The 71,040-nt window shown below is 48.2% G+C and overlaps 2 protein-coding genes across 2 annotated transcripts; one reads left to right on the top strand and one right to left on the bottom strand.

Moving 5' to 3' along the window:
* Positions 1-16,829: 16,829 nt before the first annotated feature.
* IL9 (interleukin 9) lies at positions 16,830-19,690 on the top strand. Its single transcript, XM_028103452.1, has 5 exons — positions 16,830-16,946; positions 17,049-17,087; positions 17,173-17,205; positions 18,409-18,540; positions 19,580-19,690. Exons 1-5 carry the CDS (start codon positions 16,830-16,832, stop codon positions 19,688-19,690), a joined length of 432 nt encoding a protein of 143 aa, XP_027959253.1.
* A 9,421-nt stretch (positions 19,691-29,111) lies between these two features.
* On the bottom strand, positions 29,112-69,827 carry SLC25A48 (solute carrier family 25 member 48). Its single transcript, XM_028103428.2, has 8 exons — positions 69,687-69,827; positions 64,980-65,023; positions 59,796-59,867; positions 57,497-57,755; positions 42,113-42,370; positions 39,588-39,721; positions 33,006-33,135; positions 29,112-32,073 (listed from the first exon to the last, which is right to left on the bottom strand). The coding sequence occupies exons 1-7, from the start codon at positions 69,730-69,732 to the stop codon at positions 33,013-33,015; spliced, it is 936 nt and encodes a 311-aa protein (XP_027959229.1). The 5' UTR covers positions 69,733-69,827; the 3' UTR covers positions 29,112-32,073; positions 33,006-33,012.
* Between the last annotated feature and the right edge of the window lie 1,213 nt (positions 69,828-71,040).

The following is a 71,040-nucleotide window of genomic DNA, read 5'->3' as shown; positions in this document are numbered from 1 at the left end:
TTGATTGGATTCTTTGTTCTTTGGGTGTTGAGTTTAATAAGTTCTTTATAGATTTTGGATACTAGCCCTTTATCTGATATGTCATTTGCAACTATTTTCTCCCATTCTGTCGGTTGTCTTTTGGTTTTGTGGACTGTTTCCTTTGCTGTCCAAAAGCTTTTTATCTTGATGAAATCCCAAGAGTTCATTTTCGCCCTTGCTTCCCTTGCCTTTGGCGATGTTTCTAGGAAGAAGTTGCTGCCGCTGAGGTCGAAGAGATTGCTACCTATGTTCTCCTTTAGGATTTTGATGGACTCCTGTCTCACGTTTAGGTCTTTCAACCATTTGGAGTCTATTTTTGTGTGTGGTGTAAGGAAATGGTCCAGTTTCATTCTTCTGCATGTGGCTGTCCAATTTTGCCAACACCATTTGTTGAAGAGACTGTCTTTTTTCCATTGGACATTCTTTCCTGCTTTGTCAAAGATAAGTTGACCATAGAGTTGAGGGTCCATTTCTGGGCTCTCGATTCTGTTCCATTGATCTATGTGTCTGTTTTTGTGCCAGTACCATACTGTCTTGATGATGACAGCTTTGTAATAGAGCTGGAAGTCCAGAATTGTGATGCCGCCAGCTTTGCTTTTCTTTTTCAAGATTCCTCTGGCTATTCGGGGTCTCTTCTGGTTCCATACAAATTTTAGGATTATTTGTTCCATTTCTTTGAAAAAAAGTGGATGGTATTTGGATGGGGATTGCATTGAAAGTGTGGATTGCTCTAGGTAGCATTGACATCTTCACAATGTTGGTTCTCCCAATCCATGAGCATGGAACGTTTTTCCATTTCTTTGTGTTTTCTTCAATTTCTTTCATGAGTATTTTATAGTTTTCTGAGTACAGATCCTTTGCCTCTTTGGTTAAATTTATTCCTAGGTATCTTATGGTTTTGGGTGCAATTATAAATGGGATCGACTCCTTGATTTGTCTCTCTTCTGTCTTGTTGTTGGTGTATAGGAATGCCACTGATTTCTGTGCATTGATTTTATATCCTGCTACTTTACTGAATTCCTGTATGAGTTCTAAGAGTTTTGGGGTAGAGTCTTTTGGTTTTCCACATACAGTATCATATCATCTGTAAAGAGTGAGAGTTTGACTTCCACTTTGCAGATTTGGATGCCTTTGATTTCTTTTTGTTGTCTGATTGCTGTGGCTAGGACTTCTAATACTATGTTGAATAGCAGTGGTGAGAGTGGACATCCTGCTGCATTCCTGACCTTAGGGGAAAAGCTCTCAGCTTTTCCCCATTGAGAATGATATTCGCTTTGGTTTTTCATAGATGGCTTTTATGATATTGAGGTATGTACCCTCTATCCCTATACTCTGAAGAGTTTTGATCAAGAAAGGATGCTGTACTTTGTCAAATGCTTTTTCTGCACCTATTGAGAGGATCATATGATTCTTGTTCTTTCTTTTGTTAATGTATTGTTAATGTTCTTTCTTTTGTTAAATCACGTTGATTGATTTGCGGATGTTGAACCATCCTTGCAGCCCAGGGATAAATCCCACTTGGTCGTGGTGAATAATCCTTTTAATGTACTGTTGGATCCTATTGGCTAGTATTTTGGTGAGAATTTTTGCATCCATGTTCATCAAGGATATTGGTCTGTAATTCTCCTTTTTGATGGGGTCTTTGTCTGGTTTTGGGATCAAGGTAATGCTGGCTTTATAAAATGAGTTTGGAAGTTTTCCTTCCATTTCTATTTTTTGGAACAGTTTCAGGAGAATAGGTCTATTAATTCTTCTTGAAATGTCTGATAGAATTCCCCTGGGAAGCCATCTGGCCCTGGGCTTTTGTTTCTTGGGAGATTTTTGATGACTGCTTCAATTTCCTTAGTGGCTATAGGTCTGTTCAGGTTTTCTATTTCTTCCTGGTTCAATTTTGGTAGTTGATACATCTCTAGGAATGCACCCATTTCTTCCAGGTTATCTAATTTGCTGGCATAGAGTTGCTCATAATATGTTCTTAGAATTGTTTGTATTTCTTTGGTGTTGGTTGTGATCTCTCCTCTTTCATTCCTGATTTTGTTGATTTGGGTCATTTCTCTTTTCTTTTGGATCAGTCTGGCCAGGGGTTTATCAATCTTGTTAATTCTTTCAAAGAACAAGCTCCTAGTTTCGTTGATCTGTTCTACTGTTCTTTTGATTTCTAGTTCATTGATTTCTGCTCTGATTGTTATTATTTCTCTTCTCCTGCTGGGTTTAGGCTTTATTTGCTGTTCTTTCTCCAGCTCCTTTAGGTGTAGGGTTAGGTTGTGTATTTGAGACCTTTCTTGTTTCTTGAGAAAGGCTTGTATTGCTATAGACTTTCCTCTCAGGACTGCCTTTGATGTATCCCAAAGATTTTGAACAGTTGTGTTTTCATTTTCATTGGTTTCCATGAATTTTTTTAATTCTTCTTTAATTTCCTGGTTGACCCATTCATTCTTTAGGAGGATGCTCTTTAGCCTCCATGTCTTTGAGTTCTTTCCGACTTTCCTCTTGTGATTGAGTTCTAGTTTCAAAGCACTGTGGTCTGAAAATATGCAGGGAATGATCCCAATCTTTTGGTACCGGTTGAGACCTGACTTGTGACCTAGGATGTGATCTATTCTGGAGAATGTTCCATGAACACTAGAGAAGAATGTGTATTCCGTTGCTTTGGGATGGAATGTTCTGAATATGTCTGTGAAGTCCATTTGGTCCAGTGTTTCATTTAAAGTCTTTATTTCCTTGTTGATCTTTTGCTTAGATGATCTGTCCATTTCAGTCAGGGGGGTGTTAAAGTCCCCCACTATTATTGTATTGTTGTCAATGTGTTTCTTTGCTTTTGTTATTAATTGCCTTATATACTTGGCTGCTCCCATGTTAGGGGCATAGATATTTACAATTGTTAGATCTTGTTGGATAGACCCTTGAAGTAGGATATAGTGTCCTTCCTCATCTCTTATTACAGTCTTTGTTTTAAAATCTAAACGGTCTGATATGAGGATTGCCACCCCAGCTTTCTTTTGGCATCCACTAGCATGGTAAATGGTTTTCCACCCCCTCACGTTCAATCTGGGGGTGTCTTTGGGTCTAAAATGAGTCTCTTGCAGACAGCATATGGATGGGTCTTGTTTTTTAATCCAATCTGATAGCCTGTGTCTTTTGATTGGGGCATTTAGCCCATTTACATTCAGGGTAACTATTGAAAGGTATGAATTTAGTGCCACTGTATTGCCTGTAAGGTGACTGTTACTGTATATTGTCTCTGTTCCTTTCTGATCTATGCTGCTTTTAGGCTCTCTCTTTGCTTAGAGGACCCTTTTCAATATTTCTTGGAGGGCTGGTTTCGTGTTTGCAAATTCCTTTAGTTTTTGTTTGTCCTGGAAGCTTTTGATCTCTCCTTCTATTTTCAATGACAGCCTAGCTGGATATAGTATTCTTGGCTGCATATTTTTCTCGTTTAGTGCTCTGAAGATATCTTGCCAGTTCTTTCTGGCCTGCCAGGTCTCTGTGGATAGGTCTGTTGCCAATCTAATATTTTTACCATTGTAGGTTACGTATCTCTTCTCCCGAGCTGCTTTCAGGATTTTCTCTTTGTCTCTGAGACTCATAAGTTTTACAATTAGATGTTGGGGTGTTGACCTATTATTATTGATTTCGAGAGGGGTTCTCTGTGCCTCCTGGATTTTGATGCCTGTTTCCTTCCTCACATTAGGGAAGTTCTCTGGTATTATTTGCTCCAATATACCTTCTGCCCCTCTCTCTCTTTCTTCTTCTTCTGGGATCCCAATTATTCTAATGTTGTTTCGTCTTATCGTATCACTTACCTCTCGAATTCTGCCCTCGTGATGCTGTAGTTGTTTATCTCTCTTTTTCTAAGCCTCTTTATTTTCCATCATTTGGTCTTCTATATCACTGATTCTCTCTTCTGCCTCATTTATCCTAGCAGTTAGTGCCCCCATTTTTGAGTGCACCTCATCAATAGCCTTTTTGATTTCGACTTGGTTAGATTTTAGTTCTTTTATTTCTCCAGAAAGGGTTTCTCTAATAACTTCCATGCTTTTTTCAAGCCCAGCTAGTATCTTTAAAGTCATGATTCTGAACTCTAGGTCCGACATCATACTAATGTCTGTATTGAGTAGGTCCCTGGCTGACGGTACTACCTCTTGTTCTTTTTGCTGAGGTGATTTTTTTCATCTTGTCATTTTGTCCAGAGGAGAATAGATGAATGAGAGAACAAAATTTTAACAGGTTAACAACGTCCCCAGCAAATATACTGTATACAAATCAGAAAAGACCTGAAACCCGGGGAAAGGAAAGGGAAAGAAAGAAAATAGAAAGAGAAAAATAAAGATAAAAACAAAAACAGAACATACAAAAAAAGCAGAATATGATCAAATATGATCAGGCTAGTGCATAGATCAGTGCCACACACTAGATTTTGGGCATATTTTGGTCTGTTAGAAAAAAGTGCCTCCTAAAATTTTAAAGGAAGAAAGACATATATGTGCAAAACAAGGGTTGATACAATGAAGGGATGGAAGATGACTGTAAAGATGAAAATTATAAAAGATTTTATAAAAGGAATTGATAAGTTGTTTGAAAAAAGAAAGAAGATTTAAAAAAAAAAAGAAAAAAGGGAGAGAATGTGATCAGGCAGGAGATCAGAACAAAGCCATACACTAGTGATTTAGGGTATATTTTGATCTGTTAGAAGAAACTGTATCTCAAAATTTTCAAGAGAGAACAACTTATATATATATATATATATACATATATATATATATATATGCCAAAAATAAGGGTAACTACTATGAAGGGATAAAATATGACTCTCAAAATGAAAAATAAAAATTTTTTTTTAAAAAAGGGATTGATAAGATGTTGGTTGAAAAAGGGAAAAAGAAAAATTAAAAAAAAAAGTTAAAAAATTAACTTTGATGAACTAATGAATCATGGTAAAAAAAAAAAAAAAAGCCATGAATTCTATGTGCAGTATTCCCCTAGCGCTGGAGTTCTCCCGTTCTCCTTGATCGGTAAACTTGGTCTTGGCTTGCTGGCTGTTCGTGCTGATCTTCTGGGGGAGGGGCCTGTTGCCGTGGTTCCCAAATGTCTTTGCCGGAGGCAGAATTGCCCCGCCCTTGTCGGTCCGGGCTAAGCAAGCTGCTCGGGTTTGCTCTCAGGAGCTTTTGTTCCCTGCAAGCTCTCGGTACAGCTTTGGAGGACCAGGGTGAAAATGGTGGCCTCCCAATCTCCACCCAGAGGAGCTGAGAACTCGGGGCCCCGCTCCTCAGTGCGCCCCCAGAGAAAAGCAGTCACTCCCATCTCCCTGGTCTCCGGGCACACTCCGTGCTCACCCGGCCTGTGACCGAGCGTTTGTATCTCTGGCACCCGACCCCGTGTGGAGTCTCCAAACCCAGCAGATCCCTGCGGTGCGCTCCTGCGCCGCTCCTCCCGGGGGAGGAAGGGGAGTCTCCCCTGCTCTGCCGCTTGTTGGGTCCCTGCTGGAGGAGCGGTGGCCCGACTGGGCCGCGGATCACAGTTTATGGCAACCCCGAGCTGAGAGCCCGCGCCTCGGCTCCGTCTCTGCAGCCGGCTTCCCCGCTCTGATACCTGGGAGCTCTGCCGCACTCAGGCACCCCCGGTCTTTCTGTGACCCTGAGGGTCCTGAGACCACACTGTCCCGGGAGGATTCCACCCCCGCTTAGCCACTGGAGCAACGTCCCTCAGCGGAGCCGACTTCTAAAAGCTCCGATTCTGTGCTCCGTGGCTCTATCACTTACCAGAAGTGGCCGATGGAGGCCCCCTCCCCCGCCGTCTATCCTCCCAAAAATCGCCTCGGATTCACTTCTCCGCACGTCCTACCTTCCAGTAAGTGGTCGCTTCTCTGTTCAGAGAGTTGTTGCTACTCTCCTCTTCGATCTCCTGTTGAGTTCGTAGGTGTTCAGAATGGTTTGATCCCTATTCAGCTGAATTCCTGAGACCAGACGAAATCTAGGTCTCCTACTCCTCTGCCATCTTGCTGCGCCCCCTCTTCCTCATTTTTATAAAAAAATGGTGCAAGGTGGGCTTCATGAGCTTGTTACTTACTTTGTGGAATGTATATTAAAGTTTAAAAGTATTAAAATATTTATTGATGGAAAAAAAAACCACCCTCAGTAGAGGCTTTTAAGCAACAGATTGGGTTCTGCAGATAAATGAATTGGCAATTAAAAGACCCAATCCAGAAGTTCCCTCCAAAATCAGAAGAACAATGGTAAGAAATTAAAGGGAAAAATAAAGGCATGAAAAATACACTTAGGAGATTTCAATCTGTGTACAATAGGAATTATAGAAGGAGAAAAAAGAGAACTGGAGATCAAGGAACTAAAAGAAAGATTTTTACTGGAGAAAGACTACGATCTTAAGATCAAATGGGCTATGTGCTGGCCAGGGGAAAAAAAAAGCGTAATAGCCACAACTAGACAAATTCTGGTAAAATTTCTAAGTTTCAAGGATGAAGATCATGTAGGCAGAAAGGGAAAGGTTTCCAAAAAGGTGTCCTACAGAGGAAAAAACAACAGGAACTTCATCAAAGATGGAATTAAAAATTGAAATTACAGACTATTAAGAAATTAATGCAAAGAAGCAAATACCAAAATCTACACAATGCTGCCCAGGCTGTGTCCCAACGAAGATGGCTCTTAATCTGCTAACGGTTGTGTAATCCCGGGAAAGTTACTTAACTTTTTAAAGCTTCAATCCCTCATCTTTAAATAATAGTATCAGGGGCGCCTGGGTGGCTCAGTCGGTTAAGTGTCTGCCTTCGGCTCAGGTCATGATCCCATGGTCCTGGAATCGAGCCCCGCATCAGGCTCCTTGCTCCGCGGGAAGCCTGCTTCTCCCTCTCCCACTCCCTCTGCTTGTGTTCCCTCTCTTGCTGTCTCTCTCTGTCAAATAAATAAACAAAATCTTTAAAAATAAATAAATAAATGATAATATCAGTTACTTTCATGGTGCTAATTATGTGCCAGACACTGTTCTGGGGGCTTTAAGTACTCATTTATCCCCCACAGCAGCCCTATAAGGTGGATGACATGATTAATCCATTTTATAGATGAGGAAACAAGCACAGAGAAGTCACTTGCACAAGGTCACAGAGTTAGAAGTAGCAGGAGCCATCTAACATGGGTCTGCACTCATCACCACCAAGCTATAAAGACTTCTTATGAAGCCTCATGCGGTGTTAGGAGGATTCAGTGGAATAATGCAAATAAAACAAGTAGCACTCTGCTTGCCATATAGTGTACTCAGTAACTGAAGCTACTGTTTGTTTAAAAAATGAAGCAAACATACAACTCAAGGAGCTAGAAGAGGAACAACAAAATAAATCCAAATCCAGTAAGAAGGAATGCAAGTACATAAAATGCTAATTTGGAAAGCTAAGAAAAATCATGCACAGAGTTGATAAATACAAGCATAACCTGAATATCTGAAAATAATCAAATATACAAACTTCTTACGAGTTTTTTCAAAGAGAAAACATGGGTAAAATGCACAATCTCACCACTTTGTTAGCATAAATCTGGAGTGCTTTTCTAGGAAAATGCACATAAAAAATTAAGAAGCAGAAAACCTAAAAGAGCAGCACTAAATAGAGAAAAACCAGAAAATTCCAAAAAAATTAATGCCCAAAGGCCATCAGATCCAGGTTTTCCGGACAGGTTTATCAGAACTTAATTCATTCAGCAATTTTTTTTTTAAAAGAAACTTTATTTTCCATCAAGCTTATTTCCATTTTCTGCGTAGGAGTCTGGAAAAACAGGGGTGCCTAGGTGGCTCAGTTGGTTGTGCACAGGACTCTTGGTTTCTGTTCAGGGCACGGTCTCCGGGTTGTGAAGTCGAGCCCTGCGCGTGGAGCCTGCTTAGGGTTCTCTCTCTCCCTCTCTCCCTCTCTCTGCCCCTCCCCCCAACACTTGCACGCATGCGTGCCTGTCCGTGTGTACTCGCTCTCGTTCTCTCTCAAATAAATAAATAAAATCTTAAAAAAAAAAAAAAGAGTCTGGAAAAACAGCTTAAGACCACTGGGTGGTTGCTCCTACCCATTAGCTGCGGTCCAGTCCTCAGTAGCAATGGAGGGCTTGCAGTCTTCTGCGGGAATGGGCTAAATAAGCACGAAGGCACCCACTCCCTTCAGACAAGCCTCACGTCAGGGTGAGGAGCCCTAAGTTAGGTAGCTGGAGCAGTCCATGCACCCTGAAGTTGCGCCCAGCTCAACCCCTTTCAGCAGCCACCCACTCGTCCTTCTCAAGGGCCTCCCGGAACTAGAGGTTAGGCACGGCCTCTCGCCAGTGCGCGTGGGAAACGGTGCTGCACATGCGCAGAACTGCCCGGGCCAGCATTTCCCCCACCCCACCCCCGCTCCCCAGACCGTTGAGAGAGCGCCCTTGTTGCCGCAGGGGATGGCAGTGTCCGCAAAGCACAGAGGAGAGTCTACGTTACACAGAGCGATGGTGGGCAGATTAACTAAGAGGCCTCCATGAGGGGCTGTTGGTCAGCCCCGGGGTCAGTAAGCACCAGAAGTCATGGCTCCTGGGTCTGGTGAGTGAAGGTTCCCGGAGCAAAGTGGCCAGCGACAGGAGTGGCTCCAACGGCCGCAGCAAACTTCAGGACAGCCCGCCAGTCAGTGTTCCTGGAGGGTAGAGGACACCCACATCAGTCAGGTTTTCAATGGCACGAGCTGCCAGCAGAAACTTCTAGGTTCTCTTCAGCTTTATGACATAGATGCCATTGCTTTTCCTTTTGCAAATGCCCTGTTCCATTTGGAAGTCAAGGTTGGTGCCACCTAAGGGGGTTCCTGCTGCAAGGAATTTGAGGACATCTTCCTCCTTGCTCTGCAGGACATCAAGCGCTTTGGACATTGTGAAAGTTTCCCTTTAAGTTATGACGGGTACCCGGAACAATGCTGCATGGACCCCTTTCTGGGTACCACATAGCGGCCAAGAAATAGTCCAGTTCCTGTTCTAATTGCTGTGTCCTGGGCGCTGTTTTGTCACTGGGTTTGTGGAGATGAGCAAGAAAAATCCCTTGCTCTCCACAGAGGAGTAAGGGAACAAAAAAATATTCTCATACTATTTATACTCTTCCGAAGTACAGAAAAAGATGGAAATCTTTCTAATTCACATTAGAAGAATAGGGTAACCCTGACCATAAACCCTGACCCCCTGACACACACACACACACAAAAGGGAAAATTAAGAATGAACTCACTTACAAATGTAGGTGATGTAGGTAATGTGTTAGCCATTTCCCCTTCCGAAAGAGAATTTGGCCTTACCATTAATCTTTTTTAGCTTTGTTCCCCTGAAAACCAAATGAAGGTAAAACATCAAGTAGGCCTGATTGGCAAAATATATCTAGACTGTGAGGAGTCTAAATGAACTATAAATTCCTCATGGGAACACCACAACCTTGGGCTCCCAAGTGCCGGGGCCTTAGAAGCTACACCTACAGAGTTTTTCCAAGAGATATTGGCAACCATGGGGCACAAGGCTTTTAAGCCAGGATCATGCCCATCCCCTCCAAACGGGAATTTGCTTTACACCTGAGCCATCTCATCTAGACGCCTAAATGGATAGCTCCTGGATGACTATAAGGATCTTTCCCAGTGAGAAGAACAGCTAATGCTGTCACCTTGGCAAACCATGCTCCATCTACTCTTCAGAGGAGATACATACAAAGTATAACCTATGATGGTCTTATGAGTCTGAATGCTTAGTTGAGCCTATGTTTTGTTGAGTGTCTGAGTCTAAGAAGACCTCCCAGTGGGCATTGAAGATAAAAATCCAAAAGAAAAGAATAGCAAATTGAATGCAGCATTTTTTTTAAATGGTGATCGAGTATGACCAAATAGAACTTATTGCAGGAATGTTAAGGATGGTTGAACATTTGGTAATCTATTAAAATAGTTTATCACATGGATTACTGAGAAGATAAAAATCATGATCCTGACAGGAACTGAAGAGATACTTGATAAAATTCAGCTATCATTTCTAATAATTTAGTCAATTAGAAATTCAAAACTATTCCCTAACATGAAATTAATAACAAGCATGATATTTAAATTGAAAACATTGAAAGCATCCCCGGTAAAATGAAGAAAATGGCAGTAATGTTTGCTACTATAAAAAAAAGGAAAGAAACAAGATATAGTATTCTTTTTTTTTAAGATTTTATTTATTTATTTGAGAGAGAGAATTAGAGAGAGAGAGAGCATGAGGGGGGGAGGGTCCGAAGAGAAGCAGACTCCCTGCTGAGCAGGGAGCCCGATGCGGGACTCGATCCCGGGACTCCAGGATCATGACCTGAGCTGAAGGCAGTCGCTTAACCAACTGAGCCACCCAGGCGCCCCAAGATATAGTATTCTAAAGGAATTGATTACAGCATCAGGGATCAGCAAACTTGGGCTGGCTCCCTGGTTTTTTTCATTTGTTTGTTTTGTTTTTTGCCTCTTTTTCTTTTAAATAAAGTTTTATTGGACAAAGCCATACTCATTGATTTACATTATGTCTATAGCTACTTTCCTGCTACAACCAAAGAGTTCAACAGTTAAAAACAGACACCATATCGTCTACAAAGTTCAGAATATTTACTATTGGATATTTAAGAAAAAGTTTAAAGAGGATCATTATTTTCAAATGTAAACATCCACTTAAAAAAAAACAAAGAGAATCAGCTGAAAATCATTAGAACTAGTAAGAGGGTTCAGTAGTTGGTGGGTATAAGATAAAGATAAAAATGTTAATAAATCTATTGTGTTAGATTGCATCATTTGGCCCTAATTCCTCCGTCCTCCCCATGGCCAAGTTCTTTGCCATTTAACTGTTCAGTGTGCCCTCACCAGAGGCAAGGTGACCTGCTTTGCTCACTGATCAGTTCTATGGCTTGCTTTGATATTAGGATGTTGGCAGAAGTGATGCAAACAGAGGCTTGAGATGAAACTGAGCATTGGCCTTATTCCTCTTACACTTCCTCCACTACCATGAGCATAATGTTTCTGGATTATCTCACTGGTCTTGTGTATATGGGAGCTGATATGCTCCAACCAATACAGCTGATATCTAGAATCTACCTTCAGGCCTAAAACCATACTTTCATATACTGATTGCATTGAGTAGACTTGAAATATAGTCTATATTTGTTGGGTCAGCAGAAATAGAGATTGATATATGGCATAGCAGAGAAGAGCACAGGCTCTGGGATCGGATAAATCCAGTTCAAGTTGCTAGCTGTGTGATTAAGGCAACCCTCTTAGCCTCTCTGATCTTCAACATCTGTAAAGTGGGGCTAATAAAGACTGTGCAGAAGGCCGAGGGACATAATATATATAAAGTGTTTAATATATTACCTTGCATATAGTAAGGGTTCAGCAAATTCTAGTGCCTTCCCCAATGTGACCCAAAACAGGAGTTCTCATCCTTTCTTAATTAGATGTACACCAATAAATTGTCCACTGCAAGGGGTGGGAGTGGGTCCCTCAGTCTCTAAGAAACACAGGGGCAGGTTTCAGCTAATAAGGGGCTGTGTCAGTGGGGAAAAAAAAAAAGTGCATTTACAAGGATGGCCTGGATTGGTATTCATTGAGGGTGAGGAGAAGCAGAAGCTGAAAAGAGAGGAATGGAGCCCAGATCTTGGAGCTCTGGAAATTGCTTGGAAGCTAAACTCGGAGCAGTGGGCCCCGGGTCCACGGGACCCAGAATGTGTGTCAGAGGAATACGAGGGGAGAGGTCCAGAGCACCACCTACAAATCACCCTCCCTGGGGGAGAATCCCCTGCAGGGATAACAGTATCCAGTGGGGCTTGCCCCTCACAGTTGGTTGGGAAATAATGACTTAGAAATAACTATTTGATTAAGAAATTAGTGCTTGAGGATTCTCATAACTAGTTATCTCTTGGCTGTTTAAAGGAAAAGGCCAAATGGGTTTTACTTAGAAATTTTGTGTCTTTTATGTGTGTGTCATTTCATGCTGCAGCTTCCTAGAACAAATAACCATGTTGTTTTATTCCTAGAGCAATAATCCATGACACATGGGGGTTTAATCACAAAATAAAAATGTCAAACTTTATCTTTGAAACAAAATAAATGGTTGAGTATTGTCTTTTCTCGTTTATTGTAAAATATGTTATCTACACTATATCTTGGTAAGCATCCCACTCTCCAGTCTTCTTGATATTTAGAACAGGTGAGTAAGTAATTTCTCAGCTTGGTGTATTTCCTCTGTAGGAGATCATTTGCTTACTTACATTCTGGTATCACGATAAATCCTAAAAGCTAAACCTCAAAAGCTGTAGACTTTGCTAGATAAACATCTGCTGTTGTAATGGTGTTTTAAACTGCAGAGCTGCCATTTAAATATTCTTAATTCTTTTCATTTTTATAACTGAGTGGCTGGGAGGATAGGGAAGAATTATAAAGAATAATCACCTCTCTCTCCCTGTTTCTTCCTCTACAGAGTCAGGGTTCCCACACCTGATATGCATTCCTCATGTAGTGACTATGAGAACTGGAAGGGAGAGGAAATTAAAAAGCTCTCCAAAGTTCTGAAGGGCCTGCCCTGCAAGAGGGTGTATTTTGTTGATTGCTTACTCACTCTTCAAATGCTTTCCTTGCTTGGGTTTTATGAATGTTATATCTGTTCTTTGTTACTGATATACTGGGAACATGTCTTGCTCATTTCATAAATAATATACATTAAATGCATTTTTACAAAATTAAAGTTATTCATCATTCATTCACTTAACCAGCAATTCCTGAGCACTTAGTATAGACCATGCCCTGGGAATACAATAATGAACCAGAGTCCAACATCATATCCTTCTCATAGAACTCAATCCCACTTCGAGGAATAGACACAAGACAGGATCACGCAGATTGCAATGATTGTTGTGGTTATGGAGGGCGTCATGGAGGAAGTGGCATTTAAATAGAAGCCTGAAGGATGAGAACAAGCCATACATGGAAGAGCTGAAGAAGAATATTCCAGGCAGAGTTTAGCAAGAACAAAGGCCTGGAGGCTGGAAATAGAATGCAACCAATGTGACTATCAGGTAGGAGCTAAGAGGAAGAGCAGAATATGAGCATAGTCTGGACCAGGCCAAATCACATTTCCAAGTGGAAATGTGGTTCCCTCTTGAGGAAGCATCCCAAATTGAATACTCCTATCCTCCTATGAGGTGGGGCTGAGTAATCCTTCCTGTGTGGATGAGTGTTGGTGGTACATGGATGCTTGGAAAGGCTAGGTAACCCACCCAAGGAGCACCCATGTCCACTGATGACATTTCCCTGCAACAGTACTTGGGGGTAGATAACAAGGGTGGGTGACCCAAGGCCAGTTGGTCAGGCCAGGACTTGGCCCAGAGGAATGTCAGTTTACCCACTTTTCTCCTGACTTCAATATGTGGGGCTCTTCCCATAAACCAGGACCTACCCGAGATACCATTGATGGTAGGTACCTGGCTATACCAAGAGAAGACCTTTGGCTCATGGGGCCAGGAAGCTCACTCTACAGCCTGCTGCAGAAGATGATGGGCCTCCAGCATTTCAGAGAACCTGGCAGCCTATGATTCCAGAGCTTCCCCTGCCCTCCCCTCTGTACAGAGCCCTGAGCTGAATAACCAGAAAGGCAATGGGAAAAGAGGCCCTGAGGCCACCAACTCCTAGCTCGACACTTCCCGGGAGGGGAAGATCATAGATGACGTCTACTGAAAATGTGGAATGTGCCATGTGAAGGACACCAGGGGCAGGCCCTCTGGCTGTAAAAGACCAGACAGTAAGTATGTTAGGCTGTTCTTTGTTAATGGTTTTTCAATCAACCCTTCAAAACAATTCTTGGTTTGTAGCCTTACACTGCATCTGGCCAAGTGGGTCATGGTTGGTTGACGTCTGCACCAGACGACATTGTCCCATCAGACATCAAACTTAAGCACGGAGGAAACATTTCTTTCAATCTTCACAAGACTCTTCTGAGGTAGGTCTTACATGACACCTGCAGTCCCATCCCCCGTCCCCATCCTCCACATCCACATCTTTGTTTTACAGTCGGGAAACTGAAGGATGAGAGGCCAAGCAACTTGCCCACATCCAGATGGCCAGCAAGTGACAGAAGTAAGATTGGAACCCAGGCCGTCTGACTGCAAGGTCACAGGTGTTAACCACTACGCTCTCCTATCCCCCGCTGGTAACCGAACAAGCCCACTTTTCTTTCCGGGTATAGCCTCCATCTGTATAGTAAGAGGGGCAGTGTAGTGTTTTCCTCAGTGGGGGAGGCCGCCTGAAGCAATGGGAAATGATTTCCACGCCTCAAGCGCACGGCGTTAAATAATACTGATCTACACAATGGGAAGGTGATTGCCTTTTCAAGTCTCTTTTAGGTCTTCTAATGATGTTAGGAAAAAAAGGTTCAGTCTGATGCTGGCACATCTTTGACATTTCTCTAGCATGTGCCAATTCCCATTTTTAGAAGAGATTTCCATTTTTACTGAGCTTCAAGCTGCAGGGTCTTCCGTAGGCAATGATACCTAGCTAGAATTTAGTAGCTCTATTGTAGTTTCATTGTTACCTTCTATTGTTGCTCTCGTGATCTTATTTTTCTTGTTTTTTTTTTTTAATGACTATTTCTTTCTGTAAAGTGTTTGTGTTGCAATTGCTACAATTCTCTCGTCCATTCCTGCATAGTTATAAGATGGCCTCAGAAGTTCTTGCCATCACATCCACACTCAAATTGTAATAAGGGGGTAAAGGGCAGGTCTCAGCTACTTTTGCCTCCCGTTAACCAGAAAAGCTAATGAATTCTAGGGGCATTGCATTGATCAGAACACGTCACCTGCCCCCCTGCAGCACCGCAGCAGAGAGACTGAAAAAGTGGGTGTTCAGCTGGGTCCGTCGCCACCCCGAACTAGTGAGGGTTCTATCAGCAAGAAAAGGGCATCACTACCAGACTCTGTAATAAAAGTGTTTGCCATAGGCTGGCAGGCCTCTGTAACCTCTCCTTAGTGCCTGCAGGGGACAGGCATGGAGCTGCAGGAGGATTTGGGGAAGTTAGCAAAAAGCCAATTTCCCTTGTTTGCTACCAAGAGACCTCCCTTCCCCAATGTCCATCACCCCTCCTAAGGAACGGCATGAACGGGAACAGCAGTAATACCACACATTCCGACAGCACTCGTCAGAAAATCGTACGAGTTTGTCCCACTTGCTAGTATGGCAAAGGGCTAAGCCAAAGAATCGCCAATTTTCATTCTCTAGTGTGTGGAAGATATATGTTCTTAAGCCCACACACCTCCAAATACATGCCCCAGAAACTAGATGGGAAATCTAAAATCATAGTTTTTGTGTACCTTTCTTACTATTTCAAAAACTGCTTTTCACATTAATGTTTTGATTCGACAAGCATTTAGTGATTTCCCACTGTTCCTCAGGGGCCTGCCCAGAGGCTGAGGATATAAGGGTGAACCGGACACATAGGGGGCATATATCCCGGTGGGAGAGAAAGATAAGAAACACACAGAGAAGCAGGAGAGCAGGATTATGAGCTGAACCTGGAAGCCAGACTTCTGGGCTTCAGTATGAAATTTGTGCTACCTGGCTGTGTGGCTTTGGGCAAATTACTTGCATCTCTGTGCCTCAGCTTCCCCATCTATAAAATAATGGGGGTAATCATAGTATTTATCTCATAGGGCGACAGTGAGACACCTTTCTGGTTCATAGTGATAAAAACAGCCACATCAAAGGGCCAGGAAGCTAAGATCCAATGTTTTAAAAGATAAAAAATGGGCTCAGGTCATGATCTCGAGGTAGTGAGATTGAGCCCCATGTCAGGCTCTGCACTCAACAGGGAGTTTACTGGAGATTCTTTCTCCCTCTGAGCCTCCCCTAACTCTCTCTCTCAAATAAATAAATAAATCTTAAAAAAAAAAGATAAAAAATGGGGATGACAAATTAGTATCTACCTTATTTGGTGGCTGCATGTAGTACATGGCTTAATTCCCATCAAGTGCTTAAAATGGTGTTTAGTAGGTAGCAAGTGCTCAATGAATGTTAGCTGTTATCCTGTTTCAAGCACCGAGTGTTGACTGGATGCTGTGCAGTCCTACATAATTTCCCAAAAGACACTAAGGAATCCTTGAGGCCAATTCTAATAGCCACTGTTGCTACATTCTTGCTGGTACAGTTGAAGAGTTCCTCTTTCAGACACACGTTTAAAGGAATACTCACACAAAGATGCATTTGTATAAGGTGGAGAATCTGGCCCCAGACATGAAAAACACTGTTAAGATTTGAGAATAAAGTATAGTAAGATTAAGGTTGCAATGACTTCACCAGCATGAGCTTGCAAAACCCTTCAACAGGCATGATTTCTCATTCTCCCACCCTCTCCTGGTCCTTCATTAGAATACCCATGACTGGCTAGTATATCAGCATTTCTAATAAAGTAAAAAAGGGAAAATACAGACCTGAGCTTTCATGGAAAATATTCTCTCACAACTAGAGTATCCGCCTTAAAAAAATTATGGTTTTAAGATCTTTAACTTTTCCTTCAGCATCTCGGTACCCAACTTTTTGAAAAGCATCTTTTCTGGGGAATGACATTTCCTAGCACAATGTCACATAGTCTTTGCCGAGTGACTCAGTTTGATGTATACGTTTTCTTATTCAATGTCACGTGACCAAATCTTACATAGAAAAAGTGGGCACCTGGTATCAGTTTGATGTCAGGGTTTTTCCAGGTTTGCAAGGGAGCTTTAAATACAACTCGATTTCAAGGCATCGGCAAGCCAACTTGCACCTCCGTGTCAAGATGCTCCTGCCCACAGTGGTGCTTGCCTCTGCCCTGCTCCTCTGCTCTGTGACCAGCCAGAGGTGTCAGACCTTTACAGGGATCCAGGATGTCACGTACCTCATTGACAAACTGCAGGTAAGCTGCGGGGGGGGGGAGGGTGCCAGTGGGGAAGGTGACATAACGTAAGAATGAAAAACTCACCACCATTATGGGTTCTTGTTTTTCTACTCACTTTAGGAACATCCAGCTTCAAAATGCACCTGCAGCAGCGCCAATGTGAGTCAATGCTCTTTTAAGACCTTTCCAAACTTATTTCCATGTTTGCATCCGGCATCTTCACTCCGGAATTCTTCTTTTGCAGGTGACCAATTGTTTGTGTCTGCCCATTCCTTCTGTAAGTATAGTGAAACAATATAATCTTGTCGTTGTGTTCTTTAAAAGTTTTCAAGTAAAAATGAATTGCTCTATTTGATACTTTAAGTAAGAAAATGTTACTCGATTCTAATTGTTACAGCTCAGTGTTTCCTTTTAAAAGTAGGCTCCTGAAATTCTATACCATATCCATCACTTTGTATTTAGTCAGCCTTATGCCCTCTCAGAGGTTTGAACACCATTCAATACTTTAAAAAGAATCTTGTATGTCTTTTTAGGTTAGTGGCCATGTGCACAATTAAATCACGCTGGAGCTGAGAATATCAGAATATAGCTTATATCATATTGCTTACTGATTTATTTCCTAAAACTCTAGGGTTGCAAAACAAGTAAGTAAAAGTAACCCTTTTCCTTTCCTCTTGAATAAACTCTCCAGATGCTATGCCTTCTCTCTCATTCCCTCCCTTCCTATCTTTTTGGCTGATTAAGGGTGGCTGTTGCACAGTTTGAATGGGGGGAGTTTAGGGTGTCTAAGGCAGAGGGAAAGTGGAAAGGGCTTCCAGAGGGTCATTCATTCCCCACACAGGCACAGAGGAAGTGTGGCAGAACTTTCTGGTTTAGGTGAGGAGGGAGGTGCCTCCTGCATTATTCTCCCCCCAAGCAAAGCCTGGGAGAATCTGAACTGCTCACCCTAGCCGGGGTCAGATATCACATCCCATCAGGGTACATCCCTTAGATGAGACGAGTGTGGGGTGCCTTCTGAGGACAAACCATGCATCTAAAGCCTAGGCCAGCCCCTCAGTTTACATTCCATGATTTTAGCTACTGCTGAAACATCAGCTCTATTCAATTGACACATCCCATCAGACTGGTGTGAGAAGACTTTTCCTTTCTCTCTCTACTTTGGAACTTACTGTTATAAGACATAGAACGGAGGAACATCAGGTGCAAAGGAGACTAGAACTAGTTGTTTTCCAGCAGCCATAGACTTTGTGTTCCTTGGATGGAGCATCTGGAAATCTCCAAGGAGTGTCCCTGAGGAAAGATGGTCTTGCCTTGAAATGCTGAAGATCATCTCCTAGACTGGGAAGGGACCTGTCTAAATATAATACCAGTTTAGGTGACATTGGTTAAATTAAAATAGTGTCTGAAAGCATTCTCTTTGCGATTCATCTCAAAGTGGCCCTCAGAAGGTTTCTTTTAATAAATTATTTTTATTTACCAGGACAACTGCACCACAGCATGCTTCCAGGAAGGTCTGTCCCAGATAACCAACTCCACAGCGGAAACAAGATACCACCTGATTTTCAATCGAGTAAAAAAAATAGTCCAAGTCCTAAAGAACAACAAGTGCCAGGTGAATTTGTTTTTGTCTATGATACACTCTGCTTAGTTGTTTTTATCTGAGGGTCAATGACAACTCTATCAAAATGAAAAAGGATGGTAAAGTTGGAACTGGTAGTTCAAGGTCAGTAAGAAACCTCTAAGAAATTTACTCAGAATGACAAAATTAAAGTGAGATCTGCCCCGGATAGCTCATTATTCTCTCCAGTTTTAAAAAATACTCACGCCCATGTTGCCATTCTCTTCCTTCCACCCTATTGCATAAGGAAAGCATCTGTCCTGATTGTAAAAAGAAGCTGAAATCTAGAGGATCAGCCCTGTGCCTCAAAGGATGCCAAATTATACCAGGGCACCTTCTCTTCTTCAGCATATGCCCTGGTCCCTGGAGGGAAAGGAGGGCATGAACTCTTTGGGAATTAGCATCCCCCTAGGTGTCCCCAGAAGGCTGAGAGCCCTTCCCTCAGCTACTTAACTGAGCTACTTACAGTCAACAGGGTGTAGTTCTAAATGCTTAATATTTATTGCTTCATTACAATAACAACTGTTTCAGTGATCATTTATCACCCTCCTTTATGGAAAGAGGGAACATGCTCAGTGAGGTTCACCAAACTCCCTAAGGCTAGATACTTAATAAGTGGCAGAGTTGAGATTGGAAGTCTGGTCTATCTGACCCCAAAGTCCCTCTCTTAGCCATAGGGCTATTCAATGACCTCAAAAGGATAATAAAATGTTAGGACTCAAAGAATCCCGAGAAAAGTTTTCCTCTAATGAGGAGATTTAGGACCACCTGACAGGTGTCCGTGTGTGTGTGTGTGTGTGTGTGTGTGTGTGTGTGTGTGTGTGTGTCACACCCCTGAAATGGCAGTAAAAAGTTAGCCACTTACACTGCCTACACAACATGCTAGCCCTGGACCTTCCTGTGCATTTGCTGTTCGAAGCCCCTGCTGCCTACACACCCCGCCCCACCACGCCCCTACCCCACCTAGGGCTGCAAGCCGGGTGGTTCCTTGTTCACACTGTTTTAGTCACTCTGCTAACTTTTGTCCCCACAGTTTTTTTCCTGTGGACAGCCATGTAACCAAACTACAACAGGCAACACACTGACGTTTCTGAGGAGTCTCCAGGAAACTTTCCAGAAACAAAGGGTGTTGGGCAAAGTATGAAGATGAAATATTATTTATGCTATTTATTGAATGAAAAAGCCTCCTGTTTAAGTTGGGGCTGTTAAAAAATCAAATAGAGCCATGCTAAATCAAAATCAATTATAATTAACTTGTTTAAAATTGTACATCTTTATTTTGGAATAAATATATATGAAGGAAAAGAACACAGTCTGGTCTCTGGGTGCTTATTCGCCCCTTGCTGCTCAGAAAAAAGAAAGCTACAAAGACCGTTAAGGGACTGAATAGATCAAAGACTCCTGTAATAACAAGATTCCTGATCCTGACCAGATGGGGAGTCCCGCTGGCTGGGCCTGGGGACATAGAGGGCACAGGAAGGGTGGGTGGGGAGAGTCTGAGGGCTGCTCTTAAGAAGGCTCGGGGCACCCTACTTGTGGGTGCTGGGGGAGGGATGCTCAGGGCACCGTCAAGGAGTGCAGGGACCTGAGAAACCACCAGTGCACCTGAAACGGGAGAAGGCAGTGTGGTAAGCCCAGGAGGTGGGAGCCTACCCAGGAATGTGGGCACCTACACACAGAAGACAGTCAAGTACTTGAAGTTAAGCCAGGGGAAGACCCACAGGGGGGACCCTCTGAGTTAGAGCCACCTTAGGATCAATAGTCACCTATTCAACCCCAAAGACCTTCCGCTAGTACCTACCACATGTCAGGCAGAGTGCCCGGCTGGGGTGCAGAGCCTAGTGGGGACTCTCCCGAAGGGATCCTTGGACCAGGGTGTTGGCTTGGCGTACTGTGGCTGTCTCTGACGGTACATTTTATATTCAGCTTGACCAGGCCATAGGGTGCCCAGATATTTAACTGAACATTGCTTCTGGGTGTGTCCGTGAAGGTATTTCTGGATAAATTAGCATTTGAATGGGTAGACTGCTAAGCTCTGCCCAGTGTGTGTGGGCCTCACGCAAATCCACCAAGGGCCTGAAAAGGCAAAGGAAGAATTGGCTCTCTGACAGCGTGAGCTGGGACATTCTTCCACACTTGGACTGGGACTTACACCGTCAGCTCCCTGGCTCTCTGGACTCATATTATTACCACACCAGCTGCTTCCCTGGGCCTGGAGCTTGCAGACAGCAGAGCATGGGACTTCTCAGCCTCCTTAATCGCCTGAGCCAATTCCTTATTATCTGTGTATCTATCTCTCCAGCCTATGGGTTCGATTTCTCTGGAGAACCCTGACTAATAAACTATCCATCTGACTTTAATACTCAATCTGCCACTTCCCCCACAACCCCAGATCATGTCTTCTGTTCCACAGTACTTACTACCTTCTAAGATGCTCTGGCATTTCTGACTTTACCATGTCTGTTGCTTACTACCATCTTTCTCTCCCTGCCCAGATGCCAGCCCCCTGAGGGCAGAGAACTTCATTAGCTCACTGTTGTAGCCCAGATGCCTCTCCTGAGCCTGTACCCCTCCTATATCAGAGCAGAAACTCCATAAATACGGACTGATTGAATGAAAGACCTTCGAGAGGCAGAAGCAGAGTATGAACTGGTTTGGAGGTCAGGAATGTGTTCACCTAGAGAAGAGATGGCAACACACTGCAGGTGCTCAGAGAGGTGAGGTCCCTTCACAGAGCTCCAGGCTGGCCCCACGCTGGGGGTTCACGTGACCTGGCCACTTGGGAGGGGGCTGCCCACCAGCAATTTCCTGCCAGGCCTGTCTGGCTCTGTGGGATTGGCAGGGTGGAGGCAGGGTTAAGGCGAAGGTCTTGGGGTTGGGCTGGTCTGACAATCATAATCACCTTACCCCACGACCTAAAGGCTTAGAGGCTTGGGAAGAGCTTACAGGAACCTACCGTGGGGAGTGTTTTTCCAGGTACTGTCAAAATTAGAATTGCTTCCCCTCCCTATTGAGCTGGACCAGCCTTGGGTACTTTTGATCACAATAATACAGAAAGTTCAGAGCATCAAGAATTCCTCAAGGAGGGGCGCCTGGGTGGCTCAGTTGTCAAGCGTCTGCCTTCGGCTCAGGTCATGATCCCGGGGTCCTGGGATCGAGCCCCGCATCGGGCTCCCTGCTCCGCGGGAAGCCTGCTTCTCCCTCTCCCACTCCCCCTGCTTGTGTTCCCGCTCTCGCTGTGTCTCTCTCTCTGTCAAATAAATAAATAAAATCTTAAAAAAAAAAAAAGAATTCCTCAAGGAGCTTTGCTTGGCTTTTCTTTTTATCAGTTATGATGTCAAGCAGGATCAGAACTGACCTGAACTTCATTTTTTTGAAAAAGATTTATTTATTTATTTGAGAGAGAGAGCGTGGCGGGGGCAGTGAGGGGGAAGGACAGAGGGAAAAGGAGAGAGACTCTCAAGCAGACTCCTCGCGACCAAGAGTCAGATGCTTAACTACCACCTGCACCACCCCGGTGCCCCCGAAGTGACCCGTCCTTTAAACAGCCCTTGGCCAAAAGTGAGATTCTCTGATAGTCTAAGTAGCCCTGATCCCCGGAGTTGTGCAGAACTTTTAGAGATGGAGTGGGCACAAGCTCGGTGCTGCATGGGAACCAAGCCCCTCCTGCCTGGCGGAGATGGAGAAGGAGTTTTAGCGAGGTGTGCCTCGGTCAGGGGAGCCCAGGTTAATTTCTGGAGTGCAGAAATTGTGGGTCCATGGGGACATCCAATCATAATTGTTTTAATCTTAGTTTTCACAGAAAGAAACAAGTTTCTCAGTGATTTATTTACAGTGATGCAAATATGAAAGGGCAAAGTCAGATTTTCTCAGTCAAGAGGCTTTCAGAAGGGGACCCATGGTTTAGCGTTTGTCCTCTCTCAGTGACTAAGGCCGTAAGCATTTTGTAGTGGACTCAGACATTAAGACAAATAGATAGTCATCACAGCCTGTTGACCCACCTGCTTCCTAAGAGAAGTGAGAAGCATCATGTGGTAGCGGTGGGTGGGCAGGCCGGGGGCATAGTTTCTGCCAAGGAGAATTTCTGAGCATCTCCCGTAAGAGTGGGTACCAGACTTTATGTTCCACTATTACTGTTTATGGTAGTATATCCCAGCATCTCCCACATGATTTCTTCCCCGACACTGGAAGTTCTGAGCACTAAGTGCCCTCAGCACCCTCCCTCTTTCTGCACAGGGCTCCCCAAACTGGGTCTTGCTCCTGCAAGGCACCCTGAGCACAGAATCCAGGGGTGGCTGTCTTGCCTGGCTCCCTAGCTGATCTGGGGATCCCAGTGCACAGGGCACTGAGGAAAAAGGTCTATCTGGCTAATACATACATTATTATCTATTCATATTAAGCATGTAATTACTAAGCACTTACTCTGTATGCACTAAGCATGCATTATCTCATTTAATCCCCTAATAAGCACAGGAGGTAGGGATTATTATTTCTGTTTTATAAGTAAGGAAATCAAGGCTCTGAATGGTTAAAGACCTTCCCAAGGCCCTATACCTAGTGAGACCTACAGCACGACCCCTGCCCCAATGTCTCATCCCAAACCTATTGCTCTCCCCACTCTGTTCTTTTCTTATTTTGTGCATTATCAGGTGTTTCCTCTGACTACAGTCTGAGGGTAAAACAGATTCATAATAATATAGGTCCACACTCCCTGATTCCAAAACCCGAGAACCAGATAGTTTTCAGAATTGAAACTGGCCTTCTAGAAAGGGAACACATAGCTCACGTGCCTTAAGTTACGTAAACCCCAGAGCAGGGACTGGGGTAGGATTCTGTAATGAAATACATTAATATTCTGCAAAAAAAAACCCACATGAGCAGTCACAAAAAGTAGTCAGGTTTTGCAGCCAAATGAGTCTCAAGAAATCTTGGGCTTTCAAGACTGTTTGGATTTCAGAATTGTAATAATTCCCTACTCCTGGCCCCACTGACAGAAGGTGGCGGGCACTCCCTCCCAAGGGCTTATCTGGGGCTGGCTGGGCATCTCCAGAAGGGACAAAGGCTTCTGTAGGCCCCTGGATGGCTGCCACAGGGCCTCCAGGGTCTTGGCCACAGGGCCTTCTCTTGTCTCCTCCACTTGGGTTTTCTGAATGCACCCCCCACACACACGTTTCCCAGTGCGCACCCTGCCACAATGGGAGCTGCCACCTCAGCAGAACTCCCCCGCATGGGGATGAGAGCAAGGACAGATGCTGGTGGCTGGTGATGATTTCTGAACACAGCCTCGGGGTACAACCTGCTGCCCGAGAAGATGGGCTGGGAGATAAGCTGCAATCCACTGTCACAGATGAGTCACCGGTGTGGCCTGGTGGTTTCCCTCAGCTGTTCTGCAAAAGTCACATAACCCACAGGATACACCCCTGCAGGCCAGCTCAGTGTAGAGTTCTCAGGGCCTGTGATGAGGTGCACAGTAATTACTCTCCTGCCTCGGTCAGGAGAGTTGAGATTTATCTAAAAAGCACCTCAGAGAAAGGAAAAGAAGGAACATGTATTGAGTGTTTCCTGTGTACCAAGCACTCTGCTAAGCATGTTTTATGGAATATCTAGTTGGATCTTTACAAGAACCTCATGAGGTAGAAATATAATTCTTGTATATAATTATTTCTGGTGTGCAGATGGGGAAACTGAGGCCCAGAGGGGTTAGTATAACTTGGCCAGGGCACATGACTCACAAGAAGTAAAACCAAGGTTCGGACTCAGGTAACTGGCTCTAAAGCCACATCTTGCATCTAACCAACAGGAGGCTGGAAGCTCTCAACACAGCCATCTGCCTTGTCCCAGTCCAGGCCACACTGATGCTGACCAAAGCCACGCCCACAGGCTACCAGCCGTGACCAGTCCCCATCTGTCTGTCTGTCTGTCTATTTGCCCATCCATCCAATTTGAAGCAGGAAGATACGGTGAAGGCTCAAGCCTACCATTCCTTTCCGAGCCTGCTCCCCTCACCTAGTCTAGACCAAGACCTCTCTTCTGCTGCAAAGGGAGCCCTCAGAAGAAATGTAAAGACCACCCACCCACTTCAAGTGTACAATTCAGTGGTTTTTAGTGTCATTATAGGGCCGTGTGACCATCACCGTGGTCTAAATTCCAGAACACTTTCTTCATCCCCCAAAGAAACCCTGTACTCATGAGCAGTCTTTCCCTATTCTCCCTTCCCCCAGCCTTATCAACCAATAATCTACTTTCTTCTCTATATATTTGCCTCTTCTGGATTTTTCCTATAAATGGAATCATACATTATGTGTTTTTCTGTAACTGGCTTCTTTCACTTAGTATGATGCTTTTATTCATGTTGTAGCATATATCAACACTTCATTTCTTTATTGCTAAATAATATTCTGTTGTGTGGATATGCTGCTTTTTATTTATCCACCCATCAGTTGATAGGCATTTGGGTCGATCGCACTTTTTGGCCATTATGAATAATGCTGCTATGAACATTCACGTACAGCTTTTTATGAGAACATGTTTTCATTTCTCTTGGGTATACACCTAGGAGTAGAATTGCTGGGTCATATGGTAATTTTTGTTGTTGTTGTTAGAGAGGAAGAGAGAGGGGGAGGAGAAAGGGAGAGAGGGGATCTTGGGCAGACTCCATGCCCAGTGCAGAGCCCAGTGTGGGGCTTCACCTCAAGACCCTGAGGTCATGACCTAAGCCGAAATCAAGAGATGCTTAACTGACTGAGACACCCAGGTGCTCCTACGTCATATGGTAACTCTTTTTAACTTTTTGAGGAACTGCCAAATTGTTTTCCAAAGTGGCTGCACCATTTTACATTTCCACCAGCAGTGTATGACGGTTCCAATTTCTCCACATTCTTGTCAGTAATTGATGTTTTCTGTCTCTGCAATTATAGCCATCCTAGTGGTTATGTGATGGTATCTCATTGTTGCTTTGATTTGTATTTCCCTAATAACTAGTGATGCGTCTTTTCTTGTGCTCATTGGCCACTTGTATATCTTCTTTGGAGAAATGTCAATTCAAATACTTTGCCTATTTTTTATTGGGTCACTTGTCTTTTTATTGTTAAACTGTAAGAGTCCTTTATATATTCTGGATAGAAGTCCCTTATCTGATATAAGATTTGCAAATATTTTCTCCCATTTTGGGGGTTGTCATTTTATTTTATCAATGGGATCATTTGCAGCACAAAAGTTTTTAACTGTGGTCCAAATGGTCTATATTTCATTTTGTCTCTTGCGCTTTTTTTTTTTTTTTTGTCACTTGCGCTACTGGTATTCTAAGAAACCTCTGCCAAATGCCAGTTCATAAAGATTTATTCCTATATTTCCTCCTGTGAGTTTTATAGCTTTACCTCTTACCTCTAGGTCTATAACCCATCTTGAGTTAATTTTCATATATCGTGGGCAATAAGGTCCCAACTTCATTCTTCTGGTATGTGGAGGTACAGCTGTCCCGATACCACTTGTTGGAAAGACTCTTCTTTCACCATTGAATTGTCTTGGCACTCTTGGAAAAACCAATTGACCATAAGTGTAAGGGTTTATTTCTGGACTCTCACATCCCATCGATCTACGTATCTCTCCCAATGCCAGAACTACACTGTCTTGATTACCGTAGACTTGTAGTAGGGAAGTGTGGGTCTTCCAATTTTATTTTTCTTTATCAAGATCATTTCAGCTATTCTGGATCCTTTGCATTTCCATATGAATTTTAGGATTAGCTTGTCAATTTCTGCACCCCTCTCCCCAAAAGAAAAAGTCAACTGGGATTTTGAGTGGGGTTGGATTAAATCTATAGATCAATTTGGAGAGTATTGCCACCTTAACAATATTTAGTCTTCTAACCCATGACATAGAATACTTTTCCATTTATTTAGATCTTTAAAATTTTCTCTCAACGAGGCTTTGTAGTTTTCAGTGTACAAGTCTTGTACTTCTTCCATTAAAATATGCCTAGATACTTCATTTTTCAAATGGTATTGTAAATGGAATTGTTTTCTTAATTTCATCTTTGGAATGGTCATTGCTAGGATATAGAAATATACTTGATTCCTGTTGTTGATCTTGTATCCTGAAATCTTGCTGAATGCGTTTATTGGTTCTAATATTTTTTCAATGGGATCCTTAGGATTTTCTATGGACAAGATCATATCATCTGCACGCGAGGTGGTTTAGTTCTTCTTTGCAACCTGGATGTCTTTTATTTCATTTTATTGCCCAGTGGCCCTGGCTAGAACCTCCATGCGATGTGGAATGGAAGTGAGAGCAGCCTTCCTTGTCTTGTTCACGATCTTTGTGGGCAGGTATCTAGCCTTTCACCACTGAGTGTGATGGTGGCTGTGGACTTTTCACAGATGCCCTGTATCAGGTTGAGAAAATCCCCTTCTATTCTGTTTGTTGAGTGCTTTCATCACCCACGAGTATTAGACGGACGTCGGAGAGGAGACAGCGGTGAGGGTTCCGCCCGCAGGGGAGCCGTGGGATGGTGCTGGCAGGACTCCAGGCAGAGGTGACGACCTGAGAATGGAGGGCTTCTGGATTGCTTGTCCTGGGAGACAGCAGTCTGACAAGATAACGCCTCCTGCCATCTAGCACATGGTGTGGCGTAGGGAGTCCCAAAGATGCGCTTGATGTAGGCCCCTAAGTAGTTCTGATGGAGAAGCCAGGGTTTTCCCAGAGGACAGAGAGGGGCCCGGGGCTTGGCAGATATGGCTGTGCATGGACCACGTGGCCAAGACCAGAGAGGAATAAAGATGCTTTCACAGAAGTCCCCACGGAGGGAAGGCTGTGCCCCAGGATGAGACGGGAAGGATGCCAGCATAGGATGGAGCACCTCCCAAGAGCCAGGAGCCTCTCCCTGTACCCCAAGCCCCCCAAAGTCATCCCCAGGAGAGGGAGGAGAAGGAGAAAATCCTGAACTGCCTGACTTGAAGTTTCTGGAGTTTTACCACGAAGCTGCAAAATTACTTTTTACTGCCATCGGATGGAATGGAGGCCTGAAAAAATTTAAAAGGCTTTATTTCTCTGTTGTACACCTGAGGGTGTGGTGGAATCATTCAGCAGACACCAGTGAAGCATGTGGCGAGTGCAGGTGCTAGGCTCAACACACAGGTAGGACGCAGGGGTGTGTCCAGGACGTATGGGTGTGGATCCACAGACCTAGCTGGTCCGTGCTGCTGGGAGGCAGGAGGCACAGGAGCTGGGGATGGGTCCTACAGCTGGCAGGACTGACTGGTTTCAGAGCATGCTGGCCCCTCCCCACTCTTAGCCATGGGAGAGAGGCAGCGATTCTCTGGGTGGTTCTTCTGGCTCCCAGGTACTCATGGGCTGGACTTCTCCGCTGGATCAAATGTTTGCTGGAAAGCCCTTTGATGTCAGCCTGGCAGCAAGGAGCACTGAAATTCAGCATCCTGAAGGGCTTGCATCCGTGATTCATCAGACGTCCCAGGCATCAGAGGAACCGCATCAGTATCCGTACCCACCCTACCCCAAGCGTGTTCACCGCATGTCCGTTTGGAGGTCTAAAGGCCTAGGGGCCAGGCACCTGTAGTTCTTGGGGTTTCACCTGTAGAGACAAGGTCCAAGGAACACCACAGCAGCCACCCTGTGTTGTAAACAACCTTTCCTCCAGACTCACAGAGAGGAAAGGAGGTAAAAACAAGAAACCAGAAAAATCACATAAGTGATCCCCTCCCCTGCCTTCTCATACTCCTGCTTTTTTACTGTATAGTTTACAAAACCATGTTTGCATTTGATTCTTCCTGAAGCCCTAATAGGTAAATAATGGAGACCCATTGTTAAATACCCCATTTTACAGATGAGAAAACTGAGGTCCAGAGTGGGCCAAAGTTTGCCAAGCTCACAAAGGTAGCTGAGGATAGCCTAGACTGGAACGCAAGGCGGAATTCTCTCTCGTCTGAGGTTCATTCCATCACAGAGAAGTATAAGGACAACAACAAGGTAGATGGTGAGATCCCGAAAACAGGAAGAGAAGTGTCATGGGGCTCAGATATTCACCACGGAGGACCCCAGTCACAAGCTACCAGCGCACATCACTGGATCGTTCCGTTGACCTCTGCTGCCACCAAGTGGTGATTCTGCAGTTCATCAGCCGAGGGAGGCCTCGGTGACTGATTTTTTTTTTTTTTTTTTTTGGTACTGCAGCAGGAGGGAACAGAGAAATCAAGGAAACACTCTCAAAGGGGAAAGGAAAAGAATCTAAGGATATTTTCCCCACTGGGATTTAAGCTAAGAATGGCAATTAATCTATGCCAGTTCTGCCGACTGGTGGTGGCGGCCCAGGGCCCTCCGCTGGGGATTCTCAAGTGGCATTCAGTGCATCAGGAAAAGGCTCTATGACTGATTAGGGATGCCCGTCGTCGGCACAGAAGGGAGAGTGGCATCATGGACACATGCCACAGCACAGCCAAAGAGCAGTGGCCTTCCCATGTGGTTCTAGTGAGAGAGAAAATTCAGAATAATGAAACCATTCTGGAAACCAGACTGTGGACAAAATATTTTATTGGGTTTTGTTCTCCATGTGACCACAAGGCCCGGAGAAGGCCCATCCTCCCAGCACGCTCAGCGCCACCGCCTCCCAAGTGCCTCATCAGCTCTTGCCACCACTCAGGTGGGGAGGCCCTTACCAGGCTTCCTCTCCTTCCATCGCGCCCACCCTGCCCACCTGTCGCAGCTTGGCGAAGAGAAGCCTGACTGCCATCCTTGCTTTCCTCCTCACCTGCGTGGAGGGGTTCTGTGGGCCAGCGCCACCGACAGAGATCTAGACCGAGAGGAGGGTGTAGATCTCTGTAGAGATCGCTGTAGAGATCTAAAGAATGAGGGTGGTCAGTGTCCCTTGGACACTGAAGGCAGAAACATCTGATTCAGAAATGACCCAAAGAAGTTCTTGAAGTTTTTATTTGGAAACATGGAGACAACGGCACTCCTCTACGAACTCCCAGCGAGCCCACAGCAGGCGTGGGGGGCAAGGTCGATGTTACCCAGCTTTGCACCAGGGGCCAGTATGGGTCGGAATTAGCCGGTGCCAGTTGGCGGTCCACCGCTCCCTCCCCAGGCAGCTGCTGAGTGGCCCCAGCCAGGAGGTAAGGATCAGAGCCCTCAGATCGGGGAAAGAAGGGATTCTGCAGTCAGCGCCAATGGCCGAGTGCCCACCCGGCCCACAGCACGGGTGGAGGGGAGGCCCTCTTTCTCTCCTGTAAATCCACTCCCGTGGCTTCTCTAGATGGCCGCCTTCCGCAGTAGCCAAATGAGGCTGTGGTCAGGTGACACCAGCTCTGGCCAGGTGACGCTGGCTCTGGGGGAAAAGGATGAAAAAATAATCTTTCATCTAACCGGGGTTATCAGTCAGCAAGATCTAAGGGTCAACAACCCATTGAAAAAAATCGTTTCTGCGAAGCAACCGTTGACGGAGGATCACCAGGAGAACAGGTGTGAAGCGCAAGGAGGTTGTCTGGGGTTATTCCTAAGTGTTCCAAAAAAGGTATTCCAGGAAGAATGTATCTGCTTTCCTTGAAATTGGATTTCTCAGGAATTGAAAGTGGATCAGTGAGGTTTGGAGCAAGAAGGTCACAACAGCAGGAGGCAGGCCAGCATTACTCCGGGAAGCTTCTGGGACAGCGGATCCTGGTCGGTGGGTAGAGATGGCCCAGCCGGAATCAGGGGCTTCCAACAAGTCGAACAGCTGACACCTGACAAGACCGGGACCCCACTTCTACCAACAAGGTCATCTTTCTCGTGCTGAGTCAGGTATCTCCCTGTGAACAGGTGAAACTAACCACATCCCAAACTACCACCTCACGCGGCATTCGCTGGACTTCACACAGCCCCTGGGTCACTCATATGTGTGATCCTGGGGAAGAAATAACTGAGAGGATGAATGAAAAGTCAGCATTCTTCCTCCACGGGAGCGGGTGGGGGTGAGGGAGAACTCTGCGCCTGCTTGCTGGAAGGAGGCTGGAGGAGCCAGGGGTTGGACTCTGCTCCCTGCAGACACCGAGAACAATCCCATGCCTTCCCACCACCTACGCCCGGGGACGCGAGGGAGTCACCCTCCCACCCCCTCGCAGGGACCGCGGGGCTCTGTGGCTCTCTGACATACATCATGTCTCACCCCGCGCCCAGTCTGGACTCCTAAGTGAGGCACAGGTGTCCACGTCTTCAGAGACCGGGTGCTCTTGCTGCCTAGAGCGTGACCTGCCCATGAAACTCAGAGCTACTCGGTAAATCCAAATCCAGGACTTGATAAAGGGCCTCGGAAGTTGTAACTCCTTGCATGAGACTTGTGCGTGATGAGGCTCCAGAAAAGTCACTGGGGACGCTCCTCTTCCACCAGAGAGCCACAGCCTCCAGGCCCACACCTGCAGAGCCAAGGCCAGCACCCATCTGTGCCTCGTGGCCCGTGAGAGGACTTTCAGAAAGAGGAGCTTCCGACTGAGGTGCTCACTGCTCTGAATGGCCCAATCCAGGACCATCAGAATTTGGCTTGCTAGAAATTTCTTCCTTCCTCCTGAAGTAGCCAATCAGCAGGCTGGTGACAAGCGGCTGGTGCGACAGCTCAGGCAAGCATCCAGCCGCTCCGGGTGCCACCAGGTCTTGCTTGGCCCTCCAGCCACCTTGCTGCTGAGTATTTAATCACATAGACAGATGGTCCTGAACTCTTAAATGGGAAGAATGAGTAATAAGATACTGCATAAAACAGGTATTTTATTTTGTTCTCTCTGTTTATCTGTATGTTTGGTTTTTTTCCCCACAATAAAGAGGCACTGATTTTATTACAAGATTTTCTGGAAAGCCACTTTCATCTGGTCACAGTGGGGAGTGGCCGGTATCTGAGAACCAGACCATTCCTCTGCCTTGCCCCGGACAAAACCCAAGGACAGTCGTGCTTCACTCAGGATAAAGTTTAAGTATGCAAAATGTGTTACTCCTGTTTTCCTTTTGTAAGAGAGGTCCAAGAGCCAGGTGAGACGTGATGGTGGGTGCTTTAGTGAAGAGCTACAGCATTTGAGGTAAAAGCCGGCGTTCCAGGGCTTGCCCTGGGCTCAGTCTTGTCGGCCTGATCCATCACGCCCTTCCCGGGGTCTAGGGTCTGGCCCCATCTGCACATGCCAGCAGGCCCCTGCTGCCCCAGGGGAGGCAGCAGGGCAGGTTTGCTAGACCTTTCTGATGAAGACCATCCTTCTTGAGAGAATTTGCGGTCACCAAGGCCGAAGCAAAATGGTTTCTTGTTGACTAGAAAATTCAGTGACTCATCCCCCTTGATCTTCTCAGCTCTGCAGGTTACCAGTGTGGAGCCAGAGAAGGAGAAACAGTGGGGGAAAGAAGAGAAGGAGCTGAGAAGATACTGGAAGCTGATCATCCGTCTTCTCAACAATGTTTCTGAGTGGCCATCTCGGTGTGAGGCTCCGGGTGAGGCTCCAGGTGAGGCACCAGTGATAGACAAGTGAAGAAACAGTCGGAGCTCTCCCAGGACTTTCACGCTGGCTGGGGAATGAGGAAAGTCAGCAAACAGTTATGATGCAAAGGGGATGTGGTAGGGGCTGAGCAGGGGCTGTGGGGGAGAGCCTACAGCAGGCACAGCTCATCTTGGCTGAGGCATAAGGGCAGGCTTCCTGGAGAAAGAGACTTCTAGACTAAAGCCTGGATGATGAACAGGAGTTGGTGAAGCCAAGGACGGGGGGCGGGAGGGGCAGTTAAAAAATGGTGTCAGGCAGGGACAGCATGTGCAAAGATCCAGAGGCAAGAGAGAGAATGTTATTTTCAGGATGCTGGTGATGTTGGGGTTGATGACTAAAGCTTTACCTAAAGGGCAATGGGGAGTCACTGAGGGCATTTGACTAAGGGAGTCACTTGCTCAGATTGCTTTTCTTAGAATGCTGGGGCCACAGTGATCTTTTGCAATGAGAGAGGGAGAGAGAAAAGGTATGGGAGGCAGGGAACGAGGGCAAAGGCTGTCCCTTCAGGGCTTTGAGAGCCCATTGATGGCCCTCAGACTCATGCTCTGAGTCCACTAGGGAGGTGGGGAGATGGTGCCCCATTAACAGAGGGTGGGCAGTGTGCTTTAAGTCCTCATTTCTGGGCCCCAGCCACTGAATTTATAGAGTAAAGTGAAATACACCTCTCTCCAAGGGCTGTTGAAGCTGCTGGATGAGAAAACAGATGGCTGAGCTCACTATCTACAGGCATATTCTGTGCCGATCTGAGTTACTGAGTACCCGGCTCACCACCAGTCACAGGCGGGCATTTCAGAAGGGCCTTCTGATGGCAAGGGTGGCCACCGTAGCCCCAGAAACGACACAGATTAGATAGGAAATGAATGACGGGGATGTTTCAGAAAAGTCACGACGTGTCCATGGCAAAGGAGAGGGTGTCAAGCCCCAGGGAGGTGCAGCGGGCTGGGAAGGAAGCATACTGACCTGACGCTCAGGGGCTGGTCACGGTGTGGTCCCCGCGGAGCGCCTGCAGCGAGAGCTCATACCCAAGGAACATGGCAGCGCTCATGGGGAAGCCGCGCACAGTGTTCACCGTGATGCCTCGGAAGAACACCTGTGGCAGGAGGCAGCGTCATCAGAGGACTGACCCAGACCCTCTGCAGGGCCACCACTGAGGCGCAGAGGACGGATTGGGGATGTTGGCCACTTGTCCCAGGCTGGACTCCACAGAGCCCAAAGGACCCTTGCGAGCCTGAACCACCCCGGATGCCCTAGTCATGCCCCTGCCTCGACCCACATCCCCTGGGACTGGGCTTTTCCTCCCAGGCCTGGTACACGTACACTAAATACTGGGGGCAAACTGTTGACCATGAACACCCACATACACTTGCTTAATGGCTGCTCTTTCTCATGTATATACCCACACGCATGTGTATACACATGCACACGCACGCATGCACACACACATGCACACACGCATGCACGCATAAGATGCTCTGGAACCTGGACGTCCGAGCTCTCCACTGCACTCACTTTGCATTGGTGGACAGAGCAGCCATGACCAACCATTTTGACAGGTGCTTCATAGGCTGTCCCCCAAGGGGCAGAGCGGGGAAGAACTCAGGCCATGCTTTTAGGCATGAAGTGGAGACACAGCTTTGGCATTTGATAGCTGTGTTACTTGGGCAAGTGGCAAAGTCTCTGAAACTCAACTTCCCAACTGCAAAATGGGGTAACAATACTATTGAGCTGATATGGCTGCTGAAGGAAACGAGATGATGCTTTCAAAGCTCTTACACCAGGCCTGCCATGCAGCCAGCGTTCATGAACTGCTGACGGTCCTATCACCCTCATTGTGAGCAGGAGCCATCCTTACACCGAGTGGCACTCAACCTTCGGTCATTAGTATGAGGGCTGAGGGGACTGGCCTGTATCGATGAGCTGCTTAAATCAGCCATTCATACCAGAACCCTGGATTTGTCTTCCATCCCTCCCATTGCTAGGGCATATGATAAGATGCTTCACTTCCTCCCTAAGTTGTCCTGCCTAGTGCTGGGTAGAAACTGGTCAATGTAACATGGTCCCAGCCCTTGCCCGGTTTAAACCCTACTCGGTGGAGGTAAGCCCCATGTGGGAATAATTACAATACAATCTAGAATGTGATGAGAACAGATCAGGGCTTTGAGGGAGGGGGCACCTGTCCTTACATGTCTTCCCTGGGAAGAGACAACACATCTAAAGGAAACCATACCCAAGCATAAACGACCCAACAACTGCCAGGAATATGACGTACACCTGTTAGCCGACTCCTGTATATTTACTAAGTGTAATAAATAGAGCTGGTACTGTAATTTTGAGGAAGTAGAAATCCAACCCTTTTACATTTCCCCAGTTTCCTTGGTTGTGAGGCACTGTGGTGTCAGGGTAGAGACAGGCCACTGTCATCGGCCAGGATGTAAGGGGGTCTTCAGGAGAGGCACCTGCACCTTAGCACTCCATGGCAGCCTGCAAGACATAGGCTGGTTGTGGTGGGGGGAGAATGGCCTCTGTGGGTTTGGGGGAAGCCTTAACCCTCACAGGGAAGGAAGCTGATAGACAAGGACCCCCAGATGGGAGCAAGAGGTTCAGCCAAACCCTGGAATGATTCAGGCAAGGGGCAAGCAGGACATTTGTAACATCTAATGTCTAACCTTTCTGGAATTCCCCAGGCTCACCCAGAGTGACTGAATAACAGCAAGGAATTGGCCCAAGCTCCAAAAGGAAAATTCCACACTGGGTGCCCATAAACACTCCCCTGTGGGCCTGGGCTTGGCTCTGCTCTATGAGGCCATGCCAGGCAGGGCCCAGCTTGGAGTGTGGGCCACCTCTCCCACAGCGCTGGGCCCTGCGGGAACCATGGAACACTCCAGACATACAGACATGACCTCCCTCCAGCAGCCCTGGCCTGCTCTGCTGTGAGGTCCAAAGATGGCAAAGTGCAGACCTGCTGGCTCTTACCCTGAGCTTTCGGAACACAAAACCACCAGGCCTAGTCTCTCCTCATGAAGCCTCGATGGCTCCCCACTGCCCAGGGAAGTCTACACCCTTCCCTGGACTGCCAAGACCCTTATGCTCGGGCCCTGCACTTTCTCTGGGCAGCCTCTTACATTTGACATTCTGGGCACGTTAACAACCTGTCGTTCCTCCAGGGAGCCAGCTCTCTTCCACCACTGTGTCTCTTCTATTCCATCAGCTGGAATGTTCCCCGGCCTGGCTACACCCTCTAGCAGTCTTCCCAGGGCCACCCCAAGCTGGACTGTGGCTCACTGTCTTCTGTGCCCTCAGGATCTCTGCCATCACAGCACTTCTCACACTGTCTCTACCCACCCATCATTTGTCTGTACCCCCATTAATAATCTCAGGGCAGTGAGAGCAGGGCTGTGGTGGTTTGCCTTGGAACCCCCAGCATCTACACCTCTGAATCCCCAACATTTACACCTCAGAACCCCCAGCATCTAATGCTTTTCTTGGCCCAGAGGGCCCTTTGTAAGTCTTACTAAATGAATCCGTGGATGGATGAATGGATGGATGGAATGAACAAATTCCTTGTGAAAAGGGAACAGTCTTTGAGCTGAAAGAGTCCTGCTGGTGTTAGTGGTAGTGGGGGATTCCTGGAGTGGAGGGACGGCTCCAGTCCCCAGATGGCAGAACCAAAGGGCAACCAACTCTGCTACCTCAGGAAACGGCTCTTCCTACAAATGTTCCTCTCTACCTCTCCTTACAGTCATTCAATCTCAAGCCACTGTCACAAACCCCCTCCCAACCGCCACCTCTGTGCAGCTGAAGGATACCAAGTCCCTCCTCTGGCCTCCTCATCTCAGACAGTAACCCTCCCAGTGTGTGCAATGGCCGAAGTGGCCCATGACGAATGTCAGAGCAGGCAGAGAACGGACTCACAGCAGGGAGAGAATGGACTTTTTTTTGGATTCGGGGATGCCCCCAAAGTCCTAGACTTCTAATTCCCTTTATCAAATAGGCTGCTTTCCCAGTAATCATTAAGTGGGTTACAAGGAACTGCCAAACTTGGGTACCATCACCATTATTCTACTCTTTCCCAAGTCTTCATTCCCACCGAGTTCTTCTTCCATAGTGAAGCGGGGACAGGTGGGCTTACCCTGCCTCAGTGAGCCACAGTACAAACTGTTCAGGAATGATGCTCCACAGAGCCAGCCCCACAGTCAGCTGTAACTGGAGCCATCCACTGGGTCCCCAGAAAAGCCAATTCCTCCTGCTGCTGGGAAGGGCTGTGAGACAAGCCAGCTGTCCAGGGCTATGTGAGATGTTTTCTTCATGCTACCATTTATGTTTACATGCAAACACATATACAAGTATACAGTACAGTCCGTGAATATTTTTGGAATATGTTATAAGAAACTCATAACAGTGACTGCCTTTGAGAGAAGACTGAAGACCAAGGAGGGACCATTAGACAGTATATCCTCTTATATCTTTCGAAACTTCCTATGTTCATGTATTATCTATTTTTAAAACCAACTAATAAAAAAATTAAAAATGACTTTCAGTCAGTGAGTGGTTAATTCAAGCTGAATACTGCTACCGCTATTTAAAACCTGTCTCTGAATATAAACTAGGGACCAATGCTACTGAGATTAAGAAATAAATCCTCTGACCTCAGTTGCCTTCCAGGACTTTGTTTTTAACAGAGCACAGTAATTTTTGGAGGAAATAATATCAGCAATATATTTAGCCTCTATAGACTTTATAGAATTAGGACACAATATTTTGACATTAATTTGAATAACTTGACACATTAGTATTTTAATCAACAGCAGACAAGAATATCTCAAATAAAACAGCTTCTTTTTTGAAATCTTTCTTTTGTGTCCCTCTGTGCTTGTTGGTTGAATCACAAACAGTGCTTCTGCTAAAACAATAAAAAAGACCAGTGAGGTGAGGATTCTAGAAGTGTGGCAGAGTAGGAAATGCCAGCAATCTGTTTCCTTACCTAGATCAGAGCTGTGCTGACGGAATCTGTCTGATGTAACTCTTTTGGAATTCTGGGGTTTATTGAATGCTTACAACTTCAAGGAGAAGGTTTGGACAGTAAATCTGGTTAATTTCAATCCATTTTAGCTCTTAGCAAGGTAGCAGCTACCCATCCTCCACCCCCAGACCTGTGGCAGTCAGGTGGGTGCGCAGACACTCTGGGAGCAACCTGACACACAGCTTGTGGAAGCCAGAGTGGGCAATAAGGACCCTGTCTTGCAAATATTGGAGATCTGTGTTTTGATCACTGATTGCTGTTTCTGATCACAGAGGTGCAAAGAGGAAGTTAGCCACTGCTTCTTCGTCTACCCCACTGATGCAAGTCCTTCCTCCTCTGGCCAATGCCCCTTTCCCCCTTAATTTTTCTCTTTTTCCCGTCTTGGGAGCTAGATGTTAAAGACTAGGATATTCAAAAGCAACTGCGGGTATGGGGAAAGTTGGAAAGTAACTGTGCATGCGCAGAGAAAGGCTCAGAAAAGACCTGAGAAGACCTTAAGTTTACACTTCAGGTTGATCTTTGGCATAGAGACAGCCTACAACAATCAAAAAAGTGAAGCAATAAACAGTAACAAAAGACACTAGACACTGGGGAAGGAGGGGAGAAATCTGATTTCCAGAGTTACCACATAATTCAATTCAAAAGTCTAATTTTCAATAAAAAATAACAAGGCATAAAAAGAAACAAGAAAGTATGATCCATTCAAAGAAAAAATAAGTGAAGAGAAACTGTCCCTGAAAAATACCTTAGCAGATCTACCCAACAAAGACATTAGAACTGTCTTAAAGATGCTTGAAGAACTAAAGGAAGATATGGAGAAAGTCAAGAAAATGATACATGAACAAAATGAAAACATCAATATGAAATAGAAAATCCAGAAAGAAACCAAACAAAAATTCTGCCGCTGAAAAGTACAATAACTTGAGTGAAATATTCACTACAAGGATTCAAAGGTATATTTGAACAGCCAGAGAGAAAAGAGAGCAAACTTAATAAGACAATGGAAATTATTGCGGTTGAGAAAAAGAAACAAGGTTGAAGAACAGTGGAAAGAGCCTAAGGGGTCTGTGGGGAACTGCCAAGCACACGAATATATGCACCGTGGGAGCCCCCAAAGGAGAAGAGAGATGAGGCGGAGAATATTTGGATTAATAATTGTCAAAAACTTCCTAAATTTGGTGAAAGACATGACTATGAACATCAAAGAAGCTTAATGACTCCAAGTAAAATAAACTCAAAAAGACCCACACCAAGACATGTTATGATCAAACTTTTGAAAGCAGCAAGGTAGAAGGAACACATTACATACAAAGGATCCTCAGCAAGTCTAACAGCATATTACTTATCAGACACTTTAGAGACCAGAAGTCAACAGGCCAACATACTCAAAGTGTTAAAAGAAAAAATCGTCAGTCAAGAATCCCGTATCCAGGAAAACTATCCTTCAAGACTGAGAGAGAAATGAAGACATTCCCAGATAAACAAAAGCTGAGGGAGTTCACTGCCACTTGATCTACCCTGCAAGAAATGGTCAAAGGAGTTCTGGAGGGTGAAATGAAACAGCACTAGGAGTAACTTGAATCTGTATGAAGAAATAAAGATCTCAATGAAGGTTAATACAGGAAGAGAGTGACATCAGCATCGTGGAAGTACAAAATGTCCCTATCTTGTCCCCACCTCAACAACAAATTTGGGCATTCATACACCCATGCAGGTGCCTCTGTGGGAGTTGGGGGATCCAGCACCACATGCTAAGGGACCCAAGAGTCCTGCCCACCTGTGTATGAGGTACTAGGCAGAGAGCCTATGAACTGGCTCTAGCCCCTCTCAGCTGCAGTCTGGGAGCATTTGGAGGCAAGGACTTGGCCAGTATATACATATATGTGTGTGCGTGTGTGTGTGTGTGCGCGCGCGCGCGTGTGTGTGTGCGTGCGTGCGTGCGTGCGTGTGTGAGAGAGAGAGAGAGAGAGAGAGAGAGAGAGAGAGAGAGAGAGAGAGAGAGTCTGTGTGTGAGTTTGGATGCACTGGAGCAGGGAGGGCGGGGGCCAGGTTGCAGGCTGCCTCATAGCCGAGACCAGAGGTGACTGGGTGTGGACTCGAGTGGGGTGAGGGAGCAGAAGACAGACTGGGGGACTGGATGTTGTGAGATGTGACGACTGACGTGGCTCTGGGACCTCCTACTTGGAAGAGGGCGAGGCACCGAGCAGTGAGTGAGGAAGCTGTGCCCCCAGCCTTTCCTGATGAGAAGGTAAGCTTTGGTGACACACAGATGCAGGTCCAGGTCCTAGCTCTGCCATGCACCGGCTGTGTGACCTCAGGTAAGTTACCAGTCCTCTCTGAGCCTGTCTCCTCCATCAGCCTGGGGCATGGACGAGATGAGACAAGGATCGAAGTAGGGCTTGATATGGTAACCACCAGTACTTCAGTTTCCCGATTCCCCTCTGTAATCTCATATGCCCCCAAATGTCTGGCCCACCTTCCAGGGACTGACACCAACCCCACATCACTGCTGTGGGGCTTACTTTAAGACCTTCCTTCCGGTAACTCTGGGAGATACAATCCAGGATGCCTTTGTATTTGTTTAAATAAACCCCGTCAGCTTGGAGTCGACTTTTCACGACATCCATAGGAGTCGCTGTCCCCCAAGAAATTGCTCCTGTAAAGAGAGAGACAAACAGGTGTCAGGGACTGGCTGGTTGGGGTCTGGAGGGGACGTGGCTCCCTGCCCCTTTCTACCACTGACAGGCTTAACAAGCTGCTGGGGGAAGCGGGCAGAGCTCAGGCAGGACCTGTGAAGACCATCCCTGAACTTCCCTCACCACTCACTGTGGAACTTTGTAGAAGTCTCCTCTAGGCCTTGGGTCTGCCATCTGTAAAATGGGGCAACAGTACCTACATTCACGGGGTTCCTGTTAGGCCAAATAAACAGATGCACGTGAAGCATTTAGCACAGTGCCAGGCCCACAGCCAGCGCTTTGTCAGTGGACACCTTTATTAGCAGCTTTTACTGGAGACACAGGAACAGGCCCCACCAATACTTTGCAGTGCCTTTTCGGGGCACCAGGGGCGAGAGCCCAGACTGAAGGCTGGGGCAGAAGGCTTGCAGCTCCCCAGAGACAGAAGGGACTCTGAATACAGAGAAGCTAAGCGAACACTTGCAGACAGGCTGCTTGCCAACGGAGGGCCAAGTAAGGCCTGAAAAGAGCAGGAAGGTCTTTACAAATCTTGCCCCCTTTCTGGACATCTGAAATTGAAGCCTTGGAACGATGTAACACTAGGTTGTCTTCACTGGAGAAGTTCAGGTGCCCTAGTTTGAGCACTTTGATGACTTTAAAAGACTCTCGGAAAACAATGCCAGATTACTGTAGAAACACTAAAATTGGCACATCCTTAGACAGGGTGAGAAAAACAGACTGAGAGACCAAAGTCCAAGGCAGCTGGTTTGCAAGGTTTACTGATTGCTGCCCAGAGACTCACAAATGAGGCCTTAGTCTGTCCTGGACCCTCTGCCCATCCCAGCCTCCAGCCCCCGTGGCCTCCTGCCCATGATCCTCTGGGAACCCTCTGCACCTCCCTTCCCTCTTGCCCCCTGCCAGGATAATGGGGCTGCTTCTCCTGGAGACTGTCCAGGTGCTGCCCTGGCATACTCCCCTGTTCCTCAGCCCACGGGCCAGGGTTTTATAAAATGTGGTCTGCCTACCAGGCCACTCAAACCTGCTCTCACCAGAATCGAGAACGGATGAGGCCTCATGGGTCCTCTTGGCCAGCAAGTGCTTACTAATCACTTACTAGGATCTGGCACAGGCCAGGCCTCAGACGCATGGGGGCAGAGGGTGGACATTGGTTTTTGGTGGCTAAGACAAGGGCTTTGTTATATGCTTGCGGAGTTTCAAGCCTAGCTAATGATGATGGGGGTGGGGGGAGGAAGTGCTAAGGTCTGATCATTTTCTTCTCTTCAGAAGATCCTTCCCATCAACATCACACATGCCATGTTATCAGCCTTCTTAAAAAGCAATGCTCTCTTGACTTCCCTGCCCTGCTCCGGCCATAGCTGCATACCTGTCTTCCCCATCACAGCCCAGCCAAACCCCTCAGACATGCCGTGTCTCCTTGCACTGTCCAATTTCTTTCATCCCATTCTCTCCAGATCCCACTTTCAGTTGGGTGTTCACACTTCTCTTCACCAAAATGGGTCTTGTCACAGTCCCTGGTGACCTACATATTGCTAAATCCAGGCAGCAGGCATAGCAAGTGCAAAGGCCCTGCGGTGGGGAGCAGCCACGCTGATCAGGGTGCAGCAAGGAGACCTGTGTGGCTGGAGCAGAGCAAGCAAAGTGAGGGGAGCAGGAAAGGAGTGCAGAAGGGTAAGAGGCAGCTGGATCATAAAGGGACGGAAATCCACTGTAAGAACACTGATTTTTACCCTAAATGAAGCGGGGATGCTGTGTGGTTTCTGAGTAGGGAGGGTAGGTAACCAGTCCATGGTCACCGAATGAGTAGGTGAGGATTTGAACTGGGATCTTGCCGACTGCAGAGTCCCTGCCATACTGTCTTCATTAGCTGTGTGCCCTTGGGTTGGTCACTTAATCTCTCTAAACCTCGGTTTTCTCATCTGAAAAATGGGGAAACTGATTCCTCCCTTACAGAGTTAATGAAATCCTCACATGAGAAAGGTTTACTGTGTCAGCATTCAAAAAAAGGTGAACCCCAATAACAGATTTCCTCTTCAAAGCTCAGTAATACCTGACACAAAAGAAATGGTCAGAATACATCTTCTGACTGAAAATTCAACAACCCTGAATAGGGACTTGCCATTCCCACAGGTCCAGAGGGAAGGGGAAGCAAAAAAGAGGGAGACCGTTCCCCATACCCCGGCTTTCCTCTGTCTGGCCAGGTCTGGCACAGAGTGGGTGCTGAACAGAGAACTGCTGCAGGAGTGGCTGGATGAATCGTGCCCTTCCCTGGGCTGAGAAGCGTATGATAGGCTCCCCAGCCATCCCACTACAGGCATCAGCCCAGGGACAGGGGTCAGTATGGCTGTCCTTACCTGCCAGGCCGCCGGCCAGCCACACGGCACAGGGGCTGGGGCCTGTGCAGGCCTCGGGTGTGATCCAGTCGTTCAGGAACACATAGGGGATGAAGTAGAGACAGTAGCCCGGGACGTCCCTCAGCAGCATGGCGCCAACGCCCCGGTACATCCCTGCCAGGCCCTCAGTCCGCATGATGGTGGCGATGCAATGCACAGGTCCCTGGTAGACTGGCTGCACCCCAAGAGCCACTGTCCTGGGTTTCAAACCAAGGTTGCCTGCAAAGACAGGGAGGAGAAATGGCAAGTGACACAGGGGGCAAGAGACAGGCCAATCTCCAGCACTGGAGCCAGCCCGGCGCATTGACAATTTCCACTCACATGGCCTGCTGGTTTTTACCAGAACTGCCGACCTTAGCAGCTCAAACCAAGATTCTCAAGTCCCAAGAGGAAGGCCAACACATGCAGCTAGCTGTGCAGCCAGAGTGGAGACAAGGTCTGCCAGGGGAGAAAGCACCGAGTGCCTGAGTGCTTTCTGGTCGACAATCACTATGTCTTTGTGAGCAGCACTGACTGCAGATGTCCAAGATCAAAGATGAACAAGCTGTACCCAGCTCTTTCCTGAAGCAGAGGTTGCAAAATCAAGGTACTCTGTGTGTGTGTGGAGCGGGGGTACTTGTGCAGAGTGTGGTAAAAAAGGCATATGAAGTTTGGACCTGGACTGTTCTGGTTCCAAATCTAGAATCCACTACTTAAAAAACTCTTCGACCTTGGTAGGGCCACGTTTATCGGCCTTTGGTCCCTTAACTTTAAAAAGAGAACAGGCCAATTATTTATTGTATACAAAGTTGCTAAGAAAGTAGATCTTAGGGGCACCTGGGTGGCCCAGTTGGTTAAGCATCTGCCTCTGGCTCAGGTCATGGTCCTAGGGTCCTGGGATCGAGCCCCGCATCAGGCTCCCTGCTCAGCGGGAGGCCTGTTTCTCCCATTCCGCCTGCTTGTGTTCCCTCTCTTGCTATGTCTCTATCTGTCAAATAAACAAAATCTTAAAAAAAAAAAAGAAAGTAGATCTTAAAAGTTTTCTACACACACACAGTAACTATAGGCTATGACGAATGTGTCAACTAACCTTACCTTGGTAACTGCTTCACGATACACATGCATATTAAATAATCAAGTTGTATACCTTAAACTTACACAGTGTTATATGTCAATCATATCTCAATAAAGCTGAAAAAATTTTAAAGGAAAAAGAAGAGAACAGGTGAGTATACATAAAGTAATACCTATAAATCGCTCAGCACGGTACTGGGAAGGCTGGAGGGGGAGAATAAGTTATCCACAGGTTATTCCTGAGACTGAGGTGACCAGCACGAATCAGGAGGATACACGGGCTGGAGGGCCATATGTTCTGTGCCTCCAGCCTTGGCCAGCAAGCAATGACTCTGTCTCTTCCTTTTAATCCTTCCTCCAGGCTCCTCTGTCTCCTTCTCTGATGTTCATCTCCCCTGCTACGGACCCTTTAGCTCACCTTTGACTCACGACCAGAGAGGCCTCCCAGTCCCAGTGCAGATATAGTGGGCTCTTATTCTCAACATTCTGTTCTGGAAGAATGAACGTGATACGACTAGGAAAGAAATAGAACGAAGCTTGCCTATGACACACACCTATTTTACCACCTGGGTTTAGTTCCCTGTATGTGGCATCTCACTTTGGTTTTGCACTTTGCTGACAAAGAAGCAATAACTTTCATTACCGAACAGCTGAATTTCCAAGTTCCCCAAATAGTCCCATCCTTATCGGATGAAAGGTTAGGAGCAAAGATTCAGCTTCATGATTCCGTAGCCCAAACTGAAGATTTGAGAGTCAAGTGCAACCTGTCCTTTCGCTTATCCCAGAAGGAGGTGAGATAGAAGGGGAGCTTTCTATTTGCCTGGGGAAGTGTGCTTGAACAAATGAATCCTGTATTTTCTTTTTGTGTAGGGGGAAGAGACTAATCACGGCCATGTGCATTCAGCCGACTACAGCGTGGGCAGGAGGCTGAGTCTCATTCACTTCCACAGCAGATCCCCCCAGGAAGGGAGTAAGGGCGGTGGCCACTTCTGCGGGCAAAGGGCCCTCTGAGCTCGAAGCAAGATCAGACCCTGTGATCTTTGAAAGCCCACTGAGATAGCACTGCACACCCCTTCCTTTCCCAAATCCACTATGATGCTGCCAGGGTCATCCTAGGAAATTCTGGGATGAGACAGAATAGATAAAATTGTGTCAGCATCTAAACTTTACCTGGGTCATGCTCATGTCCAAATAACAGTGACCTGACCCAGGAGTCAAGGTTTTCGTGAATCAACTACTGGTATGATGTAGCTCTGAGAAGTTACTGATTGAAGGAGAGTGTCCTGATAATGTTTTACTTGTGTAGAGGTATAGATGTTGAAAAAAATACTTGCCCAACCTTCAAAATGCCTTGTCAACAAAAAACCTGTGCTTTTTTTTTTTTTTCCTTTTCTTCCCAGGATAAGCAATAAGGAACTTCTCTCATATTCTCTCAGGTTTGTTACATAAACAATCTAGTTTTTATTGCTTGAGAATTATCCATTTATGGCTGTTAGAGCAATATAATTGTCATGGGGACTGGCATCCTCCGGAATACTGACATGAATCTAACTGCCAGCCAGTTCCTTCTGGACACAAAGCCCCTGGAACTCCTTCTAGCTCCCTCATCCCCAGTGTTAAAGCATGCACACACACACTTATTTGGAAATAATTTCCGATTTGCAAAAAAAGGGCGAAAGAAAAATTATACAAACAACACCCTTATATATCCTTTCCCCAGATTCACCTATTGTTAACATTTTACCTCATTTGCTTTAGGGTTTGTATGCACGCTCTCTCTCTCCCTTCTCACTGAACAGATGCCCCTGTCCGAATGCATAAACTTTGCCTGGGCTATGTTCATCTCCAGGTAACAGTGACCTCACCTGGAATCAAGGGTTTCATGAATCAGCTATGGGTATGATGTAGCTCTCAGGAGTTACTGATAGGAAAGTATCTGATAAAAATCTTCCTTGTTTGGAGGTGCCAATGTTGGAAAAATATCTGACAAACTTTGAACCGGCCATGTCAACAAGACCCAAACTTGTGTTTTTTGTTTTTTGTTTTTTTTACCTTTTTTCCCAAGGTAAGCAATAAGGAAATTCTTCTGTACATACATGCATATTTTTTTCACATGTACATACATATTACTATTCTCTGAACCATTTTAGGGTTAGATACCAAATGGTCCTTTACTCCTAAATGCTTCAGTAAGTGCTGCCTAAGAATAGGGATACTGCCTTACCTGTCAGAGTAGTTATCAGTTTCAAAATCTACATTAACAATAACTTTATCCAATGTACTGTCTATACTCAAATTATTGAAATTTTTTTATAAGAATGTGATTATAATCGCTAATGAATTAATATATCTTAGGTCTTAGGATAGTTTTTTTTTTAAAGATTTTATTTATTTGACAGAGAGAGACACAGCGAGAGAGGGAACACAAGCAGGGGGAGTGGGAGAGGGAGAAGCAGGCTTCCCGCCGAGCAGGGAGCCCGATGTGGGGCTCGATCCCAGGACCCTGGGATCATGACCTGAGCCAAAGACAGACGCCTAACCGACTGAGCCACCCACTTGATCTCATACTGACCTGTATGGCATTCCTCCCCTCAGTAGTGCAGGATCTAGTCTAGCCAGTTACTGCATTTAGTTGTCACAATTCTTCAGCTTCATTTATTTTTGTTTTTAGTAAGCTCTATACCCGATGTGGGGCTAGAACTCACGACTCCAAGATCGAGAGTCACACATTCCACCGACTGAGCCAGCCAGGTGCCCCTAGCTTCCTTTAATCTAGAGCATTTCTACAGCTTTTTTGTTTGTTTTTAATGACACCAACATTTTTTATGAGTATGCTGCCTCCCTTCTTATGAATAAAACCTTTCTCGTTGGGGTTTGTTTGATGTTTCCTTGTTATCACATTGAGATGATGCATTCTTGGCTGGACTTCCTCCCTGTTCTCACCTCTCCTCCCATGAGGACTAATGACTCTCAGGAGCCCCTGGTCGTCTTCTCTGGCCTCCTAACCTAGTTTTTATTAGTTTCCTTTTTAATTTAGATATAATTTACATTCAATAAGATGTATAGCTTGTAGGTGTACAGTTGATGAGTTCTGACAACTGCACGTACCTGGGTCACCACAACCTACTGAGAAAATGACGTCTTATACTTGAAGCAACCTGTTTTGGTCACAGCCCACTAAGACACAGTGAAGATTCCAAGCCTACCTACGCTCTCCTGCTTGCCTTTCAAGGTATAAGAACTCTGTGACATCAGTGATGTGTCACTCAATGAGAAGCAAATCTTTCAACTGGTCGATGGTTGTCACCGGCCCATCTGCATTAGCAACAGTGGCCCCGGGCGATTCATATGGGACCACAAAGCAGAAAACAGCGGCAACTCTTTATCAGTTGCTCCAACCAAGAGATGCTCCGAGGCTGGGTCCTGGAGGCCGGAGGCGCGGCTTGGGAGGTGTAGCCCAGGAGGTGTGGCCCAGGGTTCAGGGCTTGGGAAACGGGGCCTGGGGAGGCGTGGCTTGAGAGGCGTGGCCCGGGGGATGCACGGCTTAGGAGGCATGGCCCAGGGAGGTACCGCTTAGGAAATGTGGGGGCGGGGGGTGGGGGTGAGGAGGCGGGGTATGGGAGACAGGACCTGGGGAGGCGTGGCTTGGCAGCTCCACTTAGAGAAGAGCTGAATCAGAGTTCTTGGTAACTCTAGCTGCTTAAAACAAACTTTGGTGACCTTTAAAAATGGACTTGGGAGGTTGCCGGCAAGCAGCTCTTAGAAATAGGCACAACTCCCATCCAACTGAAATCCACGGATCTGCATGTTTGTGCAAGGAACCCAAGGAAGGGGGTGAGGTGCTGGGTGAGTACTCTGCTCACACTGAACCACCAGCTCTCAGCCTATTGTTCCTGAACCTTCAGGGCTTGGCTTGGAGGTATACACGTGCATGTAAAGGGATTCATATAGGGCATATTTTCTTCTGGCACAAAATGAATTTAGTTTCTCTAATTAGAATTTTTCATTCTAAAATGAGGATTAAATTATGAATCAAATTTTGATCATTTTTTATCATGAGGCTTTGCTATTGACACCACTTTTTTCTATACTCTAAATGAAGGCCCTATACCTTTTACTATGATATGTATGGATTAAAAACCTGAAACACTCAGGATGCATGTGGTTTTGTTTGTTTTCCCAAATTCAGCTAGGACCAATTCAAGCCCCCTATATCAAGACAGGCAGGATGCTCAGAGTCAATGAAATTGGCCCCTACCCAGCTCCTAATCTTCATCCAGGAGCAGAGGAGAGCCTATACAGTTCTAAAAAACTCCTCTCCTCCAAGCTCCCTCACCTCGACCAGCTGGCCTACCTGGTCCCTGCTGCTGGGAGGCAGGAGGCACAGGAGCTGGGGACCATCATTCCTCAGACTACGGGGTGTGGCTGTTTGACTTCACTGCTCTGCACCAGGGGAAGGTATCTCGCTCACTGACCCCTGCCTGGGCCAGGAGGTCCCTCTGGAGGCAGGTGCCTCTGAAGGGCGTAGGAGTTTCCAGGTTTGGCCAATCCCAACAGGTACCCACACAGCCACCTCTTGGGAGTTCTTCCACTTCAGAGGGGCTGAACCAGCCTAGATGCAGGCTGGGTCCCCACAGATTTGCCTCTCAGAATCCAGGGGTATAGCCACAGCATATGGTCGGGCCCTTCCCAGATACAAACATGGAGAAGTTTCATCTCTTTCCTTTCTCAGGTATTGCTGTTCAATTTCTTCAATGGGCCATAACTGTGGAAACAGGAAAGTCAGCCGAAACACAATGGCTGGTCACTGATCCACTGCACTGAGAGGGGGCCGGCCTTCAGAAACACAAAGGCCTGGCCACTTTTTAGAAGGGAAGGTGCCACGAGACTTCTCCTGTGTATGTATAGTCAGACGTGGAATGAAAACACAGCATTACTTCTCAACAGGTCACTTTCTACAGAAAATCCTTAAGAACTAAGCCATCCACAGATGAGGTCCTGCAGATCCCCAGTCAGTGATGTGCAGGGTTACCATGTTTTCTGTGCTCAAATACTTCTAGGCCATTGGACTCTCAAATCGAAGTTGGGAGCATGGACTTATTTCAAGGGACCCACAAATTGGTAGGCATTACAGATTCACAGGACTCCTAAAGTATCTCACATACATGTGTGACCATTTTTCTCCTATGTGTAGGTGCTATTGTGGGGAACACAACAAAAATTTACTTAAATATACTAATTATCCATAGTAACTTACCATATGTGGTTTCTGAATCCACACTTAATGTCCAGCTGCTATTATATGGGTTGGACCCCATTTAACATATTTAAAAGGTTTTCTTAGGAAAAGCTGGGAACCCCGCCCCCCGACCAGCCCATTCCTGAGGCTCTACCCCTTTTATAAGGTCTGTTCTGGATGCTATTGTTTTCTGATCATGTTGTTTTACCCTAACCCATGCAGTGAGTTTCTTGATGACATGAGTAACACACTGTGGCTTTTCCCAGAGTCCTGGGACCCTGTGCCTGACACCATGTCCCATATGTGCCTCAACATCCATTCAATAAATACTTGAGCATCTGACTGGGGAGCTCTCAGGACTTGGGCCTCCCAAACGTTCCCTCCCGTGCCTGGTATTCTTCCAGGCCTGGTCCTATCTGGTCCTTGTGCCAGAGGCTGCAGATACTAAAAGCAACTCCTAAATCATGGTCCCAGCTACCGCGCTATTCCAAAATGCCACGGAAGCTCTGTGATTTGGGTTTGAGCAGGCTGGTCAAACTGCTCTCAGTTTACCTCCTCAGAAAATTACCAACCAGAAAGCTCTTGCCCAGTTCCTATTTCCAAAGAATCTAGCTGTTTCCTTATGATCTGAAGGGATCATCATAGGCAGATAGCTTAGCAGAAAGAGCTCTGGATTAGAAGCAGCTGGGGTTCGCTTTGCTGCTCATTTGCTATTTACTGTTCGACCTGGTGCAAGAGACTCCACCACACGGGCCCTCGGTTTCCTCCACCACTTACAGAAGGGGAAGAATAAACAGCCTGCCACCTCTTTGGGCTTTTGTGAAAATTGAGTGACAATGTTGGCAAATGTACTTTACTTGAGGCAAACCGTCATTCCTATTTTTATTACCCCTATTCTGATAGGACTCCAGATTCCGGAAGTGCTGGAACCACCTGCAGCCAAACCTACTGTGGAAGGCTGTGGATGCCCACACAGGGCCAACAACTACCAACACCAGCGCTGAGTCCCCAAATCAGGACAACACCTGCCCTCATCCGTTGATTTAAAGACCAAATGGACGTGTCACCCACGTACGTAACCTCACAACGGTGTGTTACACTGTATGCACCATCATTCATCTCTGCTAGCTGTGTGGGACCACAGTTTGGGAAAGATTCAGCCAAACCATCCAGAATTCAAGGACTCCTCTTGAACTACATGGCTCAATGCCTGGCCTCTTCACAAATTTCCTCCCTTCACTTTTGGGCTGCTATGGCTCCAGCCCTCACTTCCTATTGGCAGCCCACAGCCTACTTGACAAGAAGGTTCAGGCTGCATCGTTCTGGCTTGTCTCCAGTCCCTTGCCGTGCTCCAAGGATTCCTCCTGCCCTCCCACACAGACTCTCTTCTTCAGGAGTTAAATGGAGCAACACGTAGGGAGCTTAGCATCGGTTATTCTTGTCCTGCAATGGGACAGTCTTGAAAAATCTGCTGTATCAGAAGTCTGCTCCTCCCCAAGGCCAACCTGCCTGAAGAAGAGTGTTTTTCTTGGCAGCCACACATCTTTATGGTAGCAATAAAACTATGTTGCCAAAGAGACAAACTGAGGTGGTCAGGGCCTCTGAGGCACAGCTGGCGACCTTCCCAGCCAGACATTGCCAGAGATTCAGAAAAATCAGAGAAATGGTTTCACCCCATTTTGTCATCATGTAGATCCTTGGGCTTAGACGGGCTTTGTGTTCTGGCATGTGCCTGATGACCTTGTCCACCCAGGTCCACCCCTCATGTGGCCCTCTCTGATGTTACCATTCCAGCCCTATTTATCTCGCCTAGGCATGCTCAGAAATTAGGACCTTCTCCTCCTCAAATCCTGGCCACACTCTGTCCCCTTCGTTCTGTTCAGGTCATCTTGAACATGGTAGAGCCAGGCCTTGTGATAAGGGCTCTCCCAACCTCCTTCCTCTTGCCCTCAACATTCTCTCTGAATTGTCTGTTTTGTTCCCCTCTCCTGGCCCAGAAACGAAAGGTTTTTCCTGCCCCAGGCTTTGGTCTCTGTCCCTAGTGTCACCTCCCACTTCAGCCATTCACTCTCCCCTCTTGATTCCCTTTTGCCTACTTTGGTGACGAGGGTTTCCCAGGACTCTGCCTGCGGGGGCAGTGGAGATGGACTGCCCGGGGCCATGCCCGGTTGCAGTGAGTCACACCTGAGGGAGCACGGACCCATCACCCAACCTGAGCCTCAGGTTGCCCATCTGGAAGAGAAAGAGAATGACGGCACCTCTTTTACACAGCAATGGCAGGCGTGCATTAGCACAGCGCACGTGGCACGGGCTCAGCCAGGACGACAGCCACTGATGCTGCGGGAGCTCCTCCCTGAGCTCCTTCACTGAGTCTTCCCCTTCATCTCCACTTCTTCCTTTCTGCAGCTCACCGGGGCATGTGCACCCCATTCATGGCCTCAGCTGTCCCTTCTCTGTCACACCCCGGACTCCTCCTCCAGCCCTGACATTCCAGCGGCGGCACCTCGCACACGAACCGAGCCAGACTTGGCATGTTCTCACTAAAGCCTGCTCTCCTGCCAGGCTCCAAAACAGCCGCACTGACAGTAAGTGTGTATGGATCATGTGCCCCACACACCAAGTGTTGCCTCACACACTTCGCCTGTCATTTCATTCCCTGGGGGGGGGGGGGGGGGCGGGCGGGGAGGGACTTCTCCCTCACAGTCACCCAGCTGTGCAGTCCTGGGTCATTTCAGACACTGCCCTCTCTCGTGTTTGGCCCCACTGATTCTCCACCACAGATACCTCCCATCAGCCACCCCCCTCCATTCCCAAAGCCCAAGGCCCTGGGCCCCCTGCTCCCATTTCTCACCTGGTCTGCGGTAGCACCCCCAAAATCAACCCATCACCTCTACTTTCCCCACCCCTTCTACGGCTCCTGAAGGAACGACCTTCCTCCCGCACAGCTCTGCTGTGGGTCATTCTGCTGCCCAAGATGCCCCACTGTCTGCTGAAGGGCACCTAAGCCCACCCTCAGCTAAGAAATCCAAGCTCTTCACAACTCCCCCTGCACCTTCCCCTCCCCGCACTGTAGTCAGAACTCCGACCCTGTGCCTACAGTGCGCCTCAGTCTGAAACATCTCTCCATTCCCACGTGCCCATCTCCAAAGCCCAGCCAGTATTCCAACACCCCACCAATGGCCGCTTCCTCTCTGGAGCCTTCCTGACCTGCAGGGCCAGACTCTGAGGTTCCAGAGCCTTCCACGGGCCCTTCTTATTCTGCTACACGTCTGATTCCCCACCAGACTGTGCACTCCCTGAAGGCAGGGGCCGTGTGCCTGATACCTCTGATTTATCTACTCTGCTCGGCTCCGAGCAAAAGCTCGGCAAAGGCTTGTGAAGGAGGGAGCCAGAGAGTGAGTCCCAACAGGTGTCACACTCAGCGCTCTGCCTCCCACTGGGCCTGGTGCAATCATAGGATGGTCGGTCGGCACAGAGTTAATGCTGGGTTCTCCTCCAGTCCCCAAACTCTGCCCTCCCAGGGCATTGAGGCCTTTGCGATTTGCACATTAATGAGGCTCTTGATGAAAACACAGACCAGAAAGCTCCCAGACTGGGGAGAAGTGAGTGTCACTGGCCATCCGCCTCCAGGATGTGACTTGGCCCGGACAGTGGAGGGACTGCTGGCTTCTGGGACCACAGCCCTGAATTCCAGTTCGGGCCCAGCGGGGCACCCAGGGAGGCTCATGCCCACACAAAGGGCGAGGATGACTTCCAGAGGGAGGGTTTCTCCACCGGTGCCTTATAGTGCAGGCCACGGCCAACTGAACCCAGGCCAGCCTCTCTTTGCTGCCAAGCAGGGGCACCAGGAGCCAACCTCCGTGAAGTTGCAACAGTTTTCATGAGGGCTAACTGCTGTTTAGTACGCAACCCCAGTCGGAGCCACATGGAACTTCCCTCCCAACTTCAGCAACTGCTGATGGAATGTGGTTAAAAAAAAAAAAAACAAAACACTTCTGTATAACAATTTCATAGTTATGTGCCAAGAATCTTAAAAATGACCAGACCCTTTGACTCATTCATGAAGCAAAGAGCCCACACATTTAGGGAAATAACCCTACAAGAAAGGCAACTCCATACGGACAGATTTCCCGATCACATCACCATGTTTAAAAGAGGACGAACCAGCAACAACGTCCATGTCCATCACTAGGAAGGTGGCGACCTAAGTGTAGTAGTACAGTGAACATTTATTTTAGGTGTTCGGGGTGCCAGGCATGATGCTCAGACTGTCATGTGCAGTCTGTCATCCCGCTCATTCCCAGTTATGAGGTAGCTACTGTGATGATGGCAGCTTTGCTGATGAGTCAACGGAGGCTTGGTGACATGGGACAAATTATCTAGAGTTCCCGGGTTGTGGTGGAGGGAGGACTAGAAGCAGGTAGCCTAACTCCAGAAACTGAATTTTTGCCACACTGTATCATCCCTCTCAACACGTGTGTGCATACACGGGCATGGTGATGGAATACCGCACGTCTATTTTTAAATATTAGTCGTCTATTGCTAATAATTTTCAATGCCATTTTCATAACATGGAAGATGTGTGTTACAAAACTGAGTTAAAAAGAGGATATGAAACTGAGTACAACTTCTTAACATATTTAATCTATGTATTTATAAAAGGAAAAGGAAACACATTAATGTATTAACAGTGACTGGATTTGGGTGGATGGACATTTTCTCCCTCCACATTGAATGTTCTAGCTTGTGTACATTTTCAAAGACTGGTCACCACTAATAGATTGTGCGGATGAGCTCAGTGGCTTTATATTTGTGAGCCTTCAGGTAAGCTCACCTCTTACCTCAATGTGGCCTCCATTCTCCCTGTCACACGTCCCCAAGGAAGATTCCAGAGGCCTCCAGCCCGCAGCACAGTATACGGGGGCAGTGCCTCACAGTCCATCACCTCCACCCAGGAAGTGGTCGGGCCATTCTGGGGTAAGGCCATAAACCATGGACAATCCCCCATGCCTGGCCCGAGGCTGCCTGGAAATGCCCATCTCAGCACAGTCACCCCGCAGAGGGGGCCTGACCCAGGACCGAGACCACCAGCTCACAGCCAGGACCAGCCCCACACTACCCACCCCACGCACTGCTTTGGGCTTCACGGTGTGGTGTTTGTGTCTGCTTTTGTTCTTAATTAAATTATCTGACAGTTTCCAATCCTGGCCACGTGGCAAACATGAGCTGGAACGGAGTCGAAGGCACCCCCTCGGACAGGATGTGGGCTTGCCACAGTCCCCACCACTCCCTACTACTCCCCAGCACCAGGGCAGACACGGGCCGGAGCTGCTGCTTTTTTAATAGCAGAGTGATAGGGAAAGCAAAAGACGTTCTGTGTCCATGTTTCGACCAAAAGAGGAAAAATGAAATGTGGGTTAGCAGGGCTGTGGGCGTCAAGATAAACAGAAGAGGGTACATTTCCAGGCATCTCTGCTCGCTTGTTACCTCCCTGGTCCCCGTGAGTCTTTGAGCCTTCCGTCTCTGGCCTAGGGGGTGTCTGAGGGACAAGAAGAAGGAAGCCGCATCCTTCCTCCCTTCCTGGTGAGATTCCTGGCAGAAAGCACTGCCTCTGCTCCAGCCCCGGTAGTGATCCTGCCCAGCCACCAAAGACCGTCCCACAACCAGCTGGGGTGGGAGGTGAGGAATGGCGGGCCAGGCAGAGAGGGGCTGCCCAAAGCCACAGAATTCAGACCCATCCCTGGGAATCCATGAGCTGTGCCTATTATTTGAACAATGTTATTTTGGAGACATGCTCCCAGCCTTAAGTTTGAAGCTGGATTTGTGATGAGTCTGTGCAAAGGCCCAGGTGTTAGCAAAGCTGCTGTCTTCTCAGCTTCCACAAATTCCCAGGGGAGAAACAGCAACAGAGCTTCAGTGGGCCCTGAGTCAGAATGCCTGGGGCTGCATCCTAGCTCCACCTCCTACTAGGGGAGTGACCCAAGGCCAGATGCAGAAGCTGCTGATGCCTCAGGCTCCCCTATTTTAACCTCTAGGAACTGGGTTGCTGGAAAGAGAAAACACTTGCAGAGCTCTTAGCCTAGGGCCTGGCGCAGGATAAGGGCTCAGTAAATACTGGCTACTCTGCCCCCCCACCCCACCCCGCTGGGACCTGGCTTGGCCCAGATCAGAGGCTTGAGGAGCACGGCTCAGACAGACCCTCCGATCTTGGTTTTTACCCTCCCTGCACTTGCTCAGGTAAACTGTGTTTGTCTCTGTACTGCCTGCTAAGCCCCCAGGCCCAGGGCTAGTGACCTGGAACTTAGCAGGGCTGAGAAACATCGGCCTGCAGGAACCTCCCTTGGCTTCTTACTGAGAGCCTTCCCAGGGTTCACACAAGGCCAGTTTCCTGGCACACTGAAAAGGACAGAGTAAACACATGTTCACTTTCTGTCGCTGCCTCAAGGGATCGACTAAAGAGAACAGGTTTCCTTCTGGCACAACAATGAGCTGACAACCTCAAGCCGCAGAGGGCTACACCTCGGGCTCTCGCTGCCCTGGTGAGCAGGCAGGGATGCCCTCAGTGAGGCCCTGACCAGGTGCACAGCCCTGATCTGCACCAATCCCTCTACCCTCCTACTACCTGCCTCAAAGCCCTTTCTGCTCACGATGCCCTTCCTTCCCAGGCTGTCCTGCTCCCTCCCCACCACCACATTTGGAGCGGCCCAATTCCTGTCTGCTGGAAAGAACATTACAGGAGGGGTAGGATGTAGACTCTTGTTCAGTGCTACGTCCCTAGCTCCTAGCTCTGTGTCTGGAACATAGCAGGTGCATACGTAGCATGTTGGGTAAATGAACAGGGCTAGCAGCCATACGGACCTCACAGCACTAGGGTGGGTGTTAAGTGAATGATGCACACACGGTATCAGGCATACGGTGAGTGTCTTGGCAGCTTTAGCAGCTGCTGATGGGGGCTGCTCAGGTCCCTAAAACTGGCTGCCCCTGCACATCCAGCTTTGGGACGCTTCTTGGGTCTGCCCATTCCCTGACTGCCTCCCATCCTTCCTCCAAGCTCCAGAGGCTTCTTGCCTAGCCTCAGGATCCCTTGTGGTTCAGGCCTTGGCTTGCCGAGTTAGTTACCATTCCAGCACCCTCTGCAGGGAAGGGAGGGGTGGAGGAGGACCGGACAGAGGATGGAATCAATTCGTTTGCTTCCAAGTGTCCCAGGTGTTTCTAAGGAAGGCATTTTTCCAGAAAACAGCTCCCTTGGCATCCAGGCTGGCTGTGCCTCACCTCGCCCAGTACAGAAACGCACGGCTCACCCTTCCTCCTCCCCTTCCTGGGTCAAAGTGCCCAAGTTGTAAAGGAGGCAGGTCTGCCCCCAGGAGCAGAGGAGACCCATTACTGGTAATTCTGCCAACATCTGGACCCAAAGAGTTTGAAGACTTAGGGAGAGAGATTTCCTCTGCACCTGTGGCTGACACAAGCTTTTCTGAGAGGGATAGAGCCCAACGCCAACCTGCGGGCCAGGCCTCCTGGTTCTCAATCTGCTCACGATGCCCTTCCTTCCTCAACACGTTTGCTTTTGTCTCGGACAGGACCAGATCGGCGAGGGTCAAACATTTCTGTGAGGCGCCACCCTTTGGTGAAACTAAACTGTACCAAGACAGGGCTCAGTATGTCAAGTAGGTGGAGGTGGGATCCCCTTGCCCTGTATCTCTCTGAGCGGCCCCAAGGAGGGTAGGCTGCAACCCTCAAGATGAGCCAGCCTGCTGTGCTCCTGTATCACCCCACATGCCGACAGTGACCAGGGGCCTGGGGGCACTGAGCCTCCCCCCGGCATGACCCAACTTGTTAGGACAGCTGGTCCCAGGCTCTCCATGGGCCCCCGTGAGGATATCAGCATCATGCTCAGGGGATGTGCAGTCTTGTCCCGGATACCTCCTGGGCTGGGGCAAGACGTGCAGACTGAATCAAGGCGCCGGGACTGGGTGCAGGACAGCGGCTGGGCTGGAATGCTCCCAAGCGCACTATCGGGGCTTTGGCTGCGGAGCCCAGCTGAGCCCAGCCTCTGTGGCAGAGGGCTCACATGCAGGCCGTTCAGAAGGCTGCCAGGGAGAGGGGTCTTATCCAGGACAGCTGTTAGCCCAGATCCGATATCTGGGGTGTCAGGAAGGACCACAAATCCAGCCCTTCCATTATGCAGGGAGGAGACAGCGGCCCGGGCAGGAGCAGTATCTTGCCAGAGGAGACAGAGTGGCATCAGAGCCAAGAACCAAACCTGGAGATACTGAAATCTGTCTAAGACCTGAGCTCACCTTTCCTCGAGAGCTGGTATTTTCTACTCTGCACAGCAAATGCCTTCCCACCTTTACCCAGAGCACAGTAAAGACACAGACACTCCTCTCTCAGGCGGGAGGAAGTAACAGACTCTGCAAATGGTGCAGGAGGGCTGTCTAGCACACTGAGAAATGAAGCTCAAACCAGAACGTCAAGGAGGGGAAGAAGGGTGACCCCCGGCCCCCTGCCACGGATGGCGCAGGGGCAAGGCCTCGTGGCGACACTCCCTGGTGTTGCGGATGGGGAAAGGTGTGGCTTTGAGACCTGTGAGTCCCTCAGGGCCCTGGGCCTGATTTAACGTTCCGGGTTGCTCTTCTAAAATTCTTAAATTTTGAACAAGGAATCCCTCGTTTTCCTTCTGTGCTGGACACTGCTAATGATGTCGCTGGTCCTCACCCACCAGTCATTCAGGACCTGTGTGGCCCTAAGTGTGTTCACCTCTGGGAGCCTCAGCTTTCTCCTCTGTAAGACGGAAACCTTAACAGCACCTGCCTTACAGAACTGTTAGGAAGACCAATTAAGAGAACGTACCCAGAGCTCTAAGCAGGCGCCGGGCACGGAATTGATAATTAATGACAGTGTCTACTATAGATCAAAATGCTAACTGCAGACTCTTACATGACAATGCAGATGCTCCGCTCAATGAAAATGAGATTAGCAACCACATCCCAGATCTGGTGGACCAGGAAAGGGCCACAGGTGCCCAGACGCCAGGCCCCCTCCCCTACTCTTACCTTCCTGAAATGGCTGTGTTTGCATCTGCAGCCGGATCTTGATGAGGTCCACGGGCGCCCCCAGGCCGACAGAGACCACACCGGCCACCATGCTGGCCAGGAGAAGGTCCGACAGGCTGTGGGACCCTCTGGCCTCGGACTCCCTGGCGTGGTGCTGGCTGAGGAACCTCTGCGTGTTACTGAAGACCCCAAACACCACTGAGTTGTAGACAGCGATGCTGGCAAGGGGAAAAGACATGCCCTTGAAGAAGCCGAACACCTGTGGGAAAACCAGGGGTCAGGAGCATGAGGGCCCAGAGCTGTCTGCGGGCCAGGAGCCGGGCTCCCCGCGTGGCCCTAGGCACAGACCCTGCCCTCTTGGAGCCTGCAGGCTGGTGAGGTGACACCACGGGAAAAATAAATCATTATGTCGGCGACAAGAATAAAAAAGGATGCTGAGGTGATTGATGGCAGGGACTAGGTGGGTGAGGAGTTGCTCCCCATTCCCGGGCAGGGCATATTCTGGCCTGGGGCAGAACCCGCTTCTGTAGGCAGTTTTGTTTCCTGAGTCAGGGTGCCCCGGGCCTGGAACCCATTTTTGCCACCAGAGTGGCAGTGTTGTTGGGCTGGAAAGATATCAGGCTGCATGGAGCCCTCGTGGGTAGTGGACTTACCGGGCACCCCACACACCCTCCTCATTTGCCACTCAACCAAAAGCATTCTCTAAGGTACTTGCCATGTGCCAGGCCCTGGGGGACAAATGTAAGAACGAAATACTCACTGCCCTCACTGAACCCACACTCGGTGGGGGGGCAGATAAACTGACAGGTGATTAAAATTCAACGTGCTAAGTGTGTGGTGAGGGTCTAAGGGAAGGGGAGCTCCCAGAAAGACAGCACCAAGAGGCTTCTTCTACACATAAGCAGAGATCACAGCAGAGAGTTCTGGAGGCTGAGAGGAGAGGGTCCTTTCCACACTGCACTCTCAGCGGAACATCACAGACACTCCTCTGAGACCTGGAATATTCCACAGGCCCTTGGAGGAGTCAGGGCAGCACTAACTTTCAGCCCTGTGCCAAAAATGAGAAAGTACCAGGAAGCTGTTGTCCCAACTCCAGGCTGCACACAAACCTGCTAATCCTGACCTGGGTGTGTGCACCCTATTTGCCAGAGATGGGATACACATACACACACGTTCACACACATATGCATGCATACCACACATGCACACACACACACCCCACCTGAGGTTCTTCTTCCAAAACAAGCTCCCTCAGATAACGTGAGGACATCACTTAGCCCTGAGGGGCTGTGTCTCCAAGGAATGCCCACAGTCCCCACAAAACGCCCCGGGGTTGGGACTGTGGCTGGCAGGCACTGTGGACAGTGTGTGCCAAAAAGGAGAATCAATGGCCACCTCTCAGGGAACTGGGGAATCACACATCACCCTGAACAGCTTGAACCAAGTTTGCAGTCCATTGTAAAGCAGCCCAGCAAGAGAGGTCAAGCAACGCCCTGACACAAAACACGCCTCTGAGGAAAAAGTCCAGGCGCAGGCAGGAGGCTCCTGAACCCCCGGGGCACCCGCTAGGAGGCTGTGCAGACGGTGGTCGACAACGGGGCCACATTTCCAGGGACTCAAGGGAAAGCCCAGGGCTGCTACTGACCATTCCTTTAAATCATCAAGTCATTTTATCGTTAATTAGAAAATGTATTTTAAATTCCCCAAGGCAGGGCCTTAGAAAGTCTTCTGACAGCACATGCTCATTCTTAAGAAGGGCACCTGATACATTTTCCACAAAATATTATTTGGGTTTTCCTCTTTGGAAAGGAAAACCTTGAGTCCCCTGGTTTCCAGCAACCTGAGGGACAAGCCAGCTCTGGGCATCTGGAATCCCAAGTGCCTGGCTCAAAGCCACCCCAGATGAAGGGAAGCCTGTGAGCACACGGTTTACCATCCTCGCCCCTGGCTGTGAAAACTGACAGGTCCCCTTGTTTCTGCAGGAATTTTCCACTCTGTGATTCTAAATTCCTCCGAATTTCTCCAGGGAGGTTCCACAAAATCAGTTTTTTCCCCCAATAACCGTGCACAAGATGGCAGGGTTAAGTTTAGGTGACACACAATATTTGAGGTGTGGTGTGAGATGAGGAGAAAGGAGGCAAAACCGAGCCAAATGTGATGAGCAGAAATGAACAGGCCTCCGGCCTGACGGGCTGGCGTTGGGGCTATGGCCACGGTGCCCAGGCCCTGGGCAGGCTTCGAGCTGTCTGCAGGAGTCCCTGAGGGGTACTGCTCCAGCCCCCACCCCAGAGGCACTTACACTCTCCCTCCTATACACCGTGCGGATGCAGCTGAGGGTGTTCCCATTGTTGACGCCGGCCTGCAGGCGAGTCTGCGGAGAGATGCAAGGAGGTGAGGGCCCAGACCGAGATGATTCACACCCCCACTGCCCCAGAGATACTAGGCTTGTGGCACTGAGGCCCAGGGAGGGGAAGGCCCTGCCCAAAGTGACCCAGCCAGTAAGGAGGGCTGGGTTTCTGTCCCCTCCAGGCTGGTGCTCTGTCCGCTGCCCACACTGCCTCCTTCAACGTCCCATTCCGGCCTTGCTGAGTGCAGCAGAAGTCTTCTTGGTCTGAGAGAAGAACAAAAGTCCATTTGTTGTTCAAAAATGATGCTTGTTGGGGGACATGTGATCCCTGCCTCTTGAGTACAAGCACTACTCCGGGGCTCTGCCCCATCCACTGCCCATCACTCTGCCATCCTAAGAATTCCCTTCGTGGCTCCAGAGCCCCTTCATCTCTCACCTGGACAGTGGGCTGGTTTCACACTGGCCTCCGGCTTCCCTCTCAGCCCCTGGCCTGCGTCTACACAAGTCATACTGATCATTTCTGACAGCAGCGAGTCACTCTTTACAGCTCACTGGTGTCTTCCCATCAGACTCAGAGTAAACCCCACACTCTCTACCAGTGTCAAAGAGGCCTGGGTAGACACTGAGCCTGCCTCTCACCCCTGTGTGCCCCTTCCTCCATGCCCCTGCCCTCTGTGCCTACCGCGTGGCACATCCCCCAGTCCCTGGCCTCACCTTCCCCCTCCCCCTTCCTGCCTGAACTCTCCACCGGCTCTTCCTTTCCCCAGAAGGCTCTTCCTCCAGGTCCTGCTTATCTTTGGGGGCTGAGCTTCAGTGTTGCAATGGCATTATCTCTCTGTCTGTTTACTTTGGATTTGGGCCCCCTCTCTATGGCAGGGCTGTCTCATATTTCCTTCTTGTCCCCATGCTGAGCATGGCCCTGGCATATGTCCCCTTTGCACTGGCTAAATGAGGGGCTGGAGGGGAAGACATGGTGTCCCCTAATGGAGGCTGGCTCTGGTGACAGAGGGCAGACAGCCACAGAGGGTCTGAGGAGCCTCACAAAAGTGCCAGGGCACCCCCTCGAGCCTGGTAAGAAGAAACTCTGAGAACCACAGAAGGGGTGACTGGACACTACCCCCCAGAACCCAGGGTCCCATGAGAACTAAGACCCAGGGTGCAGACTAACACATCACACCAACAGCCTGCGCTCAGTGTGTAGACAAGTAGCGAAGACTCTGGCAGAACACACATCATAAAAGTGTTGGTCTCTGAGGTGAAAATCACGGGCGATGTTTTTCTATACTGAATGGCGTTTCATTTCCAACTTTCCTATGACAGACGGCTTACTTTCATTATTTTCAATTTACATAATTTAAAAATAATTTTAAGTACACAACTAAGATGAGAATAAATTTTCTGAATAAAAAAATTCCACATTCTCCCTCCCTGACTCCCAACCCCAAGCTAACCACCTCGGCTAATAGCGTGGCTAAGAGCTTCATAGGCATTCATCTCAACAGGGTTAGAGACCCAGATAGCCATGGGAAATCTGTAGCACTCTCACAAGCATGATAGGTAAATGGTATCGTATGTTTTCTATTTTTTTATTTTTATTGTTATGTTAATCACCATACATCATTAGTTTTTGATGTAGTGTTCCATGATTCATTGTTTGTGCATAACACCCAGTGCTCCGCGCAGAATGTACCCTCTTTAATACCCATCACCAGGCTAACCCATCCCCCCACCCACCTCCCCTCTAGAACCCTCAGGTTGTTTTTCAGAGTCCATCGTCTCTCATGGTTCGTCTCCCCCTCCGACTTACTCCCCTTCATTCTTCCCCTCCTGCTATCTTCTTCTTTTTTCTTAACATATATTGCATTATTTGTTTCAGAAGTACTGATCCGTGATTCATCAGTCTTGTACAATTCACAGCGCTCACCATAGCACATACCCTCCCCAATGTCTGTCACCCAGGCACCCCATCCCTCCCACCCCCCACCACTCCAGCAACCCTCAGTTTGTTTCCTGAGGTTAAAAATTCCTCATATCAGCGAGGTCATATGGGTATCGTATGTTTTCTAAGTGTTACTTTCATAATCAAAGAGATATAATGGTTGACTCATTCAACCTATATGATTGAAGGCCTGTTTTCCAACCACCCCTGTTCCACTCAGGAGATTCAGCAGTAGAGGAAATCAGCTTCCTGGCCTTGTGGAACTTAGAACCAAGTGGGGATGGGGAAAAAAAAGTCAATAAAAGGCAATTCCCAAGCAAATATTTATGTCTGATGATGACAAGTACCTTGGGGAAAAACAGACCCGGGGGTCAGAAGTGTGGGCTGCTTGAGGGAAACTGCAGTATTTAATTGCCTAGAGGTGAAGACACAGGGGAAGGCACAGCAAGATGAGAAGCGGGCTTTCACGGTGGAGCAGACCCACAGAGCTCTACCTTGGGGTGGGGTATCCCCAACCTAGACAAGATTATAGGCGAAGGGACATGGGCACAGGCCTCCCTCTCTTCCCCCATTTAAGGCTGGCGTGGGGGTGAATGCTCTCTCCACTGGCCCCAGCGCTGACAGGGCTACCTCTGGGGACTGAATCCACAGGTTGAGGCCCCAAGAAGGATCAAGTTCCACTGAAAAACTCCAGTGCCCGAGTCAAGCAAACCATATACATGAGGAAACTCAACCCAGGAGTCAATCCCAGATCACAGAAGAGTTCCAAAACCATGGAGCAACGGCCGTCCAGCCATGCTGAACACTTGAGAACACTGCCACGGAGGCCAGCCACACAGCACATGCCTCCAGGGCCTCCTTACAACAGGGGCTGGAATTTAGTGTGCGGCAATTGCATTCCTTGGGAAGTACCGGGCCTCTTCTAGAACTTATCTCATGGAATCCCACAAATGCCGCTGGGCCTGGATACTGTCCCCATTTTACAGATGGAGAAAGCTGACTTCTTGTATTAGTGGTCCTATTGCTGCTGTAACAAATTACGACAAATTTAGCAGCTTACCACAACGCCTATCTATTCTCTTACAGTTCGCTAGCTGGTCTAAAGGCAGCTGAGCCCTGATCAGGAAACCCTACTCACACTGCATCAGGCATATACCTGAAATGCACCATCTGGGCAGAGAGTCAGGTGAGAATCCGGATCCCAGCTTCACGGCCACCAAGCAGCCAGGGGCTGGCTCTCCCACCAGTGATGGGACAGCCACGGGCAGGGAAGGAGCCTCTGACCTGGGTTAGCAGCCCAGGTGCTTTTAGCTTGGCTCTTCCCGAGGCAAGGCCTGGGACCTTGGACAAGTCCCAAGTCACCTACAACACAAAAGCATGTGTGTTCATCAGGATAGGAACGGCTCACTCATGACTCTATGCTCAGTGCCTCAGGGACAATCTTCACAGCAGCCCTGCTGGGAGGTGCTCTTTGCCCATTTTTCAGATGAGGAGAGCAAGGCTTGGGGAGGTAAAGTGCTGCATCCTGGTCACAGGAGAGTAGGTAGGCAGGCTGAGACCGCACTCCAGATTATTCCGACCCTAAAGCTCTTGCCTGGACCTTTCTCAGGTAGGGACTCCAGAGAAAATGTCAGCCAGAAGAAAGGAAGGAAGGAGCATGTTTTGGGGAGTAGCAAGGGCCCTGAGCCATGGCCAGCCATGAAGGCTGGCATCACCAGGCTGGTACCCTGAGCGAGGAGTTTCTCAGGCTGGGCAGAGACTGGATTTGATACATCAGGAAGGGCTCTCTCAGAGGCTCAAGGGGCAGAGTGGACAGCAGGAGGAGCACTCCAGCCTTTTCAGGCAGCCAGACCTGCCTGTGCAGGGAGGGGGAACCTCCAACAAGCTCCACCAGCCCCTGGCCAAGCTGGGGGGAAGGGAAGGATGTTCTAACCAGGGAGACACAGAGGTTGCCTGTGCCGGGAACATAGCTGGAAGGCCCACAGGGGCAGGGATTGGATTTGCTTTGCCTACTACTGATGCCTTGCTATCCCCATACCGTCTACACACAGAAAGTGTCTGGTATGCGTTTGATGTATGAGCAAAAGGCAGGGCCCATATGGGTGACACAAAGAGCCAGGAAAGATCTTAAGCTATCTAAGACAAATAGGCTGATCCCCCATCAAGAAGAAAGCAGGCCTGGGCTCTGCCCTAGGAGGGCCCACTGTCATACCGGGAAGAAGACAGGGGGAAAGTGACTGTAGCAGCCACTTGGGAAAAGCCTGAGCAGTTCCTCTTAGTGCACGATCCAGGCAAAGCTTTAGATAGGAATGTGCAAGTCAGGGGTGAGGAGGCACTATTTGCGACCAACAGTGCTCCCAGGGTATGGCTCTGTAGTCCTGCTCACTCCTGGGGACAGGGGGCGGGGATGGGCGTGGAGTCAAAGAATGTCCTTTTGTAGAGCTCCTCACTCACTCACTCCTCAATGCTTTAACACCTGGCATGACCTCAGGCAAGCCCTTTCCCCTTCCTGGGCCAGTTTCTCCATCTGTAGAACAAGGGGCGTGGATGATCCCCCCGCCTTGCCAGATGGCCCTGTTGAGTCCTCATACCTCCTGCACTTCCCAGTTATAATGGCTTCCCATTCCCAACCCAAGTCCGCAGTCCTAATCTGAGAGTGAAGGCCTCCCAGGGTTGAGTGCTGACCCACCTTTCCTGGATTCTGCTCTACAGCTGCTGAAACCTGATGCATCAGCCAAACCGGCCATGCTGGCTTTTCCCAAGCGTGACCCCCACGCAGGGTCCCCACCTCGGTGCCTTAGCTCTTGCTGCTCTCTGAGCCTGGAACATCTTTTCTCATCACCTGAAACCCAACCTTAAATTCTGGACTCAGATGCCACCTCACACTGGAAGCCTTTCCCGGTTCCTCAGTTGCCGAGACTGGCAGGGGATCCGTACCATTGCCTGGCCCTCCCCCACAGCCCCTGAGAACCTGGAGGCAGAAATCTGGCATTCACAAAAACAAAATTGCTGCCAAGTAACAAGAGAAGAGGGATGATTCCAAACCAGTCCTCCGGCCCCCCACCCTCCGGGGTTGGCACAGAGCCTTGGCCCTGGGCTGGAAACTGTCTTGGGATCAGAAACAGCAGACATATTGCTGGAGGCAGACTCACTCCAGGCCGCTTTCCAAGAGGTAATCGCAAACATGGCCACAGTACCTTGACCGTGTCTAGAGGGTGGCCGACGATGACGCTGGCTGCACCTGTTGATCAAAGAAGAAGACCTGGTCACTGAGCCCCTGGACTCCTCACGTGCACCTGCTGGCTCCTGGGATAAGACAGACGGCTCGGGCACTCACATCTACTCGTTCAGTCAATGCCCAGTTCCCAGAGCCCTCTCACCCCCCGGCAATGTGCTGGGCACCAGCCCAGGCACTGGGGAAGGCAGAGAAAATGAAGTAAAACCTAGGCTCTGCCTCTAGAAACAAGCACCCCCACAAAAGGACAGTGAAGGCGCTGGGACAACTGCGTATCTGCATGCCTAAGAATGACGTTAGACCCCACCCTCATATCATATACAAAAATGAACTCAAAATTGACCAAAGACCTTAATGGAAACACTGAAACTATAAAAATCATTTACTAAAACACAGGGGAAAACTTCTTGATCCTAGAATGGCAAGAGATCCTTAGATATGAAACCAAAAGCACAAGTCACAAAAGAAAAAATAAACTGTGTGTCATACCGATTAAAAACTTGTGTGCAGCAAAGGACACTATCAAGAAGTGAAGACAACCTATGGAACGGGGAGAAATATCTGCACATCATATAGGTGATAAGGGTCTAGTATCCAGAATTTATAAGAAATACTTAAAACTAAAAAAGTATTTTTTTTAAGTAGGCTCCACGCCCAACAGGAGGTTTGAACTCACAACCCTGAGATCAAGAGTCACACATTCCACCGACTAAAGTATGCAGGTGACTCCCCCACACAATTTTTTTTTTTCTTATGAGCAAAGGACATGAAGAGACATTTCTCCAAAGAAAATATACACATGGCCAATGTGTACATGAAAACATGCCTGACACCATTAGTCATTAGGGAAAGGCAAATCAACATCACAGGGAGATTCCCCTTCATACCCACTAGGATGAGTGTAATTGTTTGTTGTTGTTGTTGTTTTGTTTTAAAGGAAAACAGTAAGTGTTGGCAATGATATGGAGAGCCTGGAACTCTTGTATGTTGCTGGTGGGAATGTATAATGTTGCAGCCACTGTGGTAATGGTTTGTCATTTCTTCAAGAAGTGAAACAAAGAATCACCACACAACCCAGCAATTCCACTCCTAGATAGAGACCTAAAAGAGCAGACCACAGGCACTGGAACAAGTACCTGAACACGTATATTCGCGGCAGCACTATTCGCAACGGCCAAAAGGTGGAAACAGCCCAAATGTCCATCATCAGTGCGTGAGCGGGTAAATGCCATGTGGTAAATCCCCGTGATGAATCTTGTTGGACATCCATGGGGATGAAGTGCCGAAGCACGCTGCAGTGTGGATGAAGGCTGAGAATGGTACACTGGGTGCAAGAGGCTAGACACGGAAGGGTCCCATTGTGTCTCATTCCATCTACTCAAATTATCCAGAACAGGCAAATCCACAGAGACAGAAACCTGATAACCATTAAGGGTTGTCAGGGCTTGGGGGAAGGGGAAACGGGAGTGACTGCTTGATGGATCCAGGGACTTCTTTGGGCATGAGGAAAATTTGGAACTAGACAGAGCTGACAGATGCACAACACCATGAATGCACTAAATGCCACTGAATTGGATGCTTGAAAATGGTTATTTCTAGGTTATGTGATATTTGCCTCAAAGAAAAGGGGGGAAGGTGTGAAGAGAAAACGCAGAAACTTTTCGGTTACTTATAGGTTACTTCACTTTTTCTAGACCTCACTTTTAGCAGGTGTAGGTGGGAGTCATATTAGCACCTACCTCGCAGTTCCATTGTAAGAATGAAATGAGCTAATGAGGGTCAAGTACCAGCAAAGCCCTGGCTCTTATAGGCTGTTCAAAAAGAGATGCTGTCACTATCCAGTTTTAGGGTTTTTTTTATTATTTGTTTGTTTTTTGTTTTTGTTTTTTTAAAGAAGGCCTCTCTGACATGGTGATGATACTCTGGATTTTTCCTCTCACAGAAAAATACCCATCCACACACAGAGTCACAAGGCCCAAACAGCTTTGGTGGGAAGCAAGACTGCCCTGAAGTCATGTCGATGAAGAAGACCTTGTTGTTGAAGTTGGTGACTCCGAGGTTGAAATAGGAACAAATCCTCTACGATAAATTCCCTGCCACCCTGATGAGGAATGAAGCATCTCTGCTAGCAGGGGTGACTTAACCAGGTAAGGCAGTCCTGGAATATGAGACAGTAGAGAGAGGGGCAGAGGAACCAGCTAACCCCAGAACAGGCATGTGTTCCATCTAGAACCACCAGACCCCTCTCAGCCCCTCCTTCCCATGGAAGTGGGCAGAGGCAGAAAGGTGACTTCCTGACTTCGCCAGAGGGAAGCTGGAGTATTCACTCTGTAGGAGCCCCTCCCAGCAGGGGAAGAAAGGACTTCTGGTCCCCAGACTCTAGTTGCTTGCTCACTAGTGAGAGCTTCCTTCACTGTGGGCATCCCTTAGTCCATGGAAGCAGCCTCGGAGCTCACCTTGGGTGTATATCTCCCTGGTCACTCATTAGCCCACATTTCTGAAAGCAGGAAATGCAAAGATCAGAAATGGGACGATCAGGTCAGTGGTTTCCAGACCTGAGGACCTCACAGACCAGTAAAACTTCAAACAAAATGTAAACGATGCCACGGTGGAATTTTATTCTGCAAGTTCATTAAGAAAACACCTAGAGACAAGTACAAGCGTTAAGATAGCCCTGGAACCAGGCTGTCTGGGTTGGAATCCCAAGGCTCAAGCTAGATGCATGGCCTTGAGCAAGTCACTGAATGTCTCTGTGTACCCATTTCCTCATCTGTAACATGAGGATGTAATAACTGTAACTATCTCTCTGGGGCTACAAAGAAATATACATCAATAGACATGAGACCAAGGTTAATTTATAGAGCCAGAAAGTAGATTCATGTTTGCCCAGAGGGAGGAGGAGGAGATGGAATTTAACTGTGAATGGGCACGAAGGATCTTACTGGGGAAGAAAATGTGCTAGAACAAATTTATGGAAATAGCTGAAACACTGGTAAGGTTGCTAAAAATTACCGAATTGTATACTTGAAACGGGTATATCGTATGATGCATAAAATAGCCTCAGTGAAGTTGTTTTAAAAATACCTGTGGCACTTCAACAGCACTTGCTACCAACTGAGTATTCAGTTACGACACCCATCCTCACTTCATGGAAGCAAGAAAACTTTCAAACCAAAAGACAACAACAAAATGTTAACATGAACAAAATGAAGACGATTGTAGAATAAAGGACAATCCACTACTTACTGTGTGACTTGGGGAGGGCCCCGGAGTCATCAGAGACCTGCAGTTACTCAGACAGCCTTACCCTCAAACCCAGCCAGGGACAGCCCTACTGAAGTTGGTCTGGCTACGTAAGGGGACAGCCTTAAGTAGGGAAGGCTCTCCCCCAGATTGGCTGATGGTTGCCCAAAGAGGGCCTGAACATGGCTAATGGGGCTCTGGGTACAGCACACTCCCCCCCCCCGCCCCCGCCATGGTAAAGTTAGGAGAGGAAGGTCTAGAAAGCCTGTGCAAAATAACTGCTTATGGTGAAAGGGACCTCCTCTGCTCATGACAGCAAGAAGCAGGAGCCCTGCAGCCACCTGCTGGGGGACAGAGGCGGGAGCAGCCCTCAGAAAGGGATCCTGGAACGCTATCTGGTCTGTTGCTCTTTTTATTTGTTTCATTTTCATTTTCCTATAAATCTGGTCTTCATTCCTAGAATACTTGGTGGGGTACAAACATACTAATTATAGCCTCTGTCTCAGCACCTCAAGTTTTTGGTTTTGTTTCTGGTTGTGACTTCAGGCAGGGGTTGCATTTGCCAACATCCCTTTTCTGATGATTCTCTTAGATGTGGCCAAAAGAAAGATAATATTTTACAGTACGTGCTAGTGCTTCTCAAACCCCCCCCCACATCCTGTCAGTAGCTGACAGAAGTAGAGAAATAAACCTACTGTAAAGAGAAGATCAGAGAAGCAAGGAAATGGATGCAACTCTTGCCCAAGCCGACCCATCCCGGGCCCAGCAGACAGCCGCTCCAGGAGCGGCTCCAAGGGAGGAGCGGGTCCAAGAGTGCGGGGAGAAGTGACAGTCGATAAAGGCTGAAAACAGGAAGGGTTCCTCCTATCTGGCAATGGGCACCTGCAGCCAGGCGCTGGGCTCCCAGCTCGGCGCGCCCCGCACCCTCCAGCCAGGGTGCCCCCTAGGGCAGGCCTGACCGCGAAGCCGGCCTCCCCATCCTGCCCCCTGGACAGTCGTCACCCTCACCCACAAGTTCTTGCAGCCGCGTCCCCACACTCAGGCGCACAGCCGGGCTCTGAAGGGTGTGTGCGTGCCTGGGCGCTCCATTGGCTGTTGGCTTCGACGGCCGGTTTAATAGTTACCAGTGCCAGTTCGCCGGGTCCTCCCTCGGAGGCAAAGCCGCAGCTCCGGGGGAACCCGCGACGCTGGCGGGCCAGCGGGCGAGGGGCAGCGAGGCCAGCAGCCGCGGCGCAGCGGGGCACTCCGGTAGCAGGCGGCGCGCACGCTGCGCGCGTGGTGGAGGCGCACGGGTGCGGGGGTCCCAGACCCACCACGGCACGGTCTGTAAACTCGGCCGGGTCTCCCTTTTTCTCCCGCGCCCGGGCGCCTCCCGCGAGCACACTCACCTCCCGGGAGGCTCCCTCCCATCCAGGGCTGGGCTCACCTCCGATCCAGCCCGCCGCGAAGTCGTCCAGCTGAAAGCTGCCCATGGTCGGAGCCGCGGCGCCCCGCGCTCCTGGAGCCCGGTCGGTGCCCAGTCTGAGTTAGCGGCGTGTGGCCCGCGGGCCCGCGTGTCGGGGAAGGAGGTGGGAGCCTCGAGCGCGCCGCAGCTCCTACCGCGAGCCGGGTCTCCGCGCCGCCCGGCCCGCAAGCCGCCGCGTTCTCACCTCTCCGAGCGCCCGCGGCCGCGGCTAGCACGCCCCCAGCGGACCTTAAAGGCGCCGCACCGCGCCGCTCGGGGACACTGGGGCCCGGGGCGCCGCATTCCCTCGCCGCCCCCCCCCACCCCACCCCGCCCCGGCGCCCACGCCTGACCACCTCACACCCTCTCTCCAGGCCTTGAGGCAAAGATGCCGGCCCCGCCTTGTCCACATTTCCTCCAGGACACGGCAAGGGATGTCAGGGAGAGTTTTGCAAAGTTCATCACAAGAGGTAGAAAGGGAGGCTTTATCCCGAGTCGGCAAGAACGGGATCAGAAACACCAAGAGCTCGCTGTGATAGGATCATAAAACAGGGCCGAAGGAACGCTAACTGAAGGCGCAGCGAACAGCGTGGCAACAAGCCCCTCGTTTTCCGAGGGGCTGATTGAAAGCTAGGAGACAGTTTCACCATGAAAGACACAGGACACACAGTTTTGCAGGTCCTTTTTGGAGGTTAGGGACTCTTTCTCGGCCACAGCCTGCATGCTTCTCTGGCTAGCCCCAGGCTGCAGAACCCAATCCAAGAATAACTCAGAGTGTGCGGAAAGCCCCTAGCCCAAAGGTAGACTCCAAGTCAGCTCTAAATGAATACTCGCTCTCTGGAGGTCTTCAGGCCAGAGTCTGTGCCCGGGGCGCTGTGCAGGGTTCCACTTCCTCCGCATAGCGGCTATGAGCAGCCGTTCGTATCAGCCCCGCCGCGGGTCAGGTCTGTGGTGCGACAGTACCCAGGGATTCCATCAAACACTAACCTAGGTGTTGCTGAGAAGGTATTTCTATAGATACGGTTCACAGCCCAAACCAGGTGACTTTAAGTATGGGAGCTTATCCTTGATCTCCTGAGTGGGTCCCACCCAATCCGCTGAAAGGCCGAAAGAGCAAAACGGAGGGACACCTGCCTGGCTCAGGGGGAAGAGCATGCGACTCTTGATCTCCGGTCTTGAGTTTGAGCTCCCTGTTGGGTGGAGAGGTTACTTAAAAATGATTTAAAAAAAAAAAATTAGGAGCTCCTGGGTGGCTCAGTCAGTTAAGCTGCTGCCTTTGGCTCAGGCCATGATTTCAGGGGCCTGAGATCGAGCCCCACATCAGGCTCCCTGCTCA

This window comes from Eumetopias jubatus, unplaced genomic scaffold (assembly GCF_037043125.1).
Source record: "Eumetopias jubatus isolate StellerSeaLion01/CBP00866 unplaced genomic scaffold, mEumJub1_p1.0 scaffold_5, whole genome shotgun sequence".
NCBI lineage: Eukaryota > Metazoa > Chordata > Mammalia > Carnivora > Otariidae > Eumetopias > Eumetopias jubatus.
The sequence above is the reverse complement of the archived record's forward strand: the minus strand, read 5'-3'. Positions and strand labels throughout refer to the sequence as shown.

Bases quoted from the DNA above. Each gene is read 5' to 3' on its own strand.
- SLC25A48 (XM_028103428.2), bottom strand. From the start codon at position 69,732: ATGGGCAGCTTTCAGCTGGACGACTTCGCGGCGGGCTGGATCGGAG. The intron at 39,722-42,112 runs GTAAGGACAGCC...CTCTCTTTACAG, and splicing joins GCTGGCCGGCGGCCTGGCAG to GAGCAATTTCTTGGGGGACA. The intron at 33,136-39,587 runs GTAAGCCCCACA...CTCCTGCCACAG, and splicing joins ACCGGAAGGAAGGTCTTAAA to GTGTTCTTCCGAGGCATCAC.
- IL9 (XM_028103452.1), top strand. From the start codon at position 16,830: ATGCTCCTGCCCACAGTGGTGCTTGCCTCTGCCCTGCTCCTCTGCTCT. The intron at 17,206-18,408 runs GTAAGTATAGTG...TTTATTTACCAG, and splicing joins TGTGTCTGCCCATTCCTTCT to GACAACTGCACCACAGCATG. The intron at 18,541-19,579 runs GTGAATTTGTTT...TTGTCCCCACAG, and splicing joins TAAAGAACAACAAGTGCCAG to TTTTTTTCCTGTGGACAGCC.